This window comes from Ziziphus jujuba, chromosome 1, assembly GCF_031755915.1.
Source record: "Ziziphus jujuba cultivar Dongzao chromosome 1, ASM3175591v1".
Classification (NCBI taxonomy): Eukaryota; Viridiplantae; Streptophyta; class Magnoliopsida; order Rosales; family Rhamnaceae; genus Ziziphus; species Ziziphus jujuba.
Genome location: NC_083379.1, coordinates 1,910,456 through 1,971,403, shown reverse-complemented (window position 1 = coordinate 1,971,403; position 60,948 = coordinate 1,910,456). Strand labels below are relative to the sequence as shown.

The 60,948-nt window shown below is 30.1% G+C and overlaps 4 protein-coding genes across 5 annotated transcripts; 2 read left to right on the top strand and 2 right to left on the bottom strand.

Moving 5' to 3' along the window:
• Window positions 1-677: 677 nt before the first annotated feature.
• Window positions 678-6,014, top strand: LOC107419572 (protein CHLOROPLAST IMPORT APPARATUS 2). Its single transcript, XM_048477796.2, is given in 5 exon segments — window positions 678-2,175; window positions 2,178-2,235; window positions 2,297-2,877; window positions 3,427-3,582; window positions 5,634-6,014. Coding segments are annotated over 5 exon segments (1,188 nt in total). The 5' UTR covers window positions 678-1,830; the 3' UTR covers window positions 5,682-6,014.
• A 4,932-nt stretch (window positions 6,015-10,946) lies between these two features.
• On the top strand, window positions 10,947-23,953 carry LOC107419652 (DNA ligase 4). Of its 2 annotated transcripts, XM_048477775.2 has the most exons (28): window positions 10,947-11,487; window positions 11,642-11,733; window positions 12,751-12,836; window positions 12,932-13,068; window positions 14,092-14,166; window positions 14,424-14,515; window positions 14,811-14,882; window positions 15,257-15,336; window positions 17,014-17,051; window positions 17,143-17,149; window positions 17,463-17,618; window positions 17,700-17,775; window positions 18,160-18,284; window positions 18,369-18,403; window positions 18,492-18,550; window positions 18,969-19,052; window positions 19,453-19,548; window positions 19,644-19,692; window positions 19,805-19,892; window positions 20,095-20,298; window positions 20,709-20,834; window positions 20,951-21,050; window positions 21,181-21,286; window positions 21,395-21,525; window positions 21,626-21,787; window positions 21,964-22,113; window positions 22,654-23,385; window positions 23,804-23,953. In XM_048477775.2, the coding sequence occupies exons 1-28, from the start codon at window positions 11,143-11,145 to the stop codon at window positions 23,835-23,837; spliced, it is 3,537 nt and encodes a 1,178-aa protein (XP_048333732.2). In that variant the 5' UTR covers window positions 10,947-11,142; the 3' UTR covers window positions 23,838-23,953. The 2 variants fall into 2 exon arrangements, with proteins under 2 accessions (XP_048333732.2, XP_048333740.2); XM_048477783.2 differs by lacking the exon at window positions 23,804-23,953 and having other exon boundaries at window positions 10,948-11,487; window positions 22,654-23,784.
• Window positions 23,954-27,629: 3,676 nt separating this feature from the next.
• Window positions 27,630-30,315, bottom strand: LOC107419736 (uncharacterized). The gene is made up of 2 exons (XM_016028566.4): window positions 29,100-30,315; window positions 27,630-27,962 (listed from the first exon to the last, which is right to left on the bottom strand). The coding sequence occupies exons 1-2, from the start codon at window positions 30,231-30,233 to the stop codon at window positions 27,804-27,806; spliced, it is 1,293 nt and encodes a 430-aa protein (XP_015884052.3). The 5' UTR covers window positions 30,234-30,315; the 3' UTR covers window positions 27,630-27,803.
• Window positions 30,316-30,873: 558 nt separating this feature from the next.
• On the bottom strand, window positions 30,874-35,529 carry LOC107421731 (transcription factor bHLH35). Its single transcript, XM_048467488.2, has 5 exons — window positions 35,211-35,529; window positions 34,945-35,107; window positions 34,479-34,712; window positions 34,146-34,316; window positions 30,874-31,246 (listed from the first exon to the last, which is right to left on the bottom strand). The coding sequence occupies exons 1-5, from the start codon at window positions 35,387-35,389 to the stop codon at window positions 31,157-31,159; spliced, it is 837 nt and encodes a 278-aa protein (XP_048323445.2). The 5' UTR covers window positions 35,390-35,529; the 3' UTR covers window positions 30,874-31,156.
• Between the last annotated feature and the right edge of the window lie 25,419 nt (window positions 35,530-60,948).

Here is a 60,948-nt window from a genome sequence, read left to right as displayed (position 1 = left end):
TTTATTGTTACAACAAATCCTAACCTAATAGGAAAACATATTTGATGTTTTAAACCCAGTTAGGCATAAATGCAAGAGGCAATCCATCTGAACTAGCCTAATTTGATTTTTATATGATTTGGATAATTTGGACTTAGAGTTATTTTTTTAGACTTTAATTTTCTACCAAGCTAGCTCTTATTGTCTATTTTACCTTATATTAGAGTTGGACTATTTACTAATATTTTAGTACATGCGATCTTAGGCATCCAATGTAATTGCTAGCAAAATTGACCAAAATTTGACAACCTTTATGACTTTTTAACTTTAGAATAAAATCTCAAGTCAACTGCATTTTATGCATGAAATAAATTGAGTTTATAAATGAACTAGATTGGAAATTGTTGAGTAATTCGAGCCAGCCTAATTAACAACTAAAAAGTAACAAAAAAAATTTTGCAATCAACAAATGCGACATGATGACGTAATGTAGCAAATAAAATAAAAAAAAATTGTATTGTTCAAACAAAAATTGTTAGTAGAGTTATATTAAGAACCAGGGCTATGAATAATAAGCAAACAAAAGAACAAGGCCAATATAGTAAATAAGTATTAAAAATAATTGAACTGGTGAAAAGAGGATAAAAAAGGAGAACATAAGCAAAAAGTGGTCCTACACACACAGGCGCTGAGACTGAAAATTGTCTCTTCCTCTGTTCTCATCTCTGTCACTCAAACAAATACACTTTCTAAATCTCTTATAGTCCCCTCTTTGCGAGAGAGAGAGAGAGAGAGAGAGAGAGAGTATGTTTCTCTGCCCATTTGCCTCTATGTATAGACTCTCCCAACGGTTCTTTTTTCCTTTTATCTGCTCCAACCTCTCGTGAGCTACTCTCTCTGCCCAACACCTTCACCACTTCTGCTCCCACCTCTTCTCTATCTGTGCTTCTCTGTATCTGGTGACTGTTTTTATGCTAAATTTTCACTGAATACTCCGTTTTTTAATTATTCCCTTATTGGGCAACTTTCCTATATTAGGTATTTCTTATTCCTTTTAGCCAAAACCTACTCTCATGATAGTTTGGATATCTCGTATCTGGGTTGTTTATGGGGTTTTGGGATATCTGTTTTTTTGAGGAACAGAACAGAAAATTTGCCTATTTTTATATAATTTTTGTTCTAGTTAGGGTCTTTTGGTTTTGGGAAATTTTTGGTATCTTTCTTTTGAAATTTTGATTCGTCAGCTTGAAAGGGTCTTCGAGATTTTTATATTTTAAGAGGGTTTTGATTGCTCCTCTTATTTATTTATTTCTTTTTAAGTTGCAAACGCTTGGCTTTTTCTCACCCCTTTTTTTCCTTCTTTTCTTAAAAGAACTTTTGTTCATTTTACTTTGAGGGTTTAGGGTTTTGTACCTATTTGTCAGGAGCTTTTTCTTCCTTTCCTTGGTCAGTTCAAAGCAAATAGTGAACTAAGCTACACATCTTTTCTTTTGGAGTTGGGTTTGAGGATTCCCTAAGTACCAAGTTCTATCAAATTCTGAAAAATTCCAGTGTCTTTGAAAATGGGTTTTCATCAAAGCTTGCGAATTTGGTCTCGGTTTCTGTTTCTTCGGATCTAAAAGGTCCCAATTTTCAAACTTGTATCTGTCACAAAGTTGAAAATTCAATCCGAATTCGAGGTTTTAAACCTCAATTTAGTTAGTCAATTCCATGTGTTCATTTCCACCTCTAATATCTGAATCTGAATTCATTCTGAATTCTGGGTTTTAGAGCTTAAATCCCCACCAATCTTTTTCTCTGCTTTCCACCTTGAAATCATCTAGGGGAAAAAAAGAAAAAGAGAAAAAAGAAATGTCTTCGTGTTTAAGTGGTGGCGGAAGAACCTATGCTTTCGACCTCGAAATAGTGAAATCTCCATCCACATCAACCCGAACCTCACACACATCTTCTCCATCTTCGACCATCTCAGAATCGAGCAATTCGGGTCTAACAATCTCAACCCGGAAGCCAAGAACCCCTCGAAAGCGTCCGAACCAAATATACAATGAAGCAGCCGCATTGCTCTCTACGGCTTACCCAAACATCTTCTCCACGAAACACCTCGAGAATCGTCGCAAATTCACCAAGCCCAACGACTCTTTCTCGGACCAATCCGAAGAGTTGCTCTTACCTTTCCGAGTCATCGATGACGATTCGGGTTTCTTGCTTCACCAACCAATCCAACCGGAAAAACCCAATTCCCGAATCGAGCCCAGAGTCACGAATTCATTGGAAAAATCGTTGCTTTGCAACAGCCCAGGTGAAATGGATTCCCTAGCGAATTCCAGCTCTATGGAATTTTGCAACAACGATTACCAAGAAGATTTCGACGCAGAATCGATTCTCGACGAAGAAATCGAAGAGGGTATTGACAGTATCATGGGGAATCTGAATCTGAGTATGAACGCGGAGGCGGTCGATGAGTCGTCCAAAGGTGGTGGTGGACAGACCCAAACCAGTTGTTCTTGGTATGGAAATCCAATGGGTTTGGGATTTGGCGGGAGATTCGATTTGGGTTTGGGACCGAGAAGGGGTGGTGTGAGAGCTTTGAGACAGGTCGAGGAAGCCAATTGGTGGAATTTTCCGACCGTCGATGTCCTCCAAATCTCCCCCAAATTCCATAAAGCTCCGACTCTATGTCCGGCAGCAGAGAAGAAGAAGAAGAAGAAGAAGGTAGAAAAAGCTTCCCCAGAAACCAAGACCGTAATGGAACCACCGAAAGAGAATCCCATCCAAAAACCCAATTCCGGGTTGTTGCTGAAACTCAATTACGACAACGTTTTGGAGGCTTGGTCCGACAAAGGCTCACCGTTTTCCGATGAAGCTCCGGGGTCTGATGCTCCGGGAAATGACGTCTCCGTATGTTTCTCATCTCCTGCCCGGAAATCAAAGTCCAGGAAAACTTAAACTGAAAGGGGAAAAAAAAAAAATTACAAAAAACAAAAACAAAAAACGGCTGTTTGTTTCGAATTTTTGATGGAAAATTTTGAATCGAAACCAAAACTCTCAGTTTCTGTTTGCTTCATTAGTTTCAGTGAAACTGAAAAAACCGAGCTCAAACTCACCCCCCAAAAAAAAAAAAAAAAAAAAAAAAAAGAAAGAGAGCGTGTTTCGACGCCCCCTTCACTTGGGTGCAACAAAGTGGGACCCTTGGCCCACCAATATTTCAGTTTTTTCCCTTATTTTACTCCAATATTTTAAGAGAAAAAGGGGTTTTGATTTGAGAACGCATAGTCCCTTTGCCTCATTGGAAATGCGATAATTCAAATTTTTTTGAGGGCAATATGGTATTTTCACCAATAAAAGTGACCAGAATGTATCCGAAAACGACACATGTTCGTTTTCTAGTGCGTGCAACAATGCAACTCGTAGCACTGAATTTATTTCTCTTTGTAATGGTTTTGGCAGGCCAGGCTGGCGCAGATCGATTTATTTCCGGACGCGGGGGCAGTGAGAGAAGCTAGCGTGCTTCGCTACAAGGAAAAACGACGTACGCGACTCTTCTCGAAGAAGATCAGGTACCAGGTCAGGAAAGTCAATGCTGATCGACGGCCCAGAATGAAGGTATGATGGATGGACCACCCTATTTAACACCATTGGCTGATTGTCTAATGTTGGGGGTTGTTGGGGCCCATCAAATTCGTTTTTTGCGGTAATTATTTTTCCTGATCGTACATGTTTTTTTTATCAAATCTATTGAATGGATTTTTATGAGTTAAAAAGGATCATGTGGTCTGCATGTTTGTAGTAATTATTCAAATTTATATTAAAATAATAATAATAATTGTTCAATGATTATGAGTATGTTTTATATTGCTAATCGTAGTTGAACAACTAAGAAAGAAATGACTAATGAGCAACATAATTTACATTTAAATCCTGTTAATTACAAATCGCAGGATTGTTTTTAATATGTTTGAAAATAAAATTTTAAAATTAGTTTTTAGAAAATCGAATTTCTCACATTGACAACAGATTAGTGATGGTTGAGGTTTTTTTTTTTTTTTTCGTTTGGTCGGTATAGATACTTTTTGGAGTTTGTTTGAATCATTTTTTGATTTTTGTGGCTGAATTTCATTTTTTGAATTTTGAATCATTTTTTAAAACTTGTGGCTGAATGTCACAAGAAAGTGCTTTTGGTATGAAATTTGCATATGAATAATAAATAATCAAACATGAAGTAAAAAATACAATATATTTTATAGTTAAAACATAAGGCAACATGGAGGGGGAAAAATAGAGTTTTAATCTTTATATAGTTAATATAAAAAGAAAAATCTTTTATTGTTTGATTGACTTTTTTTTAATTGGAAAAAAAAAACTCTTTTAATTTAAAGAAAACAAAATCTTTTTTTCTTATCGGTTGAAACAGATCAATAAAAAAAAAAAAGTATAAATTTTGGCTATTTTGTATATCATCTAACTTGGCTTTAGACGTGTGGAATCGTAAAAAATATATTAAGATTAAATGCAAATAAAAAGGAATTAAAACCACACAACTCAAACACAAGTTGAAAGATTCCATAAAAGTAATGCAATAAGATTCCTTGTGCATGGACAACTTTTTATAAAATATATTTTCGATGATTATAATAAGAGTTCACATACTTTGAATCATTTATGTATTTGTTAATTATTTAAACAAATTTAAGGTTATTTTACATATGAATTATGACATATGTTAAATTGGTTTGCTGTTAGATTTTTTTGAGGGAAAAAAATAAAAAATTACACTCACGTATCTTATTTTTCATCAAATACACTAATCTGCTTCTATTTTTATTCTACTTACTCAGCCCTGTCTCAACTTAATAATTGAATTTTCTTTTGTTGGGGGGGGGGGGGGGGGGGGGGGGGGGGGGGGGGGTGTGGGGAAAAAACTTAATGATTAAGTTTCATGTGTGTATTTATATATATATATATATATATATAATTTCCATTATTTTTAGTCAAATTCTATAAAAAAGTTAAATACGAATAATAAACTATCTATATTTTACCCTTTTCTTAATTCCTTAGACTACTAAAATTTTTTCAATCTTTTTTTTTTTATTGGATAATCTTTTTTTTTTTTTTTGGGTGTTTCAGTGATAACTGATTAAATTATAGAATTTTTGTTTCATTAGATTATTGGTCATGAATAAATGTTGATTTAGGTGAATAATAGATGTCAAAATAACGAAAATTCCCCCTTGCAATAAAAATTTAATATGAAATATGTTCCTCCGAACAATAATTTTTTATTTTCAGAAAATTGGAGTATTGTTAATCGAACTATATGTTATTAATTAACAAATGAATTGTCTCCATAATTGGTTGTTGGGTTTAGAATTTGCAAATGATTAGTTATTGGGTCCACATGTTATGTTTCTTCTGCTAAAACTATTTCCACTGTAGTGTTGTTGACTATTCTTTAATTATTTAAGAAAGTTTTGGGTAACTTTTGGAACCACCGACAACTCCAATCCTTTAATTTCTTAACTCTAAATATATTTTCCAAATTCATAACTCAAAGTCAAATTATGCCGTGCTTAGTGGTCCTATCTTTCCGTATCTAATTAATTTATGTTGTTATTACCAAAAAAGATAATGTTAATTTTGTTTCTTTTTCACAGGGAAGATTTGTTAGAAGGCCAAACTCTAGCATGAATGCTCAAAGATGAAGAGGAAAATATATAGCGCCTAAGCTTTATGCCCTTCCCTTCTTTCTTGTTTTTTTTGTCCATTTTGCTTTTCTTTGCCTATTTTTTTCTCTTACACTAAGAAGCTAAAGAGATGGAGACCAGTTTAGAAGAGGAGCGTGGAGAATCCAACAACTTTTAGCCTTAGGTTCTCATGTATTCTCTTTGTTTTCTAGTCTATAAAATATGCTTTTGTTTCTTTCTTTGATCCAAAGTAGGTAAAGAGGATTTTGTTAGCATGCAATTTATAGCACAGAAAGGTACTTGAGGCGTGGTAATTGAAATTAATCAATTCATCAACAGCTTTGCTAATAATTCATGTCTTAGACTACATTTTTGGCTTTGCTTGACATTGATTCGCTTTGAAGCTAGATCGTATCTTTTGTTTTGTAGCATTTTCATTTCTTCCACATATATAAAGTGAAACTCTTAAATAGATAATTTATACTTCTTTTGCATGTCATATACATGACAAGAATTTTCTAGCTCATTTTGTTAGTAACTGGGCCGTTAAAAATGGCATGAGTGGTGTTTTGTCTCTGAACACTCTCCCCAGTTCTTTTCCTTATTTTGTAAGCCAGGAGTGAGGCTAGTAGCCAACTCCCCCTGCAGATTTTTTTCTGTGGCTTTTTTGCTTTATAAAACAGTTTTATTCTAGCCGCCCCCAAACACCCCACCCCACACCCCCCCACAACAAAAAAGAAAAGAAAAAAAAGACAAGCACATTAATATAAATCATAAGTGGCAATTCATTGAGAACATAGCTGGTCGGACATTGATGTTCACATGCATATATATACAAACCAGTGCACAAGTATCTTATTCATTAATAGGTAACTACTTTTTTGAAATTAAAATGGAGTTGTGCAATTGTGACATAAAATTGATTGAAGCAGATTACATTTTTTTATTTTTTTATTTTTATTTTTTTGGTGTGAATGAATGAGGCAGATTACATTAATTTATTTGGAAAATGAAATTGAGCTTTTGAACTTTTCATTTCGCAGCATCAAGATGAATCTTATACTTTTTCTGCATCATTCTTTAAAAAGAGATGCACCTTTCTAAATGAAAGAAAGCTTTTAACCCTTTTTTTCTTTTGAAAAAAAAACAAAAAAGGAAAAAAAGGGGATTTGCTAGTCAAATCTAAGTTAACTTATATTTTATTCAAGTTTACAATTTTAACTTTTTTTCCTTCATTTTCCGTATACACAAAAACAGAAATTTACAAGGAATTTTTTTTTTTTTTTTTTTAACTTTCTAATCCTTTTCACGAAATTTATGTTTAAGAAAATTACAAAATAAAATCATAATTGTTGTTTGAATATAAAAAGTATGTAAATAAAAAATAGGATTATTTGTAACAAATTTTTTTTTTTAATTTTTAAAAAGGGAAAAATAATGCATCTTCCAATGAAGTTGTTTTTAATTCAGGACTAACAATATACAAGCTCCTTCCCATAAAATTTAAGTATGTTGGAGCGCACCACAAAATACAAATATGGCTTATTAGAATTAAACCCATAACTTCGAAACCAGGGATGAGTTTCCTTCCATTTGCTTCATCATGAATGGATTTTGATTGTTAATGTAAGGGTGTTCATAAAGCTGATCAACCTGATCTATCCCAATCCAATAATAAAAGAAACCAATGTTAATTAGGCGGGTTTTGGATTTGTTTGTTTAACTCGATTATATAATTTTTATATAATTTTGATTTTTCCATATATTCTTGTTACTGCAAACAAGACATGCCAAATTAAAAATCCCAAATCTATTTTGCCTTAAAATTGGTTCTCCTTTTTCTTCTCTCCGTTTCAACTCTCTCGCTCCGTTTCATCACCTACCATTCTTCTTAATCTCACTACCGACATCACCATAAGCCATAGGAGATCTCCATAGCACCATGAATCCCTTTCACCAGAAAGTCCAGAGGCAGAACCTGAGTTTGCCTAATTGCTAATCAGTATGCCCCTCATTGGTTGGTACTTAGTATGCTTCTTTTGTTCTTGTTTGAGCACCTAGTCTGGTCTTGCTTGAAGCAATAATCTTGCCATGGAAAATTTTTATTTATTTTTTTCCAAAACACAATTTTTTTTTTCCTAGTATTTTTTAAATTTTTTAGAATTCTTTCAATTTGAGGTTTTACTTGATCATCTAACTTAATCCAACTTAATTCGATTTGACCATCATTGAATCAGTTGGATTAGGAATGTTATGGTTTATCGGGTTGGATTGGATTGCCATGGTATGTTGGGTTGTATTAGATGCAAACCCGATCAATCCCGACAAGATCAGATCCATTATTATTTATCCAAAACATGATCGATCCGGCCCGTGTACACCTCTGATTAAGGGGTTAAAGTAGAAAAAAAAAAAAAATTCGCAGAAGGCTATAGAAATAATTTTCAAAAATGGAGATGGATTTATGTAAAATTTCAAAATTTAGTTTTTTTTTTTTTTTTTTGGCAGCCAAAATTTAGGCATCTATATCTATATCTATATAATATATAAAAGTAAGACAGTGAGAAATTTTCTTTACCACATTTCATCCTTATATCCATTCTGTTTTCCTCCAAGAGTATTATTAAAAAAAATAAAAATAAAATCTAAAATTCAAAAATAAAATTGTTTTAAAAATTCCACAAGTTTAAATTCATTGCCATATATCATCTTTATATTTATTTTATTTCCTTCCAAAGGCATTAAAAAAAAAATTAAAGTCCAAAAATAAAACTGTTTGAAAAATTTCACATTCTTTATAAAAATTAAAATGAATAATTTGATCTTGATTTTAGAAAATTTTTATAATGTGTGAGTATTATTAAAATTTGGCTATAAGTCTTTGCAATAATGTGTATAATAATTTTAGCATAATTTACATAAATGATACCTCCACAAATAATTTATATAAATTATATTTCCATAAATAAAAATTTCACAATTTTCATAGAATTTGGAAGGAAAAGTTTAATCTTAATTTTTAAAAATTTCCATAATATGTGTGCACGAAAGTTAATTTTTGGTGATGGGACGAAACTTGGCAAGGGAATTTCTTTTTTGTCCTTATTTAGTTTCTTTTTGAATTTTTTAAAGATAAGATAAAAAAATGTATATAATAAAATATATTTTTATTATCAAAGATATTTTATACAAAAACTCTATACACTAATACATATTTATATGTGAATATGCAATAAATATAGTTTTATTATAAAATGATAAGATAAATATATGGTAATTAATAATGAGATTGATCTTTTTATCATAAATTTAAAGTGGATAATGCTTTTTTTCAATATTTTTCAAAAAATGATTAAAATGTACTTATATATATGTATATATATGATAAGATTTCAATAATCTTAAGCACTATAAAATCGATTTTATATAAAATGTGGATTTTGTATTTAAAAGTATAATTAAATATTTTTTAGTTTTGGGTTTAGAGTTTAAGATAATATAAATCTTTTTTGGTAACTATACAACGTAATAAAAATTGTATAAGATTAATGATCATAAATTTGATTCATAATTATAATTGTGTTGATTTTTGTGATCTTACTCAATCTCAAATATTGATTGCTATCCTATGTTAATTTATTTTATTTACAAAAATGATAATATTATTAAATAATTATTCTACTATTTAATTATTTTTATAATATTATTATTATATTCTTGAATATAAAAAAAAGGATAAACTTGAACTATAATGATATTCACTAAATTTAAATTTAAATTTAAAAATGGATAATTAATTATTCAATATTAAATTATCTAATATCTAATATTTAACATAAAAGATAATTGAAGATTTTTTGGAAAATATGTCAAGACATAGTTTTTATTAATCATAAATATACATATTTATATAGGATTTGATTAATATTTATAAGGTAAGATATTCTATATATGATACAAATAATTGAAAATAGAAATAATGAGATATAAAATTTAATGAAAATAACAGTTTTATTAAAAATATTTTAAAAAATATATAAAAGGAAATATCACTAAAAGATAATTGAAGATTTTTTGAAAAATATGTCAAGACATCGTTTTTATTAATCATAAATATACTTATTTATATATAATTTGATTAATATTTATGAAATAAGGTATTCTATATATGGTATAAATAATTATAAATAGAAATAATGAGACATAAAACTTAATGAAAATAACTGTTTTATTAAGAACATGTTAAAATATATATAAAAGAAAAGATTTTTAAAATTAAAAGAAATAATATATTAAATAACGGAAGAGATTTTTATGGAAATATAATTATTACATTTAAGTCGAATTCTTTATCTGATCAAATTAAATCTTTTATATGGAAAAATAAAATTTATTTGAAATTTATATTTTAATGGAGAGATAAATATATATTTTAAATTTATATTTCAAAATATAAATCTTAAGAATTAAAATTTAAAAATAAAAAATTGAAATTAAAAAAAAATATTTTAAAATTCAAAATCATGTTTCATCGAAAGCCTCACAACTCTATAACATATAAGAGAAAAAGTGAAGAAAAAAAAAAGGAAGAAAGGAAAAATATAAAAAAAAATATTGACATAGATATATGTGTTATATGGAAAGTCTAATATTATAGATGTTATATATAAAGATTTTTTAATATAAAATTTTATCTTCAAATTATTTATCGATATTTTAGATACAATTGAACACAATAAATATGAATCGTTTGATAAATATAAAATTAATTATACAATGTTTGATAAATATAAAATTAATTATACAATGATTTATATTTTTATAATTGATATAATTGAAGATGTTGTTATTAAAGACAATGTTAAGTGCTAAAAATTTTATAGAAAGGTAAGCAAGTTAATTGATATTGTGCTTAAGAACTAAAAGTTATTTCATCTATAATTATTTTGAATTTTAAATATATATATATTTTTTATTTTTTCAAATAAAACAGACTTAAATATAATTTGTAGGTGAATTTGTATATAAGATTAATAATTATTTAAAAGTAATTATTATATTTATCCTACCAAAAAATTCAAAAATTATATTAACTTATAATTTTTAAAATTTACATATATTCAAATTAAAAATTTTATTTCTAAAATATTATTTATTCAATACTTTAATATTTTATTTGATTATATTAATTAATTAATTTTATTAATAATTATCAAAACAGTTTATTACAATTACACTTTCTATGCATCGTATCGTATGGGCTTGGCACTAGTTTAGAAAAAAATAAAAAAATAAATAAAAATTGGTCAGCGGCATATAAATATTGCTTCGTTCCCTTCCATCGGAAGCTTTCGAATTCGAAGCAAGGGATTTTATTTATTCGACCGTTGTGGGTGGTTTATTTCATTTATAAAAGAAAAAAAAAAAAAAAAAAAAAAAAAAAGAAGAACGAAATTTTGAAACCGACCTACATTGTAATATGGCGGTGGAGGAGGAGGAGGAGACGAAGTTCAGCGTGCTGTGCAGCCTCTTCAACTGGATGTTGAGGAGCAAATCGGCGGCGAAGAAGCGGTCGAAATTCCGGAAATTCCTGGACAACTTCTGCAAACCCTCCGACTACTTCAGCTCGATCCGCCTCATCCTTCCCGGCCTTGACCGCGAGCGAGGTTCGTATGGCCTCAGGGAGTCCGTACTCGCCACCTCTCTTATCGACGCCCTCGGCATGTCTAGGGATTCCGACGATGCTCTCCGCCTCATCAATTGGCGCAAAGGCGGTGCCAAAACCGGTGCTTACGCTGGCAATTTTGCTCTTGTTGCCGCCGAGGTGCGATTCGTTCGTTCTCAATTTCTCGCTGCTGATAACCGAGAAATTTTATCATCATCAATTTTTCTTTTTTTTTTTTTTTTTTTTTTTTTTGAATTTGACGATTTATTTATTATTATTATTATTTTTTTTCTTTTGAATGTTTATGCGCCAGGTGCTTCAGCGTCGACAAGGAATGACTTCTGGTGGACTAACAATTAAGGAGCTTAATGAGTTGCTTGATCGTTTGGCTTCTAGTGAAAATAGGTATATATATATATATATATATACTTCTTCTCTCTCTGTCTTTTACTTTGTTTTGTGAAGTTGGATTGTAGTGAGGAAATGGAAAAATTTTGAGAAGGATGTTAAAATTTTTACCTGTTTGATTGTCAAGAACAATAACAACGGAAAAGTAAAACAGAAAAATACATGGATTTTTAAGAATTTTAAAAAGGGTGAGGAAAACCAAAGTTCTAGGGAAAAAAATATTGGAACTGCACTCCGCCTGACCCCCCACCGTCTCCCTTCTCTTTTCAATTAAAATGAGTAATCGAGATTGCATCTTTGTTTCTCTTTTACTTTTAGTTTATGTTTTCCTCTAAAATTTCTTTCACTGCCAAACATGATTTGATATTTTAAACTTATTTCTCTTTTATCTATTTTTTTATTTTTTTTATTTTTTAAATCTGTTTCTGAATACCAAATATAGCCTAGAGAGATTTTGTTGCAGTTTCCTAATCATTTGAAATACGCTTGGCTGGATTGCAAGATGAGCAATGATTGGCATCATTTTAATATTTTCCTAGAGTAGTAATCAGACACTACTAATAAATATGCAAATATTTCTAAACGTAAAAAAAAATTATTTATGTTCTCTTGAAATTTGTTTCGTTCAATGCAAGTAATTTTAAATTAAATGGGACGTACGGCCCCTTAATTGCTATTATTATTGTTATTCTTTTTGTGATCAATTTCCCATGTATGTTTCTTTTAAAGCAATTTGGGTTGCTTAATATCACCATGAACATTTGTTTGAATCACAATTTTGGTGTTCCTAAATAACTGGATCATAACTTTTTGGTTTTTGTCTTTTTCCATTTATTTTTTTTTTTTTTAAAGTTCATTTTAATGCCTGATTGTTTGGCGCTCAAGTCTAAATGAGCTTTCTTTATATTATTTTTCCTTGATGTAACATTGTATTATGTTTTTAGAGTCATTTGTATATTTACTTTTTATTGGTACAATTATATTTACTTTTTATTGGTACAACTATGGAAACAGGGCAGAAAAGATAACAGTTCTTTCTACTCTAATTAAAAAGACAAATGCTCAGGAAATGAAGTGGATCATTATGATCATTCTTAAAGGTAGTACTGAAATTTTTTTTTTTCTTCTATTTGTTTGAATACTTCTAGGTTATAAATTTAAGTTTTAACCAATCTTGTTTTTAATTCTTATGTAGATTTGAAGTTGGGGATTAGTGAAAAGAGCATTTTTCATGAATTTCATCCAGATGCTGAAGACTTGTTTAATGTCACCTGTGACTTAAAATTGGTCTGTGAAAAATTGAGGAACCGCAGTCAGCGGCACAAACGTCAGGTATGTGAAAAATCCTAAATTCATTTTCTTTTTTCTTTTTGTTTTCTGGACATGACTTGTTTAAAGCCCCACCAAAATCTTCACTCCTGTTCTTGACGCCCATTTAAATCCTAAAACTTATAGTTCTCTGGTATTGATCATGGGTTATGTTCATAGACCCTGAAGTAGCATAGAACAACTTACCCCTTTTAATACTTTTAAGCAACCATTAACCTCGAGAACTAAGCCAATAGGAATTGGACCCATCTATTTATATCAAGTCAATGTAATGACTATTTAAGACTCTCTACATGTGTAGGCTCATCCTGTAATGGAATTGAAAGTGGGTCTTATCATAAGCATAAAACCAGTTATGGGGTCGCCAAACTTTAATTGCAAGGCCAGCCATGTAGCCTAAGCTTTATTGTTATGTTAAATTTTCATCAGTGCTAAAAGCTCAAACTAATAGGAAATGAATCTAACTAAATTTGTCAAGCCAACATAAACAAAAACAGTACAAAGTCTTTTTTTTTTTTAAAAAAAATTTTTTAAGTTCTTTTTTAAACCTTTTGACCAATAAATAGCCTTAGTTATTGCCTGAAACTGAAGCTTCTTTCCTTTTTACCTTGGTTACCCATTCTAACCTTTAGTATCAACAAGCCTTTTGTGCAACTGTCTAGAAAATTTTTATTCTGATGGGAATAATTTTTCATTCATTCGTGAGAATGGTTACATTAATATGGTAGCATCATTGTTCTTACAGTTCTTATTTAGTATTTAGTAGGAAATTGATGGTGCAACTCATACATCAAAAAGTGTCACGTTTCTTGCTTTTTGGAATGATTGTTATATATTAATTTTCTTCTTTAAAACTAAGATATAGATGAGAAGATAATTTATGAGACTGGTTGTTATGAACGTGTTTAAACCAATAAATTATGTCCATGCTGTTTTTCTTTATTTTCTTATATATGCTTAAAACATTTTGTTTCCCAAGAATGACAAGTTATATGCTTCCTTTTCTTTTTTTTTTTTTTTGGGCAGGATATTGAAGTTGGAAAGGCTGTGCGCCCTCAACTAGCTATGAGAGTTGGTGATGCAACTGTTGCATGGAAAAAGGTTTAATTTTAGAAAAAGATTTTTGAATTGACTACTTATTTTTTTATTTGAATGTGCTATTCTTTATCCTTGAGGACCTGATTTTTTTTTTTTTTAAATGAAATATATATTTTATTTTTTTCTTGTATATGATTTTTGTGTATGTTTCTTGCACCAATAATTGCATCTTAATCATATATATATATATATATATATTAGGTATAATATTGCATCTTAATTATTTGCTTTCTTACTTATGTTCTTTATTTTATCTTTAGCTTCATGGGAAGGAAGTGGTTATTGAATGCAAATTTGATGGGGATCGCATTCAAATTCATAAGAATGGAAATGAGATCTGTTACTTTTCAAGGTAGGTTACATCTCTATATATCCTTACCCTACATACTTTTGTTTTCTATCATTACATTAAGGATGCAAAAGATGCTCATGATTTTTGCTTTTAATTTATGGCTGTGGTTGTAGATATTTGTTAGTTAACCCTCCATTCCATGTCCACAATATGATAATGATGCTTTAAGAGTGAGTTAGCATTGTTATTTTTTGTGAGACTGTAAAAGTGTTTTGTTTCCATTAGCATGTCTATTCTGGTAGTATTGATAAACTCCTTTTATGTTCTGTATAAAGATGTTTATGATGTTGTGCAGGAATTTTCTTGAGCACTCTGAATATGGACATGCAATGTCAGACATTATTATACAAAATGTTATGGCTGATAGGTAAATATAAATGCCAAGTTAACACTTCAAAAGTATGCTTGTTTGGACTATTTTACTTGCTTATGTTTGTTCCATAGATCTAGACTCGTTATGACATGTATAATTTGTTGCTTTTCCTCTTTTCCCTCACCTTCTAAGTCCCGAAAGTAGTTTAATATTGGCTTTGGTCTTTAGTTCTTCACCACTACTAATAGAATCCTATAATATGGATATTGCCTCATTTCATTTTCTTTTGCTTACAAGTGGTCAACAAACAAACTTGTAGTAGTAGTCTTTCTCGACCTATTTTTCAGATTGATGTCAGAAATCACAGTGAATTTTCATAGCTCTGAAATATTTTATCAGCTGTTAATTTTTTGTTCTGATGTTATTAGGTGTATACTTGATGGTGAAATGTTGGTTTGGGATACATCTTTGAATCGTTTTGCTGAGTTTGGTTCAAATCAGGAAATAGGTTCTTCCTACTCTTTCAATTGCACTATCTTTTGATTGTTTGGATTGTATTTATGCTGTTAATGTTTTTTAAATAAATATATCTGAAGAAATATTTGGGATTAAATATTGGTATTCTGCAGGTACCAACATAGATTATGAGCTATTATCTGTAGATCTTTTACTAGAGGTAAAAAAGAAACTAAACAACTTAAGCAAGGAAATAACTAAAAAGTTCCTAAACAATTTTGGAATAAAATTGTATACTGCACCATATAATTAAGGTTTGAGAAATTTCCACATTCCCCTTCAAGCTGGTTCAAATATATCAATTACACCAGCTTGATACTAAGATATTCAAAAACTGATTCTTTAGCAAGAACATCAGTATGTTGCTTATTTGTCATAATAAAGGGCATACTTATTAGTTTACCGTCTAATTACTTCATTTTTCTTAATGAAGTGGCAGTTTACTTCAACATGTATAGTTCTATCGTGTTGAACAAGATGATGTGCAATGTTTATCACTGCCGTGTTGTTATGCTAGAGCTTCATAGGAGTCTCCCTATTAGTTTTCAATTGCTCAAAATTTGTTTTAACCACAGAAGTATGCATATTCCTTGTGCTACTGCTCTAAATTCAGCTTCAGTTTTACTTCTAGCCTCTGCAGTTTGCTTCTTACTCCTCCAAGTCATCACTGAATTTCCTCCAAAAAATGTATTGTATCTAGTAGCTAGAGGTAGATCTCCTATCACTTTACTAATCCTGCCCAATCTGGATCTCCAGGCTTTAAAACTGGAAGATGATTATTTCTTTTAAATATAAGTCCTCTTCTTGGGTGTTCTCTTTAAGTACCTCAAGTATCTGTGTACTGCTTCCAACTGTAGATTCGGAATAAAGGCCTTATAAGTGGGAGACGACCAGTGGTATAGGTATGACATGTATTTAGAGATAGGATGGAGAGTACGAGATCTAGTTCATTTCCTTGTGGCAATTGGAACATCAATATCTAGATTATTTCAGAAATAAGAGTAGAAACTAGATTAGGGTCAGAATTACTTGTGGATTCCAGGTTGCTTCTGTTCAGTTCTGACTTTTGGTTGTGAGTCTGTTCCTTTTGGATTTTGCCTTGGGTGTCATGCAGTTCAGCTTGTTGGATTCCATTAGGCACTAAAGTACTAAGTGGAAGCATAGGAGGTGAAGTATTAAGTTAACTGTGCAGAAAGACCATTAAAGACTGCAAAATAGTTGAGGAAAAAATTAGTTGATTCAGGGTTGCAAAGCTTGCATCTGCAAGAAAAACAAGGAAACCAATGGTAGAGACTGCATTAGGGATGTATTCAGTCATGAAGGACTAGGAACAAGACCAGAAAGGATATTCCAGAATCATTGAATTTCGAGAGGAAAAAGTTCAACCTGCAGTAGCAAGAAAATAGGGTTCAGGGACTTTGGGACTGACAGCAGCAAGAAGAACTAGGGTTTAGGGCTGGCAGCAGCAGAGTTAGGCTCTGTACAATAGATTACAAGCCAGTAATTATAGATTTTTACAAGAGGTAAAAAAGAAAACTAAACAACTTAGCAAAGGAAATAACTAGGAACTAAGCTCCTAAGCACTTTTGGAAATAAAATGGAAGTATTAACTTTCCTTTTCTATTCAGTTTCCTGAAATTCCATGATGTTTTTTTTTCTTCCTTTGCAGCCAAGGCAGCAAGAGATGGATTCGATAGTGATCGACAGGTTGTCTTTTCGAATATGTTCCTTATAAAAATTATGATGTTTTAGTTTAAAAAGAATACTTTATTTATGCTTTGTTTTCCTCTTGATGCAGTTGTGCTGTATCCTTTTTGTGATTAACTTTACTCAGATTTAAGGTATTGGTCCATTCAAGGGGTATTGATTTATTGCTTAAATGGTGACAACGCTACCTCCTTATATTTTGCACAATAAATATACAAGTAAATAGTGAAGGACTAAAGTTGGTTTTATTGTTATTAACTCCACTCAGATTTAAGGTATTGGTCCATTCAAGGCGTATTGATTTATTGCTTAAATGGTGACAACACTACCTCATTATATTTTGTATAATAAATGTACAAGTACATAGTTAAGGACTAAAGTTTGTTTTAACCTTGACATTAGTTTGGCTAGATGTTGCATTTGATATTCTTTATGTTGGAGATACTAGTGTTATTCACCAAAGCTTGAAGGAAAGACATGAACTTCTCCAAAGAACTGTGAAGCCTTTGAAGGGGCGTCTGGAGATCTTAGTACCCAATGGTGGTATTAATAATCATCGTAATTCTGGTAAAATTTCCTGTCAAATATAATTTTTTTAGTGTTTCGTAGTACTGCTTTGGTGGTATCTAACCTTTGCATTTCCTATAGGGGAACCTTGTTGGTCACTTATTGCTAATAATGTGGACGATGTTGAAAGGTTTTTTAAAGAAACCATTGAAAACAGGTCAGTGGTTTATGTGATCTGTTCATGGGTTACTGTTCATAGGTTGTGATAGCTTTGGTGCATTGTTAAATTATTCAAAACAAAACAAAGAATTAAAAGGAAAACGGAGAAAAAAATTCTAGATTTCTTGTTGCAATTGCTAATGAATAATACCAAGAGACAAAAGAGAGTTTCTATAGGTATACAAGCAAAGAAGTAAAAATACTAAACTACCTTTATTACATTGTAACTCTAATTCTAATAGTTTAACATTCATATAAAGCTCATCATCTTGTTAATTATATGGGCTTGACTATCTTTTCTTATTTAAGATATACATTGTTTATTATTTATTGCACATTTATTTCTATGCTTGATTTCTTTAAACATTTTAAAACATTTTAGAGATGAAGGAATTGTTTTAAAGGATCTTGGCTCCAAATGGGAACCCAGTGACCGGAGTGGAAAGTGGTTGAAATTGAAGCCTGAATACATACGTGCTGGTTCCGATCTGGATGTTCTTATAATAGGTCTGTAATTTCCTTTCTCCTAAGGTCTATGTCAAAGAGTGCACATGCTTAAATTTGTTTGAACTTCTGCCTACCTGTGATTAGGAGGATATTATGGATCTGGACGACGTGGGGGGGAGGTCAGCTATTCTCTTGTATTAATTTATTTTCCCATATATATGTTTGATTATTTAAAGGTTTTAATGATAAATATACCCATTATTACAGGTAGCTCAATTTTTGGTGGGCCTTGCTGAGCGTCCTGCCCCAAATACATATCCAAGACGGTGAGAATTTTTGAATTTGAGGACAAGTGTCAAGGATGCAACTAGATTTTTGCATACCTAATGATAGAGTTAACTGATGACATGTAAAACCTCAGCATTGAACCAAATATTTATGACCTTTCTGTTGATAATTCTGGCTTAATGTATAAAGCAATAAACCAGCTCTTGCAGTTCCAGCTGCCAATTTGTAATCAACTTGTGAGTCTAAACAGTTGTTACTTGCAGTTTCTAAAATTAATTAATTATCTTTTTCATATATATTCCTAATTTATTTAAAGAATTGGCAAACCATAGGTTGCATTTGTGCTAAGACCTTTTTTTTTTTTGGTTGTGTATTTTGTATAATAGTTCATCTTGAACTATTACAGCTTGAACCCATAATGGAAATGAATGATTCTAATAATGTCCTTCTTGGCAGTTTTATATCTTTTTGCAGAGTTGGAACTGGACTTTCTGATGAGGAACTAGATGCTGTCGTAACAAAGTTAAAGCCTTACTTTAGGTACTATTTTGATTACTTGCTGTGAGCATGTAGAAATAACTCCTCAGTTTCAGGAAATTGTGCTATGATCTAAAGTAGATGGTTGTGGAGGTTCAAATTAATGACCTTTCAGCTTACGAGAACATAAAATTTTTGGTGACTTTGCAGTCTTGGGCTCATCAACTCATTATCACTATATTCTCTTCTTTTTATTTATTTATTTTCTCCAAAAAGGAGAAATGCTGATGTGGCAATAGTTAGAGCCAATATATGGCGGTGAAGTCCAAGGTTAATAACTGGTGGTTGCCTAGATTAGCTCATTTCACATGGCCCAAAAGTATTTCAGATGTCAGAAACAACCATGCATGAAGTTTATGAGCTCCTTTTAGTCATTAAATTTAAACTGTTCTGTGCTTTGCAGAAAATATGACTATCCAAAAAGGGCCCCACCAAGTTTTTATCATGTGACAAATAATTCCAAGGAGAGGCCAGATGTTTGGATTGACAACCCTGAGAAGTTAGAAGAATTTATATTTTTACTTATTAGCTCTAAAAGTTATGCATTATTGACATAATATTCAATTATCTTTCCTTCTTCCTCATCTGTTGCAGATCAATAATACTTTCCATTACTAGTGACATCCGAACTATAAGGTCTGAGGTGTGTCCTTTAGTTAATTAGGATTTGGGATAAGTATATAGCAATTTGGAATGTTGGTCCATTGGCTGTTTTATGACCTGATCAATTCTCTATCAATCTTATGTTCTTGTAGGTTTTTGCTGCACCATACAGCCTTAGATTTCCACGTATTGACCGAGTCAGATATGACAAACCTTGGCATGAATGTCTTGATGTGCAATGTAAGAGGAATGAATGTGTCTCAAATCTCAATACCTCTTTAGCCTTCCATTTTAACTTGTAGGCCTTAGAACTAGTTATTTATATTTTTCAACTTGAATTTCTTCGTTTTCCTTTGGTTTCATTTATAAAAAATGTACTGTAATGCCAGACTTATTAAAAGTTTTATGTACTGCTATAAAAGTTTTTCTTTTCTAATTGCAGCATTTATTGAGCTTGTACATTCAAGCAATGGTACCACACAGAGAGGGACAGATTATGGTGGACTGCAAGATAATAAACTAAAACGCAGGAAATCCTCTACAAAGGATGAAAAAAGGAATCTATTGGCTGTTCCTTCTCATTTTGTTCATACAGATATTTCTGGCATTAAGGAGGACACCTTGATTTTTTCAAATATGATGTTCTGTATCCTGTTACAGTTTTTTCTTATTTATATCATCTTCATATTTCTCTTAAGTGAGAAGAAATTATTTTCCTTTCAAACCGTAATTTGCATCAGATTCCCTGTTTTCATATAGTGTGCTTCTGATTGGGTTTTAGAGTTGGAGCTTGTGGACCATCTTTCCAGTCCTAACCTAATCCCTTTCTTCTCCCGTTCCGCTGTTCATTCCACAAGGAAAAAAGAAAGTATCTCCTTGCACGAAAATTAGAAGCTAAAGTCATTCATATATTTTGAGAAATAGAAAACTGCATTTTAAAAGCATAAAGGTCCAATGTATTTTCACCCAACGTAAGAGTATCAGTATCAGATTTGTTAGCTTACTGATTGCTATTTCCTTTTTTGACATTCTATCAGTTGTCCTTGACTTGTTCAGACTTCATTAATGTTCCTTCGACTCATTCACTTGATACCTTGCATAAAATGGTTGCTGAGAATGGGGGCTCTTTCTCCATGAATTTGAATAACTCTGTCACTCACTGTATTGCAGCTGAAAGCAAGGGTCTGTCTCTGTCACTATCTCTCCCTCTCTCTAACAAATACACACGCGGAAAGATATGCATTTTCACAACTACACGAATTTTAATGGCTGGAATTTAAAAAATAAAAATTTGTCAGGGATCAAATATCAGGCAGCAAAACTCCGTGGTGATGTTATTCATTACTCTTGGGTTTTGGATTGCTGTTCTAAAAGAAGTCTACTGCCTTTGCAGCCAAAGTTAGTCATTTATCTAGTCTATTGTTTATTTCAGAAGACATTAGATATTTATGTTTATTTCTATACTTTTGTGCAATGATTATGTTTTTTTTTTTTTTTTTTTTTACTCCTCTGTCTCTTTCTCTTGAAGGTATTTCCTCTTCTTATCCGACTCTTCTAAGAAAAAGTTACAAGAAGAAATTGACGAATATTCTGACTCATACTACCAGGATCTTGACCTTGCAGACATCAAACAGGTATTGATTTTAGTACACACAATTTCAATAAGTTCTGGTACTTATATAACTACATGAAGGCAGACCTTTGACAAATAAATATAAGCTGTATTATTTCCAATTTTTCAGCTGTTAAGCAATGTGGAGACATCAGAAGATACCAAGGCTGTGGACTGTTACAAGTTAAAATACTGTCCGATGGAAAAGTGGTCTCGCTTCCATGGGTGCTTTATTTACTTTCATGCTTCACTACAGTCTTTGTAAGATCTATTGGCTGTTACATATTTTGTCAAGATAAATTTATTATAAAGAATTTATTTTTTGAACACCTATTAGTGGTTTCCTGATCAACTTTTGCAGGAAACCAGATTGGGAAGTTGTGTTAGGACTTGCACTGAGGAGATTAAAGATTGAAGTTTGCATGGGTGGTGGCAAAGTCAGTGACAGTCTTTCTCATGCAACCCATTTGGTAATCTTGTCAGTTCCAGGATTTAATTTGGATGTTGAAAATGTACTAAGAAGGTAAGATATTGTGATGGTTCTATGCATAATAAAGTCTAGTTGGCATATAGTTAAGATATAGTTACAGTTTACACCATTCTTCACCTTCCTCCACTAAATTTTATTTCAACTTTTACAAAGATCATTGAGATCTCTGCACTGTTCTATTGATTTTCTAAATGCTGCCGCATTTACAGTTTGACCACAATGGAGAAACATCTTCAGAAGAAGCGATTGCATATGGTTGAATCTCAGTGGTTGGAAGACTGCTTGGAAAGGGAAGAAAGGTTGCCAGAAGAAACATATAGCTTGAAGCCTGCAGTGGAAGAGCTGGACATTGGGGAGTGGTGAGTTCATATACATTTTAGGAGGCAGCATATACATCTAGCATTCTGTAAAAATTTTAGACCTGCTATGTTGATGAATTTTATGGTTCAAATAGGATTTTTATCACTGAAATTTGGATATCATCAAACATATTATATGGCTAATTGCTAGCCCTAAATGATGTTTAATAGGGCAACATTTGAGGAAAGGTTTAATGTGGTTTTGTTATTTGTCATCTATAGCCGGCTTCCTCGCATAACTATCTAAGAGTGGTAAATACCATAAGAAAGGATGGTGATGTTCAGAAGGATATGAGAAAATCATAACCAGATGCAAAAATATGACATTTACATTGGAAGTGGTTGAAGTTTAATATCATGTTTTTCTAAATTAATATAGTGGTTAAGTTCGATATTATGTAGGGTTTAAAATCTGTTTATACTATTATAGTTTCGGTGAAACTGTTGATCTCTTCATACAAAGGCATGTCTATCTGCCACTATTTTTCTTGTGTTTCCTAATTAGTGTAATGTATTGTTCATCTGTCCTTGTTTCTCCAGTGACCACGACGTTGATCTGGAAATCCCTTCTGATATGGACTTTGCGGAAAGACAGGAATTGGCTTCTTTCCCTAATAAAGAAGAACAAGAGATAAGAGGCAAAAATGCTCTAAAAACCCATAGAATCTTGGCCTCAGGTGAGCCTGTTTCAAAGAGGAAACGAGGAAGACCTGCTGGCACAAGCACAAAGAAAGGAAAACTTGGGGTCAACCAAGCTCAAAGAAGACGAATACATATTCAAAAGAGGCCTGCTAAAATATCTGGCAATGCATCGGATGAATGTGGTTCTGATGATGATCATACATTTAAAGAAGAGAGCAAAGCAAGGGAGCAAAATTATGGATTGATAGGTAAAGAAAATTTGGAAATCCAAGAAGCCAAAACGGTAGAAGATTCTGAGTCATCACGGAGAGGCAAGGCAACTGAACAAGAAGATGTTAGACATGAAGAGTGGTTTAATAGAGTTCCTGAAATTGACATGTCTGAAAAGTGCGATAATGAGGACAATAAGAAGCCTGAGAAGCTGGAAATGATGACAGATCCAGTTGAAGCCATGTTGTTGGATATGATTCCAAGCCTAGGAACGAAGAAAATCGAAACTGCAAATAAATCCTTTGAAGATGGGAAGCCATCAGCGGATATGAATGCTCCATCAGCGGATTTGAATGTGGAGCCTACGAAGAAAAAGAAAGTTAGCTACAAGGATGTTGCTGGTGAACTGCTCAAAGATTGGTAATATGATTATTTATTTATTATTATTATAATTATTATTTTGTCTTCTGCTGTATATATGTCAGTTGTACATTGTACCCTTCTGTGTTGTCAGTTTCGGATTAGTATATTTAGTTGGATGGTAAATAGCACAATGTCAACTGGAAGTTTCAATCTATGCCTTACTGCTCTGCGTGATGACTGACTCTTTCTCCTATGAAGCTCTCTTTTAGCATGTAAATGGCTCTCCTATAAGTACTTTGTTTTAGCCAATATATTGTATAGTAATGCTAGTATTGCCTACTTAACTAGGAGTTAAAATGCTTGTATATATGTGTATATATACAGTTCCCTTCAAATATGTGTATATTTACAGTTCCCTTCAAATATGGATGTCCAAACGTTATTTAACTTGTGGTATATATGTGTATATATACAGTTCCCTTCAAATATGGATGTCCAAAAGTTATTAACTTGTGGACTCACACGTTAATAAAGTGATCTGAAAAATCCAAGTGATCAACAGTAAAGTGAAATGATATATGGGTTGGTAAGTTAAAGCAACATAATCTATACTTGGATGGATGCATTTGGCTATTTTTCATTTTCTATAGTAGTATAGACTTTATTTGATCACTATGTCTATTTGACCTTTCCATCTCATTTCAAATACCATTGGTTGTTGAGAATTTTATTTTTGAAGATGCTCGGATTTGTGCTTGGATGCTTTATTTGGTAAACAAAGGGCTCTTGTGCCAAGACCTATAAAAGTGCAGGCCCTTGGCCCCAAACGCACGGATTGTTTCAGTTTATTTGGTTTGGGATGTGGAAGTATGTCCCATCAAAAGATCACATATGTAAAAGGTTCCTTAGAGAAAAAGAAAAATTAAAAGAAAAAAAAAAAGTCTTTTATCTTTTATTTATTTATTTAGTACTTTTAAGGTTATGGTTTATGTCAATACACGTCAAAATGGGATCAGCATTAGTTAAAATAGAAACTAAAAGCTTGCAAATAGTTAAGAAAGACAAAAAAATTGTGAGAGACCTAAAAAAGAAGAAATAATAAATCTTAGTTAAAAATAAATAAATAAATAAATAATAAACTCCTCTCTCTGAAATCTCTGTTTATCAGATGGGTACATATGGCTAGCTATAAATCTGTGATGTTGCCTGCTTCTCGACCCCTTTCTTTCTCTCTGCTTGTTTCCGTCTCTCTGAAATCTCTGTTTTCCGGATAGCTAGGCTTCTCTACTTTTTTCTTTCTTGCCCAGCGATAATATGAATTTCAATCCTTTATTTAACTTAATTTATGCTATTTTGTGTTTGCTTTCACAATTTGATGAACTGGGTATGTGCATGTAAAAATTCTCTCTCTTAGATTCTGATTTATACGAACTTCAAGGGGTTCATATAAAGGTTATTCACTTATAGGAGTTGCTGCTAAATCGTTGATTAAAATTGACAAAGTTAGAATAATTTGGTCAAAGGATTACAAATCTTCATGTTGCAGCCTGTGTTACAAATGCTGCACATGTAAAATCAGTTATACAACTTAAAATAACAACAGTAGATAGGTTTCTCATTTACAATTTATATGGCTGAAATTACTTCAAAATTCTTAATAAACTAAAAATTCCAAGGTAGTTATAAAACCTCAAAACATTTTATTATTTCCATGAAACATTTTTTTCACTATACTAATGCAATCATATATAATACATTTCTATTCCATTTACCATCATTATTGCAATCTCTTACCATTGCCATTTCTTCAAAATTTCTTAATTTCTTAATTTTCAAACATAAAAGAATAAAAAAAGTAAGAGCATAACCATGTCTCTATTGGCATGTGGTCTGATGGCAAGCTGGCTAAGACCTTCCCCACTGTTAATGGTCCCTATATGTAGCTCATGGATTGCCACAACCTCTTCCATCTCCAATAGTCCCCCTCCGGGTTCAACAACGGAGCCATGTATACAATGACATCAACCACTCCACAGCCAGCAGTCCACAAAGAAAACAAGGAGGCTTTGGGATAAGGCCGCACCGAATTGTTAAGGCCTAAATTTGGTTTATGGTGCAAACCAACCGTTGGCAACATTTTTAAAAAATTATCATCCATATGATGGATCTGGTTATAATATTTCTATATATATATAAATATAAATTATATATGTTTAAAATAATAAAATTCATTTTAAAATATATAAAAAATACCATACTATTTAAAAACAAAGATAAAAACTATAATTTCTCTTATTATTTACCAAAAAAATTGCTCATTAATTGTGGATTTTATAAAAATTTATAATCTTTCTAACAACTCTTTCAAAAAGAAAAATAAATTTATAATTACTTGAGGAGATGATTCAACTTTTCATCTTTTTCAAAACTTGCGAGCTATATTTATACATGTTCATGTTCCGTAAACAATAATATTACTCAATTTTTTATTAAAAACTTTTAATAAATATTTTATAAAAAATAAACTTTCAATGATATTTTCTTAGTATTTTTGCTAAATAGTGAGAGAGCAACTATTTTCACATCCTCAATAAAAGAGACGCCCTTGATCTCATGAACATGCGTGTAATAGAAGGGACCTCCGAAATGCGGATGTGTTGGGTATGACATTGAGTGACACCCACTTGATAAATTTGTTATTCACACTATAAACTATATTATTTGTTTCTTAATATAAGTTAATAATTATTTTTCTTTTAATATCATAGCATTTTTTTTTTTTTTTCCTTGCCTAAGGTCGCTTTGAATGTTGAATAAGATATAACAACGAAGTATATTTTCAAATTTCCATATATCTTCATTAAACATCGCGCGAACAAATGAAAAATACTTTTGCCACTACTGGCCACATAGAAGTATATTTTCAAATTTCAGAAGCAATGAAATACCAAACTGTCCAATGTGAACAATAATGTCGCAAAAACTTGCCACAACAACAAAGATAAGTTCAAATATTCCATTAGACCAGTCAAAAGTATAGAACTAGTGCTTACAGTTAAAGGCCGTTGGCCCAAGTCTTCTTCATCTTCAATCTCCTCCATACAAATTCTAAACCTAGCCACCACAGAATCAATAACGAGGTGGCCAATGCCCGGAAGCTTCTCATAAGCAGCACCAACCTAGGTCATATCAAAAGTAAAATGTTAATTGTAATATTCAAAATCAATTATGATTCAAATACACCTTTATTCAATTTGTAACCAAGTCTAAAAACCACTTTAAAGCAACCTTTTTTCAATCTATTTTTTTATTCAAATACATTCTCTATAGCAATGCAGTAAAGAAAAATTATTTACCAATAAAAATGCAGTAAAGAAAAATCACTATTCAACTCAAAAACATCTTTGCAGCTCCCCATTAAACCCTTCAGATTAAGGGTGATTGCATACAACCTCACTTTGCATCCTAGAGACCACAATAGAGGAATCAATATTCACCCAACCTCGAGCACTTTTAGATTCCAGTCAATATTGATATTTTATTCTACACACTTTTGTCCATAATAGTACCTAAATGAAACCTCACCATTTCCAATTCTCCAGAAGCAATGCTTCAATAACCACTCATACCCTAAACAATGACCTTTCCAAACTTTAGGGTAAACCACTCATAAATCTCTCTCATTATCCAATATATTTTTCCTGTGAATTTTATTCTTTTTTTTATTCTTTTTTTTTACTATTCAACACTATATATAGATATATTGTATTTGCCCAATGTTTTCTGCTTTTTAATATACAATTAGAGTCATTTTGGGAAAACAATATATAATTAGAGTGGAAACAAATATGTATACTGAATCCACATTTATACTTATTGTTTTCAACTTTTTACGTAATTTTTTATTTATTTATTAATATGTCGATAAAATTAATTTCTTTTCTTCTTTATAGGCAGCATGATCCCGGCAAGGGCTTTATACCTTGAAAGTGGCTTCTTCAAATGTAATAGCTGTCTCAGTTTCAGCACTAGGCAAAACGGTTCTCTTTTTAATTTGTCTACATCAAATTTACAGCTTATTTATTTTATTTTATTTTCTTTTTTGGAACTTATTATGCCCGCTTCATATCTTTCTATTTCATTGGCAAATATTATTGGTTGATAACCAATTTTCTGTTGCCAGTTTCTTTTGAAGATGCTCATATGTGTGCTTGGATGCTTTCTTTGGTGAAAGGCCAGGACCTTTAAAATCCGAGCCTTTGGCTACAATTGTATATTGTTTAACATTGCATAGTCATCAGTGGCAAAATAATCCTTAACCAGCCTCAATTTTTAGCTTGCGGAGAACAGATAAAATCCCAACTGCTACGAAGTTAACAAACAACCCGAAAAATTTTCGCTTTTGACGTCCACTAATTTGAAATACAATTACACAACAACATCACAAAGAACAAAAAAAGTAATGGTATCCCAAGTCACCAACCATACTTTGCTTGCGTTTCAGCTTTTGTGAGGAAGCCTCGTGAGCGACGCTCTGCTAATTCCGTCTCCTTCTGCTTCATGTCAAAGTATAAAGAACCGATCTGATGCTTTCTCTTATGCAGCTTTGAAGGCTTCCCCTTGGTCGAAGCAGGCTAATAAAAGTTACAGCAAATACAAATAATTAATAAAAGTAAGACGTGAAAAATATATAACTCTTAACAAAAGACGTCACATAAGTCATGTTCTTAAGAGAAAGAAACCATGCAGTACAACATATTTCATAATGGAAATAGCACATCAAGTTAACACAAACACACTGATAATTACAATTCATTACTATAATAGCAACTCCATTTAGAAAAATACAGGAGTTATGTTCGCATAAAAATTGATTTTGGGCAATCCAAAAAAGAAAATTATGTAGACAATGATTCCAAACAACAGAATAGCAGGAAAGGTATAGAGAAGCTCAAACTCTAACAAAACCCTCTTGGCCTCTACATCAATGGGTGATTGTCAAGTGCATTAAGATTGAGTTTCCATTTGACATTAACTCGTACATTATAAAATGTAATGGTGAAATAGTATGTAATATTTACTTATTAGCCCAAAAACAACCTAGCATAACAGGAAGGGTCTTTCAGGACATGAAAACGCATCTAAAGAAGACTCAATACCAATAACCATCTACACTAGAGAGAGATCAAAAAAAAGAGAAAAAGAAAAAAGAACATCTAATGGCTGGTTATAAGCCTCAAGCAATACTATAAAAGACTGGCTTTTATCATCAACTATATCTGTCAAAAGCTAATACAACGTAGAAACAAATGCAAAAATTACATGTCGAGTTGAAGGTCACCAATCTTTACACATAAAACAAACTTAGAATTCAAGGCCTAAAACCATCTTACTTCTTAATTATTAAAGCTTAATGTAATAAAAAGTGACTTAATTATGTATATTGAGACAACATATACACACTTTAATCAAGCACCCTAATTGATTTCGTATAACCTCAACCTCAACAAAATCACAATTAAAGTTATTCTCAAACAAACACCTAACCACAAGGCAAACACGGGTATTTTTTATTTTTTATTTATTGTTCTTGTCTTCAGAATAAACGGATTACAAATAAAAGATACATCCTCAACATTATAGACTTGCATATTAAGATGCAAATAGTCAATATGCAAAATCATGTTATCCATTTGGTAATTATATAAAAATAATAATAATAATAAATGGCAAGCAGAAAAAAAATAAAATAACAAGGTAGAGTTGGATACCTGATAAGCAGGACCAAAAGCTATTCCGGTTAACTTGGCCTGGTCTTCCCTGGGACGATTCTTCATCAACTCATCTTGCTTAACCTCAACTATTTCTGTAGGAATCTTATCCCTCCCTCTCTTTCCATTCACTCTAAGCTCACTTTCACACATTATCGATACCTCAGAACCATCAGCCACACTATTTGTGTATTGCCCATAATCAACATAGCTTCCATAACCCTCATAATTTCCATAACCTGAACCATCCGCAACACCAATTTCCGATCCCATTTGACCACTAACACCAACATTCACATTTTGATCAAAATTCGAATGGTAATTCCCATAATCAACGAAGCTCGCATCTTGTACTGCATTTTGATAATCCCCATAACTATCAACCTGTCCATGATTCGCAGGATTATTATAATTTGCAAGACTCCCAGAATTTTGATCGATTTCCCTATCGTTCTCGGCCGCAGAACCACCAGAATTCGAAGCAGAGACTTGGGTTTCGACTACTATCGCTCTCCGTCCCGATCCCGAGGAAGGAAGAACACCCAGCGTAGAGGAATTCTTGGGCGCAGGAATGCTCGATAGAAAAGACGCCACCGACTTCGTTTGTAACGGGTCGGTCTCATTCTTCTTTTCCTTCTCTCGGTCGTCTTCGTCGTCGTCATCATCGAGCTCGCTCGATTTCAAGGTTACAACGGGAGGCTTGAACTGGATGACCCTTTTGGTATTGGGCTCTGAGGTCGAAAGAATCGGAGAGGGCTGCTGCTGTGGAAATTGGGATTTGGGCTGAGGAAGCTTCGAGAACAAAGAAGAAGAAGAAGAAGAGGATTTAGGGGCAGTTTCGCTGGATCTGGAGGAGGGTTTTGAATATGGTTCTTCACCATCCTCATCATCATCAAGAACAGGTTTGGGCTTCGAAGCTAAGGGGTTTGGGAGGCTTTGCTTTGGGAGAGGAAGGGATTGGAAGAGAGAAGAGGATTTGCGTTGTGGGAGAGACGAGAAAAGAGAAGAGGTTGAATGAGCAGTGCTATTTCCAGGGCCCGAATCGGATTCTAAAGCTGTGCGTTTTGCAGGTCGTTGTTGCTCTTCTACTTCTTCGTCGTCCGAAGAGGCATAGTTGGCGAGCAGAGAATCCATTGGGGAAAGAAGTGAAGGAAGCGGAAGGATTTTTTTTTTTTTTTTTGGTTCAGAATTGGTTAGGCATCGTCTCGTTTTGTATTGAACATCGATACGGTGTGTTTTGGGAAATTAATTAATTTGTTTTTTCTCTGGTGAAATCTTGTGAAATTGATTCAATTTTGCGCACACCCTAACTCCTATTACATGTGGGAATTTTTTATTTTTTATTTTTGAGAAAAAAAAAAAAAAGGGGGGGGGGGGGTTGGGGGGGATTTTACCCCTTACTTTCCAGTATTATTTTTTTTTGACTGCCTATTTTACAGTAATTTACTTCCTTCATTAAAAAAAATAAAATAAAAAAAAATCCCCAAAACTGCTATGGTTTTAAATTATTTTTGAGGCCTAAAACTCATTAGGAAACAGTCTAAAACACTCGCATAAATTGCTTTGGATCCTTCAAAGGCATAAGTGACATTTCAGAAGTCATTACCAAACATAGCCTAGGTGTTTGATTGAGTTTCAGTGTTTTGTCCTTGTCTTTTTTAATTTTTTTTCAACTTCAATAAAGAATTTTGTGAAAATAAGTAATACAGTTCACATATTGGAAACATATAACATACAATCAAAGTACAAAAAAGTGATATTTTTTGGACACAGATACACAAGACAACAATATTATTACTTTCAAAAGCCAAGTTCGTTACATACATATATATATAGACTATAGTTATCTAAAAGGGGTTTTAGGCTTGAAACTCTATGCAGATCTTCCCACATACTCAAAATCCAAAGCTCTTCATGAAGGAATATAAAGATTGGAAAGAGATAGATCTTCGCACATACTAAAATTCCAAAGCTCTTCATGAAGGAAAACAAAGATTGGAAAGAAATTTGGATAAAAATATATGAGAAGAAGAAAGCCAATATGTCTCCTGTGAGAATTAGATGCTCATGGGGCTTTGTGGGTCATTGAGAGCTGCAATGGCTGTTTCAATTTTAATCTTCAATTGTTCTTTCTCCTCTTCATCCGCCTGCATCACAATTCAATAATAATTATCCCAAATTTTGAATGATCCCAAAAAAAAAAAAAAAAACTATTCCAAATTTTAAGTTTAGCATTTAAAGATTTCAGCAGGTAGTAACTAACCAAAAGGCCCAATTCATGTAATACGAGAAGCCCAAAGTCTCAAACCTATTTTGGGCCTTGGCGGACTAATGAAGTCTTACTACCACGTTCATATCAGTTTTTGTTTTTTTGTTTTGTTTGTTTGTGTGTTGGTAAAACAACATCCATGGTAGTTGGGGAGTTTGAAACGATTACAAACACTTCGCTAACCGGATAGAATATAATACATATATATACACATATAGATATATATTAGTACTCTATAAAATTATATAAAAAACAAATTAGAAACAACCAAAAATCGGGGTAGAAAGTACAAAATAAAGTTGAAACTCCGAAAATTTTGAGAAAATTCTAAGAGATAATATTATAAATTCATATGAAGTCTTCAATTTAGCATTAAAAAAAAATAAAATTGCCATAGTGATAGTGATTGATTTTATTAATCCAGAAACCTTAGATGAAATCCCGTAAATGGGGCCAAGGAAATGATATGACATCTGCAAATAAATTAAAACCACATGCCAAACTCCTATCCATGATCAATGCTAGCTAGGATGGTCATCACTCATCTAACCAATCACGACAAATCACATAAAATTATGAGAGAGAGAAAGAACCACCAAGGATGCAAAATATCTCGTCAAGATCCCACAAAGATGCTAATATTGTCAGATAAGCCCTTATGTATATATGCTATTGTGCCACTAGAAAAATATGTTAAAAAAGGAATTGAAATTTGGATTAGGGTGGATGTCATATCCACTATACAAAAATAATAAAATATACCATCATGAGGACCACCAAAACCCAATTACGTATATGCAAAATGCAAAACGACATAAACTCCATAAAAGAAAAAACGACCCCACAAAAGTCTGTGACAAAGACAATTCAAAACCATTCAGGATTTTATATGTTTATATGCATATCAATGTGGTAATTCATTTTCTCACATTGCAAATTGAAAGCACGTTTTAAATTTAATTTTTTTTTTCAATTGCACATCTCAATTATTTATCCCACGAGGTTTTCTGTGCATTTTCCAACATCAATTTTGCTCCTTTTTTGGCTCCTTGGATTGAGAATGCATTTTTCAGGAGTTTCATAGGAAAGTCAATTTACCCATATGGGAAATATGAATGTTCTTTTTCTCCACAATCAATCTTCCATGCAAACATATTTTGAATTCATAGGAAGGAATTACGTGGATGGAGAATGACTAAATAGGTCAATTCAAATACGATTAGTTATTTATGCCTAATAAATTTATGGGTTTTCCTTTAATTTGTTTCCATATACGGTGTCCAATAACGAATTTTGAGTCTCATGAACATTTATTTATCTCTAAAATTTTTGTGAGACAACAAGATGCAGACATGCGTAGTTAATTTGCAATCCCAACCTAGCTATGCTACTAATAATCTAAAACAAAAACCTTCCATCGGAAGGAAACAAAAACAAAAAAAGAAAAGCAAAACCTTGTATTATAGTCAATATAACTACTTTAAAACAACTTCGATGAATCACTTTATGAGGTAAAAGCTTTTAATTAATCAAGTAAATTATTGAAAACTATTCTAAAAGCACACAAACATAGACACAAATGGCATCTAAGGAATTTGATTTCTGGCCTATCGTAGAGAGTATAATAATTTTTCTTTTAGTAATGTCCTTGAGAATATCTTATTTAGGTGACGCAAAGATCTTGATTTGATGGTAATGCAAAGATTTGTGAAAGGGGGAATTGGGTGAGAACTAATTAATTAATCAAGAACCAACTTCAAAACTAATTATTATTCAACTTATTTTCATTCATATCTACATAATTCACCAACAATATATAGACATATATATTAATTAATTAATTAAAAAACTTGGTTCTAAAAACAACCAACTAACCTGTAAAGAAAAGGAAATAAAACCAGCCCACGTTTAAAGTTAAAATCTAATGGGGTCCTTTCTTCACTTTTCTTTATCGACCACACTCTGGATTACACCATTCATCATGGCCATAAAATACCAATATCACATAATGGATCATCCACTTTACTAAAGCTGTTTCCAATCCCTGTGGATCCCACACTTCCCATCCCTTCCCTTCGCGGAATCCCAGCTGTGTTCTTAGTTTTTTATTTTATTTTTTAAAAAAAAAGAAAAAAATTATTTAAAATTTTTATTTGGTTTGAAATTTTCACTCAATAAATAAATATATTGATGGCCATATGCATTTATTCCCATGTCTTTACTCTTTAGTCTTTTACCTATATATCTATAATAATGCAATTATTAAGTAGAGCATTATTATATGCTTATGTTGATCTAGACAAATCCATTAAATTAAATAAAGATCTAGAAAAACCCAAAAACGTGTTCACCGATTTAATTAGATTAAAAAAATGAATAACCTCAAAGAAAGTCAGACCCAATTATTGGTGCCTGTAAGCTTTCATGGAGGACAATTAGCAGTTAGGAGGAGCAATATCCTCATCAGATTTATTTATTTATTTTTGTCGTATACCTATACATATATATATTTTTTTTTTCCCCAAACAAAGTGGAATACATTTTTCAATTGAAGTGTGAGTTTCTATGTTGGGAAGTAACAATCACTAGCTCTTTTCTTATTTTGGCGAATATTAATGCTGATTGCTAGCCAGTTGTTAACATAAAGTCTTTAAGGGCGTGGTGCCTCTAGCTAAAGTGTTTCTGCTACCAAAAATGAAAACATATTTTATGTGGTAGAGAGAGAGAGAGACAGAGAGACAGAGAGAAAAAGAGAGTAAAGGAAATTAATAACTGACCTCAACGAAGACTGTTTTCAAAAGCCTTCCAGAGAAAGCAGTAATATTAGCTGTAATGATCTTGAGCTTCAAAGATTCGAACACTTCACAAATTTTTACCATCGTGTCCGTTTTCTTACTGCATGTCAAGCTCACCACCAAAGTCCTATCCCCCATGTACGTCACTCTCAGCTGATCAATACCCATTTCCCAAAATCATTTCTATTTTCCATTATTATTATTATTTTCTTTTTAATAATTGTAATCAGTGATGAGAGAGAGAGAGAGAGAGAGAGAGAGAGAGAGAGGGAGAGACAGGTTAAGAGAAATTAATTAATAAATTAATTAGCTTACGTCAAGGACTTCAATAGGGGAAGTTCTTGATCCCCCAGAATCATAAAACTGCTCTGTTTTCTTCTTCTTTGATCTCAACAGTACAGGTAATTCTTGCTCAAAATCATAACCACCTGGGTTCTTCTTCAATTTCCCTGATTCCAACTCCATAATCTCTGCTTGAATTCTTCTCTCTTGTTCATGAAGCTGCTGGATATAGTCAATTGCGTCTTTGATTATTGAAGCTTTATCCATCTAAGAGAGCCAAAAAAAAAAAAAAAAAAAAAAAAAAAAAAAAAAAAAAAAAACAGAAAAGGAAAATCGTCAAAACAATTATCCAAATCTTAATTTGGAAAAGAACAAAAAAAAAAAGCGTAAAATTTGGAAAGTAAACCAAGTCAAAATACTGCAGACTAATGTTCACATGTATGAAATGGATATGAGAATCAGAGAGGAAGACTGGGTAAAATGGTGGGGTCTATGACACCTTGCTGATGTTGGGGACCACAGCTCTGAGAGCAAACAGCCTTTCATTCAGCTTCTTCCTTCTGTTCCTCTCGGATACTATATTCTTCGACGCCGCCGAAGACGCCGCTCCGTCCGGCGAGCTTGAATCGTAGTAAACAGAGAAAGCCTCGTCTAAGCCCCAACTGCCCCACACATCAATTTTGTTAAAAAAAAAAAAAAAAAAAAAAAAAAAAAAGCAGCTCAATAGATGGAGAAACAGAGAAAGAGAAAAAAGAGAGAGAGTACCTATCAAGCTCTTCAGTCTGGAGAAACATGTTGGTTTCCCAGTAATGTTTGTATTCCTCACCAATGTTATCCATGGAGAGATGAACACTGTTAGTGAGAGAGAGAGAGTTGAGGGGTTGGAGGTTGGAGGCTGGGTAATTTTGATTTGTTTGGAATTGGGAACCAAAAGGGGATGCCATGGAGTGGAAATTTATAGGTGAGATTGGAAGACGAGGAGGGAATACGAGATTCTAATCCACGTGTGGAAAAAAATTTGAGAGAAGTCCCCAAAAAAACAAATTTTATTTTATTTTTAAGTTGCTTCCCAGAAAGATCTACACCGTCCAATTAAAATTAAAATATAGTCTCTTCCCACTCCACTCTGCAAAGGCCGCGTGAACTCGATTTAACCTATTAAAACTTAAAACCAACCCTCTCATCCCCTGTGTCTCTCATCCCTTATTCTCTCTCTTTCTTACTTTCAGCGCGTGTTCTCCACTTTCTTAATAATTCTGTTTCCCCCCCCCCCCCCCCCCCCCCCATTCCTACGGCCCATTGATTGGTGTTTTTGTTTTTAATGGGAATAATGAGATTCACTGAGAAAATGGAAGCCTTCGTACAATGTAATTTTTGAGACATGTAAAAAAAAGTAGGTGTAATTTAAATTCGTCTTTTCAAAAGATGGTATGTACGAAAGTGTGAAAGATATATGCGAAAATGGTAAAAATTTGGTACAATATTGAACATTAATGATAGTTCAAAGGTTTAAAATTATCTTCAAAGAGACAAAAACTTTTTTATACTATTTGGTAAAAAAAAATATATAACATCACAATCTAATAATTTTGCGACTGAAAAAATCGCTTATTTGATAATTAAAAAACCACCAATTATGTGATTATTGAAAATTTATTTGAAGTGATTTATGAAAATCGTTAAAGAATAAACATTGTCTTTATATTTAAAGATATAAAATTTTTGTTTAAATTAAAAATTTTCCTTTCCATACTAATTTTTTTATTTGTCAAACTTATTCTTCAGAATCTGAATTTAGAAAAACCAAATTCGTGGAAACCAATTTGCAAAATAATATTGAATTCTAAATTATAAATAATCAGTTGCATTGCGTCATCACCACAATGAATGTGTGTATACAAGCTGTTGCCCTTCATTCATGGCGTTTCTGTTTTGGTGTTGCCGGTGGGACCTCATGTTTGAGTCAGCGGAAGGGGATATGTCAAGCACGCGCTTTTGGGAAGTGAGTCAAGTGGGAAAGATGGTTTTGGATTAGGGTCTTCGCCGCAAATGCGGGAATTCTGAGCCGTTGGATTTCGTTTTCCCTGGACTGATTTGATTTTTCTTTTTTTGATAAGCTTGTGGACCGATATGCTGATTCTGATGGCTTCTCATATTTCTGTTTTTTTTTTTTTTTTCCTAAAATATTTATTATTATTATTTTTAATATAGAGCAAATTATATTGGGTTGCTGTTTTAGGTTGGAAAAATAATCGGAAGGTTATGATATTTTTTCTCAAATAGATTTAACAACATGATTCAATGTGTCCTATAACATATATATATATATATATATTTGACAGTAAAGTATATAGATCATATATGACAGTTACAAATTGCATATTCTCATGTTACTATAACAATAAACCCTTTTCAACATTCACAAAGAAAAATAACACCCTTTTCAGTTCTTCAAGATGTTATAATTAACAAATTTTCTAGTAAATTATAAAATTTAAGTTATACTATGGCTCATACTAAGGCATGTTTGAAACAACTTTTGCTTTATTCAAATGAAGAAAAATAAAATTAAAAAAATTAAATGGCTCATACTAGGACATGTTTGAAACAACTTTTGCTTTATTCAAATGAAGAAAAATAAAATTAAAAAAATTAAAAATTAGTTTAACATATAAAGCATCAATTAGAAGACGAGATAGGAGGCACAATTAACGTTAAAGATCAGTTTTTTTATTTTATTTTATTTTATTTGATGATGTATAATTTGAACATATAAAGAGCCTGGTATGTGTTAAGAGAATTTTCAAATGGATGATGATGCAGCAAATTTGTTTTGCTTCTTATGCACACATATAATATATACATAAAAGACTATATTATATATCTTGCATATATATATATATATAATACTTTAATATATTTACAACATATAAATGTATATATTATATACATAAATTTATACAAATCTTGTGTAGTTATTTTAATTATTTAGATTAAGAAATTTCGAATATGAGTATTATAAGGTACATTGTATAGCATACAAAAAGTGAGATTTCAATTTTACTTTTTCCTCCCATAGGCAAAAGGTTATCTTTAACTACTGCTTAAAAAATAATACAATTTAATATCTTTTCGTAGCTTTTATATAAAAATTACGAACAAAATAATTGGAACTGTATCCTTATTGAATCATCAAAAAAGTTATTAACTAAATGTATAAATATCATTGCTGATATAAAAAAGTGAAATTTAAAATACATTTTTGTCAATGGCGTTAATAAGTAGGTGGTATTGCATGCACGTGACTAAAAATTCATTGTATCACCATTAATTCTTTGATACCCATCTATACTCATGATTAACTTCGGTATTACTCATTGTTTTTTCTTTAATTTTATTTTTGAGAAAAAAGAGAAATAAAATAACCACGAAGCAAAGGAAACAAATAGCAACGCCAACTTCGAATGCTGTTTGTTTTACTAATTTTTAAATATTATGCAAATCGTTTTGAGATTCTATATAAATTATAATTATAAAGAGTTTCCACAAGTACTCTTCGTAACCGATAATATTAAAGTACCAATAAATTAATATGAGATTAGACAAATTACCAAATCTCAATTAAATTAACCTTACAAAATAAAATAATGTACTTTTACAAACTGGGAATAAATATTATGAAATTATAATATAAAGAACATGGCATGCATAGGAATTTTTTTCATTCAAGTTGAATTAATCATGTCATATTTACTTGTCACTTTTGCTTTAAAAACAATTGAAAGCATTGACTTGTTTTTACTAAGACCGCAGACAAAACTCATAGAGAAAAGTTATTTCATTTCGAAGATTATTTTATCATTTTATTGACGAAAAGTTAATAATAAATGCTTCAGTATTTTTTTGGTGGCAATAAAAAAAAAAAATCAGTATGTAGCATTTTATTATATTATTTATGTAGTTATTGAAAATTATTTGTATGTAATTAGTAATAGTTGAAAGTGATTTTATATGTTTCATTTTCAATAAAAATTTAGCGGACTGTTTGGCCATGGTAGGCTAAAAATTTTTTTTTCCCAAACATATATATATATATATATATATTTTTCATACACTACTTTTGCTTGTGATCTTTGAATATAATTTTCAAAAATAAAAATGAAAAAAAAATATCAAATTTAGTGAACAATTAAATTTTGTTTATGAAAAACTTAACTTTTTATTTTTAATTATTTTATGAACAAATTTTTTAAAAATTGAAATCAGTTAATCCGGCCAAACGAGCCTTAAATATTAAATATATCCTATTATATTTGGAGTAGGTTTTATCTCCTTCTCCACTCTAAGAGATACTTTTTCCCATTTGTTGTAATGCCTTAGTTTGAAAGGGTGATTCTCAATCCCTTTCCACCTTACAATATATATAAAAACTTGTTTTTATTTAAATCTAAAATTTTAGAGACCAATTAATTAATATTACTGACTTAATGTTTGTGGATCCCATTAATTTTTTAACCATTAACGTTCATATAAGTTGGTATCAAAATTCTAGCTTTTTTTTTTTTTTTTTCAACCTAGGGTGAAAGATTCTAACTCATAATAATAATTATATGAATAAATAATAACTTTGAAATTACAATATTACAATACCAGTTTGAAAGACTATCCTAACAGAAATAATCATGAGCTTTTGAAATTAAAACATTATTCATCTACTTTACTAGGGACATAACAATCTTGTAGGATCTAATTTGTATAGGATTCCATCTCACAGATTATATCTTTTTTCCACCTTTTTACATTGATGTAAATGATAAGAATATTTAAATATTTAAACAGGATTTAGAATGTAACGTGTTACATTCCTTTTGTTAATTTGGAGCAGTTCAATAACAAATTTACTATATATATATATATATATGTATATATATTTTGTTTTTTGACACAGTTTTAAAGTTAGAATCCTTGCATCTTTAATACAAAATATATATATATATATATAAATACTAATTTATTTTTGGTGGGGTTGTTTGTCTGAGACGAATCCTATAAAATCTAGGTTGCCAAGAAACCGCTGGGGTCAGATATCTTTATTTTTTAGCCATTAAAAAATAGAAAAGAAAAGATAAAAAGGGAAAGCATAACAGAAGCACTTGATGCCGTTTTGATTATTTTTTGTTACAAATATTTCTGCATTACCAATATATTGTGAGTGACGTCATCAAACGCATGAATTGTAACGTCATCTGAGAGGGCGACGGCCGAAGGATATAAAATCAAGCCGTTGATCAAATTGATTATTTCGATAAGATACGGTTTTAGTCTTTCGTGATGTACGTGTTGGTCCTTTTGCTCAATGCCGCGGCGACTTTTGGTTTGACCCCTACACTCTCCAGATGACTGCCACGCGGAAAATGATCGTAGACTTTTGTTTTGTTTTTGTTTTTTTTTTTGTTTTTTCTGTTTTTTCTTCGGTGGCTAAAATGAACTTGGTGCATTAATTGTCGTCACCGGTTACCTTGTAAATTTGCTTTCATTCTATTGGAGTAATTAGTTATCCAAATTCTTAATTACAAACCTAAATCTTGCCATTAACTTCCTACTTATAATATTGTATCCGTTCATAGGCCTTGATCAGATGGTAAATTCATTGGAACTATATTTGCAGACCCAAGTACTATTATTTTGTAAGCAAATATACTTTTCTTTTTATTGCTTCTTAGAATAACATATGAAATTTTTTCTTTTCTTTTTTTAATTAAATTATAATGAACAGTATTGGCTTTTGTAAAATTAATTAATTATGAAAAATGAGTATGAAGACTTTTCTTTTCTTTTATTTAAACCTAATGCAATTAAGAAAACAAATTTTCCACTTAGTGGAATCAATTTGAAAATCATACTGGAAAATGATGGAAAAAATTAATTTATATTTGAAAGTGAATTATGAAGAACGAAAAACGAGAAAAACTTTGGTGGAATTTCGTAGTGGCTTCCAAAATTTAAATTCTTTGAAGATGAAATAGAAGTGCCATATAATGGTGGACGTGTGTGTGAAATCCTCGACTTTTCAACGAATAAAGTGGCTAAGAAAATTATTAATTAATTCTTAGACTTGGAATACATATAGTTCGAAAAAAGCATCATGACAGTATATGTAAGAAAAAGACACAGAATCTGACAAATTTATGTATATATATGGAATTCTAAATCTAACATGAATGAATAACAACTATATTCCATAAAAGCAATGTGGCAGTATATGTGAGAAAAAGCATAGAAACGACACCATATTTATGTATGAAGGTAGGAATTCAACGAAGCCTAAAGAACAACAACAATAATGCAAGGTACAGCCTCTGTAAAAGCACTGTGGCAGTATATGTGAGAAAGAGCATAGAAAAGACACCATATTTATGTATATGGAATTCTAAATCCAACATGAATGAATAACAACTATATAGAATAAAGAAGCTAGAAAATCAACGGAGCCTAAAGAACAACAATAATGCAAGGTACAGCCTCTATCCAACTAACTTTACCATTTTTTGAATTTTTTGTTCTTTTTTGTGATTTAAATTCAATCAATATTAAAAAAAAAAATTACAGTCAAAATAAAAAGACTAATATTGGAATCCTTATCTAAATTCACAACACAATAATAAGGCAAATTAAATATATCTTTAAGTCATATATATATCTAGTTAATATCGAATATCATATATATATGTCTTTCCTCGGAAACCAGTTTATTGAGAATTTGTTTATTAAGAATTTGTTTTCAACTTATAATGTTTGATTAGTAATAGAAATATATCCATGGATTTTCAAAATAATATATTTATATGTTGCAATAATTTTCTTACATTGTTTTTTTTATTTTTTTTTTAATTTGAAAATCTGATTCTTTAAATCCATACGTTCCCATCTCAAAATGAATATCCAAACATAAAAAAGAAAAAAGAAAAAAAAAGAGGATTTCTACTTAATTTTACTATTTACCAAATAGGATTGAGAGACTAGCATGGAGTTGGAAATCTTCATGAAATTTCTTGGTTAATTTTAGAAAACAACAACTTCAATTCTTACTTATTTTATCCATCAATCCGACACATTTTCAAAATTAAATGCGTTTCAAGTGCCTTGCCTTGCATGCCACTTCGTAATTTTTTACTCCAAATATCTATGCATGTATGTTTTCTTATTTCTTTTTGTTTCCATTTAAAAAAAAAAAAAAGGAAGAGAAAAAATTGATTTGGCAACTTTCATTCCCTTTCAAGTTTTAACATTTTCGAGTACCAACAAAAAATATAATATCTTTTTGTATGTACAAATTAAACAATACTACAAGTATCAAAATATTCATCAAATTCATTTATTAAATTATATGTGTAAAAATATTATTAGTTGATATATTCTTACAATTTAAATATAAAAAAATAAATTATTAAATTAATAAACAAATTAAAAAAATAAATCAATTACATATTACTACATCATCTGCCACATGATTTGGTAAATAAATTTAATGAACATTTGAGTAACTCTAACATTATTAATGTACATATATATACAAAAAATGTTTTTATGAAAACTATTTCCTATTTATCCTATAAGATATGATGATATAAATACTAAAAATGGAACCCATATGATCCTATAAAAATTTAAATACTTAGCTTTAAAGGTTCAATTTCTCATGATTTGTTTTTAGTATTAAAAAGTAAATTTTTTTTTTTTTTAAAGATTAACATATAAAAACCAAATGAAGTAGCCAATACGGATCCTGTTTTTGTTATTCACATCATTATGTTTTTCAGGATAAACTAAAAAGAGTTTTCAATAGATTAATTGTGATATATATACAAAAATGTTATTGTGAAAGAAGGTCACCTAACATTTGGTGGGCTATAGCAATTAATAGCCATCCGATTTATGTGATTGCATGCTAGTTCCTCAATAGCAGACTTATATATATATATATATATATATATATGTTGAAATGGAGTTAAAGTATTAGTTTAATTTTTATGGGAAGGACAAAAAAGTTGATGAATCAAAAGTAAACTTTTCTAATAGAAAATTAAATTAACTCTCATGATTTTGAGGCATAATGAATTGAATTACATTTTATCATCTATATTTTATTGCTTTTTTTTTTAATATAAAAAAGGTTAATTTTTTTTTTTTTATGAAAAAGATAAATAAATAAAGTTCAACCCCTCAGGTCAAGAAACTGAGCTGGAGACGTCAATTAATGATGAAACAAGGAAACAACAACGTAAAATCTGTCTGTTTTCCAACATAATCATAAAACTACAAACAACTTCAGTGAATGATACAATTTTCAACAAATAAGACTATATAAATAAATATCATTGTCGAAAATAAGGTATAAATTTTCTTTCCATTACTTGGTCTCCAATATGGAAAAGTAATTATACAACAAAGCCGAAATGAATTTTAAGTAAACGACTTCAACTAAAATCCAATTATTTAATTGAGGAATTATATAACCAAGATGTGAAAGAATCTCAATGCGGGCGCTCATTATTAAATACAAAGGTACAATTTCAAATTGGTCCCAAAAGTATCACGTGTGGTTATGTGTTTTATGGTTATTTGACTTAATTGACATGGGGCCCCATCTTAGCCCCCATTTCTACAGTCTCGCCAATTAGCTTTTTTATAAAGATATTTGATATGGAAATTTACTATTTATTCTCCATAATAATTTATACAAATTTAATGAATATTGATAGGTAGTATTTAATATTTTTTTAATTTTGAATTTTTAAAAATTAAAATATTAATTTAGTAATATGAACTTTGATGCAGTTTATTAAATTGTTCTATAACCACATAAGATCTACTGATAATGCATATAATGCATAGCGAATTGCTACAAATAACATTTTTCTTTTATTTTCTTTTTTTTTATTTTTTTTATGATACATCCCCACCTGTACTGACATATGACCTCATTATCGGTTCCACACTTCCAAGTCTTCAACATAACGCGGTTTTAGTAATATAACTTGGCCCAGTTGAATTGACTCTCCGATCATCGGCTGCTCTCAATATTACTTCATATTATTTATTAAATTATATCATTTTCAAGCCCCACAATCTCAAAGTGCGGAACTCAAATTTTTCTTCTTTCTTCCCCCTTGAAGAAGTCACTCAGAAACATCATTAATCTAAACACTACTACCGTCATTTTCTTCATTTTGTTTCTTTTTCGCATGTTTTCTCCATTTGCGAGATTAGATTAACTAGTTTCGAGACAATATATAATTATTCTCTTTCTTCATCTTTTCTTTATATATGTACAGCTCCCATTTGAGGTTGATCAAAATATTGATAGTCCCATATTAGTCAATAGTCTATGGTTGTTAAAAATGGACTCGTAAATTGATGAACCACTAAAATATCATACAGATTTCATGGGCTAGGTGTATGTGAGTTATAACAATACATATAGATGATGATTTTCTCTCTCTCTCTCTCTCTCTCTCTCTCTCTCTCTCTCTTCTTTTTATTTTATTTTATTTTTTTAATTTTCCTTGAAAATATACAAGCTGATGAGGTTCAACGGTAGTGTCACAGGAAGTCAATGAGTTCAAAATTTTTCTTCAGTCATAATTAGAGAGACGATTTATAAAAATTTAATACGTACGTGAGACATGAGGGAGAGATGACCTTTGAGCTGATTATAGCATGTATCTAGTACTTGACCACTGAAAAACCATTAATTTTTTTTTCGTCCCTTTCAAACATGCGACGCTTTCTTTTTCGTATTATATTCTGTTTGACTCTTTTGCACAGCATGTTTTACTAATCAAATATTGTTAATAAATTATTCCAAGTGGTACAATACGTAGTTTAGAGCCACTTGATCAGCTGTATATCATAATTTCCTGTTTGATTACCCACTATGTTTCATACTAGAAAACATGGACAAAAATGTGTATCTACAATATTGACAATCATAATTTCAAAAGGAATACTCATTGCTTGACAATCATAATTTCAAAAGGAATACTCATTGCTTGTCGTATGTACATGTGAAAAACGTATTATTTATATGATTTGTTTATAGCGATGCTTGGAATAATGTTTTTATTAATTAGTAAAATAATTTTGAGGGCAGAAAATTGAAGTACCTTAATGAGTGGATGACTTCACGACCACATTCCCTTCAATCACTCTCCAAATGGTCACAAGTACGGATGGGCAAAAATCGAACTAGACCGATCACACAGATATATTTGGTTTGGTTTGGATTGGTTTTAATTCATTAATCGATTTGGTTCGGTTAAATATATAAAAAAAATCGAAACAGTCGATTTGGATTTGGATGAAATTTTACCCAACCCAATCCAAATCAAACCGATCATCAATTAAATTAACATTTATTTTATTTTTATTTATATATAATTATAAAATAAAATTATTAAAAGTTATTTTTATTAACATTTTATAAGGCCAAAAGTTAGTAGTTGTAGATTTGTATTGTAGTTGTATGATTTTATGTTGTATTATTTAATATGTTTGATGCTTAATAGTTAACTTATTTGGTATTTTTGTTTAGGTAGATGTATGTTAAAATTATTTAATTTAGAAAATAATTTGAAAAAGATACCTAATTCAAAATATAGATGGATGATTAAAAAGGTATAAAATTTTTTTTTATACAATTTGGGTCCAAAAAGATACATGATTCGAAATATATGTACAATTTGGGCTGAGGCCCAACACGAGATCCAAACCGACCTAAACCACGAACCCAACCCAAACCGACCAAGGATAGTCAATTTGGTAGGTTTTCAGGTTGAACATGCAATTCGATTCGGTTTGATTTGTATCTAATCCAAACTGAATTGATCAGTTCGGTTTAAAAAAAATCCATAAAACCGAACCAACCGCACCAAATCCACCTCTAGTCACAAGAGCTATAGCTGAGGCCAGCATTTGTAAGTGCAATTAAGCTGGCTTTTATCATCACAATACCTAAATGTACACAACACGTTCAACAAAAAGAGACCTAATTACAACATAGAAGACAATAATAACAATCATATAGAAAAAGACAAACATGAGTGGAGAATATATATATATATATATATATATATATAGGAGAAATTAGACATAGACTATAGAAAGTCTACAATAGGGTATAATTGAAATTTTCTTAAAATGAAGGGTCAATTGCACTTTTGATATTATGAATTTGTAAAGTTTTACAATTTAAATTCTTAATTTTCAAATCTAAGCAATTTAACCTCTTAAATTTTAATTTGTTATAATTTGGTCTAATCTTTTGTTTTGATCAACAAAATTGGTAATTGTCTTGCTTTTTTTTTTTTTTAATTTTTATTGATGGACAACTAAATTTTTTTCCTCACAAACTCTGTTCCAAGTTTCTGATAGAATTGTTACCAATTTATTTGATCAAATTAAAATAAAAATTAAATCAATATATAATAAATTTTAAAATTAAAATTTTAAATTACAAAAATATTAAAATACAATTAATTTTTAAATAAAAAATTTTGATAATTCAATCAATAAATTATAATTATTTTTCTTTATGGTTTCGATGGAGATTTTAACAAATTTTTAAAAAATCATCCAACTCCCCGAAATTTGTTGGAATCATAACTGACATCTAGATTGGGAAAATAATTACGTACTTCGCAGCCACCAGGAAGTAGGATGATTAGACAATAGACATACGGAAGCCATAAAAAGTAAGGTAGTTTTTTTTTTTTTTTTTTTTTTTTTTTTTGGTTAATGAGTTCGATAGTATCAGAACTAGTAAGTTGACTTATAAAAAGTCTATTTTGCCCCCAAATATGAAAATAAATATTTAAGTATTATATATTTTTTATATAAAAATATATTAATTAAAAAGAAGCCCCTTATTAATTCGGCTTTGTATGTAAACATTGTATGACATAATACAATGTCTAGTAAGGTAGGTTATATACTTTTTATACGCAAAGGTTATATTACGAAAATGATAAAATATAAATTTATTATTTTTTATATAAGGGTAAAATAGACTTTTTGCAAGGTAAATTAGTCAACAAATTTTTTGTTTTTTTTTTTTTTTTTTCCTATGGTTAATTACATTGGTGCTGAGTTATGATTTTCAAATGTAAGCCTCTATATGGATTTCGTATCAAACTTTGCAGAGATATATAGATGAAAATTTTCTTAATCCCACGTTTGGTTCGTGTCAAACTCAGTCAAAATATGAGATTGCTTGAAAAAGTAGAGTTTCTGGTGTTTGAATAATTTTTCAAAGAAAGAAAATATTGGCCATGAGAAATCGGTTTTCCAATATTAGAATAAACTTTTATAGAAAGTGGTTCCCTAGAACAAGGTGTCGATCTTTAGATTCGGAAACTAGTTTTCCATTTTCATTACTCATCAAACATTAGAACTGAAAATTATTTTTTTGAAAACTGAACGAACTTTACAATAAACCCAACAAGAACTTAAAAAATAATTAAAGAAATATTACACAAAGACAAAAAAAACTAAAAACCAATGCAATTTTAAATTTTATTTTATTTTCTACAAATGTTTTTTTTTTGGTCCTTATATTTATAATTAATAGAATTGTTTAACTACCAACTAACATTAACAAAATATTAAACTAAACAAATTCCATACAATTTAGAAGGAGAAAATAAAAAAGACAAAAAGCTTGTTAAACGGGGATTTTTGTTTGGAAGAGATTCGATTGGTGATTATAGTGTCCCTACAAGTAGTACAGCATTAAATTGTTGTATTATCGCTTTTTTATTTTTCTTCTTTTTGCTTCCAATTATTATATATCACTAGACAAATATGAAAACGTTTGTTTCCAATTGTTATATTATCACTAGACAAATATGAAAACGTTTGCTTCCAATTGTTATATTATCACTGGACAAATATGAATACGGCCAGATTCATTTACAAAAAAAATAAAAAAGAAAAAAGAAAAAAGAAAAAAGAAAAAACAAAAAAGAAAAAAAAAGGGGCCCAGACCCAGCAGACTTTGTATGTTTGAATTTTCGGTGAAACGGGGGCCTATAAGATGATACTTTCGTATTCATCTTTGCAAATAGATCGATGCCAAGCGTCCGTTGGAAGACAATTTATATTGCCAAATTTGTAAAGCAGTGGGGGGTTGTTATCAGAGATAATCATAAAGAAATGATGGCAAAAAAATGGCATTTTTAGTGGTTACTTGTGCTTGTTCAACAGCGAATATACAAGTTTTTTTAGCACAAGTTATTTTATATAAATAGCCTCTTGGAATTTGGATTTTTCCAAATCCATCTTTTCAGAAGAGTTTTAGCTAAAAAACCAAGCAATAATAATTCTGGATTCGATCCCTAAGCCTCAGATGATAATAATAATAATAATAAAGCAATGTCTGGTCATATAATCTCCGGCCTAATGAAAAAAAGTGATACCTTTTTTCTTTTTTTATTTTTTTTGGGTAATAAAGTGATGTCCTATTTAATAGTCTTTATGACATCAAATGGGCTATTCAGTTACAGATCCTCAAAAGCCAAATAATAGAGTTTGGTAAATAAATTGGTTTCTTAAGCATCCAGAAATTCTACCTAACGAAAGTTTTACCTAACAAAATTGCACATGTTTTAATGATGCCTTTTAGAGAAAGGTAAAAATGACCCCCCAAAAAAAAAAAAAAACTATTATGTATTAATTAATTTTAGGATCCAACAATATCTGATCCACATTTTTAGTTTTCTTTTTTTAATTAATTCATAGAAATAGTAAAATACACAATGGATGAAAAGAAGGGTCTTATAAACTCTTATAGACTTTTTTGTGTGCTGACTATATTTTTCGTTTGATATATATAGTCTTGTTTTTTCAATGAACAAAGTCTATTATATTTTAAATATTTCAATGTCCTACAATATAGTGCAGAATGCTCTATGTTTTTTAAAATATTGCATGTTTCACAACATATGATGAGACATTGAAATGTTCAGGACACTCTCAGATCTTAGTTTCATTTCAAAAAAATAATATAAAATAAAATAAAATTGGAATATGTATTATGAGATATGCTTCTATGTCAGCTTATTTAAAATAAGATTTACATATAGTGAAAATTTCTCTATAATTGAAGGATTAATTAATAAGAGAAGCTCAAAGAATATGAAATTCAATAAACAAAAATAATATGAGAGAAGAAATAGATTTATTTTGTTACAGTTTTAGTTTATACTGTCTTTGTTTCTTTAACAACTATATATATATAAAATAAAAACAAGATGAAGATAGAGAAGAGAAAGAAGAGGTCAAGAGTGGAGAGAGCGATAGGTCATAGTGAGGAGAGGCAGATGGGAGAGAACGATTAGAGACAAGGGAGGACAAAGTACCGAATAAGTCATTGGAATTATTAGCTCTTTTAGTTCTTATACTATCCTTTATTGCATTTTGATCTTTAGCCTTTTTTTTTTTTTTTTTTCACTTCGGTTGTTAAATATCATTTTTTAATACATTTTGGTTTTTAAATTATTTTTTAGTTTAATTTTTGAAAATGGTCAAATGTGCAATATATTTAATGTAACAAGGAAACAACGAAGTTAAAATAGCCGACTTCATAAAACTCACATTAAGTACATTGTACATCTCAAAACAGCTAAAAGGTAGACAAAAAATAATTCTAAGGGTCAAAGTGCACATAAAATTAAACTTAAAGAGCAAAGTGCTAAAAAAAAAAAATTTCATGGACTAACAGAGCTAATAATCCAAAATAATTCTTCAACATGGAAAATAAAATTAAAAGTTAAATGGCACCACTTGAAATGGTTTTTGAAACAATTTTTTTATTTGTTTATAATTTTAGAAAAATTTAATTACTAAAAAGTCATATAGATGATATTTATAAGTATAGAAAATAATGGATGTCCTAAAAATAATCATGCATAGAAATTTATTATAGAATTTGAGATCTTTATAGCTAGTTATTTTATTGTTTTTATAAAGATTTCATTTGAAAAATATCAAAATTTTGGAGAAAACTGATTTCCATAATTTAGTTTTTTTTTAAATAATTTTTTAATAATTAGTTAATAATAGAATGCTAAGGCTTAAAAGTAATTAATTTAAATTTTATATTTTTAATCTTATAAGTAGTTTATTAAAATTATTAAAATGTTACCATTGTAGATAAAAATAACTTTTCTACATACTTTCTATAAATTTGAAAATTTAATTATTTGAGCTTATAGTTTCACATTTTCAAACAACTATATAAATATAGAAAATTTATCACTCTTTTTTTTTTAAAAAAAAATTTAAATATCCATTAACTTTATTATTTATTTAAAAAACCAAGTATATATGAATTATATCTTTTCCGAGACATTTTAGTAGGAAAACAATTATATACTAACAATTATTTGCTAATAATTATGAATTCCAATTATACATATATAAAAAAGCTATAGTGCAGTTCGTCCGTATGTCGATCCATACAAAAATCAAAATTTTTAAAAACTAGCGTTGATTTTACTGTATACATATACACAATAAATCTGGTATTTTTTTAAAAAATATCAACTTTAATATAGATCTGCATGCAGATAGACTACATTGTAATCCCTCATATATATATATATATATATATATATATATGAATATTACAATATCATTTATAAAAATTTTAAAAAATAAAAATGTTTAAATGAGCCTATTTAATTTAAAGCGGCTTTTGAGATAATTTAAATGTTGTGGGTTGTTGCTGTTTGTTTTGTTTTTGCTTTTTTTATTTTTGTTTTTAAGCACGTAAATGAACTCAATTACAACGACCTATATATTAATTATTAGAAATTTAGTGCACACTGTACGATAGGATAGTTTAAACATTGTCCGTTGTGGCCAGACGTTCATAGCCACTTGTTTGAGATTATTTGTAGCCACTTGTTGGAGAATTGGTAAATATGAATATATAATTTTGCTAAAAGATTTGCCGTACAATAATGTACGTACCACCAGTTTTTAAGCCATAATAGATAAAATATTTTAGTCTACTGTGGCCAAGAGATTGGTGTACCACCAGTTTTTAAGCTATAATAGACCCTAGTATTTGAAGAGGTCGATGCACCACACATTATGGTAAGGGTTTGCTGTATATCCCAGCACAGCTGTACTATAATTTAAATGAGTTTGATAATGTACAATGAACCCTATTCGGATTTATTTAAATTTTAAAAGGAATTGTACATCTCAATTTTTAAAATAATTTAAAAAATAAAAAAATAAAATTTTAATGAAAAAATCATTAAGACGTGTTGATAGAAGAATTTTTCCATATATTATTCTCTTATCGGCCATCTAGACAAAAATTAGTGAGGAGCTTAATTAACATGGGAGGTAACAAGAGCAGGAGCAAGGTGTTTGCTTCAATGCATTTGTATCATAAAATCAAGAGTGCCTTTATTTATTTATTATTTAAACTTTGAAATATTTTTTGTGTGCCTCCTCTTGGAGGTGACCCCGAATGTCAGATTTAAAACAATGGCTAATATCAAGAATCGATTAAAAGACTAAACAATTTAAGCACTCAGGTTCAAGTATCAAATTTTTAACCCATATACTCTCTAAATTAAATCATGCTTATTACCATTTTTTTTTTTTAAAAAAATTTTCTTTCATCGGGCTTAACGGAACCTATCCACCATATATACTAGCTAGTTACTTCACTCAAACAAAAAACGAAGAGGAAAAAAATGGTCCTCACAAATCAAAATCTGACTCAAAAATAGTAAGCAAAACTTTAGTTGAAATGTGACACCTAATGGAGGCCAATTGGTTAATTATTAATTGAAATTACCAACTTCTGTGGCAATTAGCCATGAAGCGTAACAGATAATGTTTCTATATATAAGGCTACAAAGACAAGTGACTTTGAGGAACTTACTGAGAGATTTAGTGCTGAGAAATCATCAGCAAGTTATTATACATGTAAAGCGTAATGGGGATACTCGACTCTTATCTTTTAAATATATATATATATATATATACACATTTCAAGCTAAAAGTACCCTTTTAAGTGAAAGGACGTGAGGGTCACAGATAGCTAAGTAATTGGATAATAAAGCGACCAACTTAACTCGAAGCCAAATCCAAAGACAAAATCATGTGTGGTAAAGCTATCTGTAGGGATCTTTAAATTTTGGGAAAGGGAAAATTTTATGGCTATGCTTTTTATGGCTATGCCTTTAATACATATTATATATTTGGACGACATATATATATATATATATATATATATCGTAATCATGGCTATCTTAACATGATTTTTTATAATTATATATGTATGGTCAACTTTCATGGAGTGTATTTATAAGTTGTGGCCTTTATTAATAGAATTAAAAATAATTCACATGGAAAAGTACCATAAATGCATATATTTATGACACAGTTCAAAAGAAAAAAAAAATGTTGTAATTTTCCAGTTTGTTTGTATACGTGGCTAGGTTAAAATTATTAAGTTTTTATTTATATACGAAGAAGCTATTGTTTTCGTTGTTTCAGTGCAAAAAGGTTATGGGTGAGATAAATTATTCACTGCATATTCAGTACACATTACACAATGTGTACTGATATGGTATTTAAGCTGGTATCCATAGCCAATTATATAATAATATGTATATCATTAATCACATATCATACTGAAGTATTTAAATCGGCAAACTATATATCAATAATGTAGAGCCCGGCTGCCACTGTTAGGATGGAACAATATATGCTTTAAGAGGTTGGCTAGGTTAGGGGTGGCAATTTGTGTTTTGTGGATTGTGTTCAGGTTAATTTGTTTATTAATCTTATAGAAATTTCTCTTTTTGAACACGTCGTTATATTAATGCTTAGGGTTTAGAATATATCTTAGGTGACTACATCCCACAATATGTAAAATCAAAATGAGGCTATATATATAGAGGCTTATCAAAAAGTATGAACCATGAGTATTAATACATATAAATTATCAAAAATCAGAAGTCACAAAATTAGAATTTATATCCTTCAAGAAATTAAATCCTAAAGAAGTAACCTTGCTAACTGTGAACAGCAATAATTAGAGGTGTATTATAATGTTATATGTACTAAAATATTAATCAAATTTATTTATCAAATAATATATGTAAAGATAAATAGATATGTGAATATAAATAAATTAATTAATTAAATATTATTCGATTATCCGATATATTATTTAGTAAATAAATTTTGGTACATATTTTGATTTCTTTAACATTATTAAACAAATAATCTACTAAAATTGAATATTATTATTAATGCTTGCTTCTTCTTTTTTGGGTTAGGGGAAACTTAGCTTTCATTTATAAAATGAATTGTACTTATATTCGTTAGGAGAAAATTCAGATTCATGCATGAAGTATGCTAATTGTATACTAATTAGACTTGGGGCCGACGGGATGAGTTTTAAACCTTGCACCTACCAGAATTGACCTTGCCGGCCGTTTAGTTTGTACACGTTATAATAAAGGCTAGCCATAAGTTAAATTGATCAGATTTTACCAAAATAAGAGAAGAGTTAAATTACCAATTTTCTCAAAATCATTAATATTTTCTTCCACATGTAGAGGAAGTCTTCTTTGACTTATTTTGGATTCTTATATATGTATTTTTGTTTTTGTTATTTTCTTTTTATTTTTCAAGCTAGAGTTGTTGAGTTTTAAAGTTAGATTTTTTTTTTTTCTGATTCTAACACAAATTAAATTACCACTTCTTATAAAAAATTAAATTATTGGGAAGTGGATTATCATATTATTTATATTTTTCTCTGACAAGAAGCCACATTCTAAGTAAATGGTTCAAGTATGTATTTTGCTTCCTACTTGAATAATCTCCTGGCTTCCTACTTGAATAATCTCCTGATGAGATCCAAAAAATAAATAAATAAATAACCACACAAACTATTTTTAGTGGTTTATTTAATGAAAATTCATATGATAATTATAAACATAGAATTATGAGAAAATTGATAGCGATTGGGCTTAAAAATTTTTCCCTCTCCAAATTATGAAAAAAATTTTGACCAAAAAAAAAGAAAAACAATTCTTGAAAAAACTATATATTATTTAATGAAAAGGATGCTATTGTCCCTGTCCCATGGCAAGGATAAACACTTGTGCCTAATATTGGCCCATTAATCATATAATAAATTATTAGATTGATTTGATGTAAATCTAGTTATATATACATAAACTAGTCGGTTGACTGGATATAAATCTAATTATATATACTTATTGTATTTAATAATACTATAGGCACAAAGATGTCCAATTCTATTTATCAAGTAATACAATTAATATCGTAATATTATATTATGGACTTGTATTAAGTTCAATTTAACACCAACAAACTCGGCAAGGGAAATGAACTACACTAGCTAATTGATTATTTTCTGTTTTGAAAGGTCTCAATTTCATTATACTTTAAACCAATTATATGATAAATAAATGTAAAATCATTTGTATTTTCTATATTTATTTTAAAAAAATTTCCCTTGACTAAACAAAACATTTTCTCGTTATATGTCAATACTTATCCTTCTTTCTTCCCAAACCAAGTCCGACTTCTTGTGTAGGCCGTCGAACTTTGGGCCTTACCGAATGTAACCCATGAGTCGTGACATGGACCGCTGCCAAATTTTTTATTTATATGTCAGGTTAATTCATTGATAGAAAGATTTTATCTATTTTTTTAAATAAAAAATATTTATCTAATTTCATTATATGTTTGAAGCAAAAAATTTCCGCTTTCCATAATGAACAAATATTTTTTGGTTTTCGATTCATATGGATAAATGAACACCAAAAAAAATAAAATAAAAAAGAGACCAAATACATGCATTTTTTTTTTTAAAATAAAAAATTACATATATGATTGGGTAACTAAATGGGCCAGGTTTTAGGTTTAGGATACTAAGGTCCATTCCTGGGGCCCAATTTCATAGGGACCTCCGAAAATATAGTAGTATAATAAATATTATATATTGTTTTATATTTTTGGCATTTTTTATTTAATAAATAGTATGAAAAATATATATATATATATATATATATATATATATTTTTGAAAATATATCAACCGTGAATTTCTTTGAATCCTATAATAACTGCACTTTATTATTTTTGTATATAATTATCTTTTCCTGGTGGAAAAGAGCATTAATCAACTATTAAATTCCACATTACCATAAAAAAAATTCAATTTATTTTCTATACGTGAATTAAGTCTTTAATAGTTAAAAGAAAAAGTTTAAATCCTGTTTATTCATGAGTTTTCTCATCTTCTTATCTTTATCTTTTCATTCACTCAACTTTTATATTTAACTTGTTTAATTTTGCTCATACACTGCATGTAATCTATGAATATTTTTTATTCAAATGGCACATAGAAGAAGGTAATTAAATTAATATTATTAGTTATTAGTTAGTACTTTTAATTTTTATTTTTTTGCGCATATTACTTATTAGTCATTATCTATGTAATGAATTTATATTGTATATTCTCATGTATATATATATATATTGTGTTCCACGAATTCATGTTTGTAGTCATCAATTTTCTAATTCTACTACCATTCATCATATAAAATAAGCTACCTATGTGATCTAATGTGCATTCTTCAACTTTTATTTAAAAAAAAAAAAATGATATTAGAACTCATGCTTGTTTAATTCATTATCAGTCAAAAAGAAAAATTTATTATCAAAACATATCTCGAAAAGCAACACACACACACACACACACACACACACACACACACACACACACACACACACACACACACACATATATATATATATATATATATAATTTTTTCCTAGGCCTTTATAGTGGTTGAGACTGCCCTGTAACTAAAAACAAAATTAGATCCTTTATTTTACATTTTTTGTATATATATATATATATATATGTTATTTTTGGAAATTACAAATTTTCTTTGACATTTTAATGTCGTCCCTAACAACAAAGCGATACCTAACACCATTGTGAATGACGAATTTCAGCAAATTTAAAATAAAGATAAATTTGACAAATTTATTGAAAGAATAATTTGTTTTAATACAATTACTCAAAAAAAAAAATTGTTTTAATGCAACTTTGTTTAAATCATATGAATTAAACTTTTCATAACCTCCTATATATAGTTGTAAGTTGATATACGTCTTTCTACTTTACAAAAAATTACAGATATTCAATATCAAATATCATTTGCGTTGACCAAAAAATAAAATTTCATTGTTTGCAAAAACAGAATTTTTAAAATAAATATATACTCGAAAAACTTGTAATATAGAAGGAATGCTAATTTATGTAATATTGATAATTGAACCTTTTACATCATACCTGACTTGCACTCATGAGAAACTTTGAATTAGCTTTGGATCACACATTTTGTATCATGGCATTGCATGAATGAAACAGAGTCCAATGTAGCCAAGAAATGATTGCCGACATATATATATGTATATATATACATATAGAAAGGCCTAACCCATTTTTAATTCCACACAAGAAATAGAATATAATAAAATGCCGGCAATTCATCCTTGGCTTCATTCTGCTCTTTTTCTTTTCGTGCAATGCAAAGAAACTCTTTGGCTTATTTCTTTTACAATCTTTGTCTTGGTCCATTAGGATGTGCATAGTTGATGTGTATATATAGGAAAATATGGTAGGCAGTGAAATTAGAAAGAAAGCGGGGGACGTATTGAAAAAAGAAAAAAAGAAAAAGAACAACTTTGCTATCAGACCCATAACTTCCACAGAGACATGAGGATGTGTTTGCCATGCCATAAAAGCTACGAGACGTACCGAAAAGTAAAGTTTCATTTATCATTTCCCATCCAAATTGTTATCCCTATCTATATCTCTGGTCAGCGCACTTTGTGCATCCAAATCCAAGATTTGGAATATTGGACTTGCTTTGATTGTTATTGCAAGAATATCGAATCTTGTACACTAAAGAGAGTTGGACAATGGGGGATGTTTATAATCGATAATTTCTGGAATGCTTCACGTGATGGATTCTCAAATTAATTATTTAAAATGTTTTTAGTTTAGTTTTTTTATTTTTTGATCTCGAAGGTGGAGATTAGAGGGATTTAAATGAAGAAACAGTAGATTTTTCCAATTGATTGTTTCCAAAGGAATAATTCTACAGAATTTCTATTTAGAGGAAAAATTATGATAACTTTAGCTATGTTTTATTATTTTTGGGGTTAAATATCTATTTTTGTTTATAACTTAAACTTTTTTTTTCTTTTGGCCTACAAATGTCTTGCAATTAAAGATCATTTAGTTGGAGTCTAATGAATATGAAAGAAAATGAGTTTCGTGTTAAATTGTCCAATAATTCTCTGTCACTTTTTCATATAGAAACAAAAAAAATTCTATGTCCAATAATTCCCTTTCGCTTTTTCATATAAAAACAAAAAAAATTCTGCGTCACTCTCTATCTATCACTTCCTACTTTTCATATTTTTATGCATATTTCCAACATCAATTAGACAACATACACTAATTAGTAGTAACATGTATATAATTAAATGTACAATTATTAGTGTTTTCTTAGGCAGTAAGCCAAGGTTAAATCTTCCATTTCTAATTGAAAAAAAAAAAAAAAACACGTAACCTGATGTATTTTTTTCTTTTATTCAATTTTTTTTGTTATTTTCTTCCTATTAGTGCACTTCTCTCTGTTTGTTTTGGTTGTATTTACCATTTTTTTTTCAGTCCTCTTAATTTTATTAAATATATAAACTGAGTTTTCGATTGTACGTAGAATTTCATACAGGATCACCATCAAAATTGAACAAATGTACAGTTTTATATGTTAAACGTAGGATTAATGCATTCCCAACTTTATTCATAAGTCCTTAATTTGCCAATTATACATTTACATTCTACTAATGAAATTATTGACCTTTAGATATACTTTCTCTGTAAATGCTTAGTTTAAATATTCCTAAAAAGAAGCATAAAAAGCAACATAGTGGGTAGTGTAATAAGTCATTATCATATATAATAAATAAATTGTAAGAAATAGTTGCACCAAAGATTGGTGATGCAACACTGTTAACATGTTAAGGGTACAAACAAGAAGAGCATAAAATAAATATATAATTTGACTACCAACCACAATCGGTCATAATTCATGCCTCGCATTTGCAATCGATCAAGATGATGGATGTTTCTTTTTTATTATTATTATTATAAAAATTTATTTTTTTCCACTGTGGTATTTCAATTTCATAACTAATTAATTGTAGATATGAATGATTTATCAACTAATTTATATCATTTAACATAATTATCAATGATGTTACCGTTTGTTGCAATGAATTTTATATAACAAATTCGAATGTACTGGAATAAAGGACATATCATAATTATCATTTCTCTCTCTCTCTAAATTAAAAGATCAATCATATATGTCTTTCAGCAACGTATATGAATTGGTCCCATATATGTCTTGGATAACATTATCTCCTACGTGGGAATCAATATTATCATGAAGCTAGTTGTGCTGATACCTCTACAGGTGGCGTGATCACGTTATGTATCTATCGGGTCGGTGACTCTATATTTAGCATCCATTTGACATTTGTGAGCGACCAAAAGAAGAAAAAAGAAAGAAAATTAGCATCTATTTGTAAAGTTGATTTTGACTTATCTGGAGAAAAAGATGAAGCTGAGAAATGAAATCTCCCAGTGGTCAACTCCCTAGGCCTATATATAGATGTTTACAGTTGGTGAGTTGTTAGATATATGCACTCTGGGTCATGGTGGTTAAGAACATATTGAACGTCTGGCATGAAGAGATAGGGAGTGAACATGAGTCAAGAATGACTTGCCGGCCGGTGCATATCTTTTATGTATAACAAATCTCCGACAAGTTATTCTTGGCTCCGTTTGGCTCTGTATGCTCTCATGCCGGACTGTCGTCTGTGTGTTTTAAGCAAGTGTTGGTATGTCTCCATCTACATTTCAATAAATATCATATATGATCAGGTTTGATATGATGAAAAATTAAAATAAACAGCTATCCATAGCTAATGGTTGTAAATATTATGTTTTGCAATTTCTTTTTCAAATCGCTTACTATATCAAAACTATATATATATATATATAAATCTGATAAGTGCCATTATTCCATCATAAATATGAGTAACCAGCTTTTGTATATGCTAGTATATTAGAATATAATAAATTGTAATTAATATCTCTTTATTATTATTATTATTATTGGAAATTGCAATTAATATATGAGTGTAATTAATTGATTTTTTTTAATCTAAAATCTCTTGAAACACCCTATCCAAGATGGCAACGAAGAAATTGAGAAGACATAGGTGTATAGAAAGAATCGCTTCCGGTACAGTACTCTAAGTAGCAAACAGCCCCCTCCTTCCCCGCTCTTAGTTGGTTCGCCGGTTATGAGATGCTGGAAATTCGAGCAAGATTTAATTAGACTATCAACTGGAACGCCAGATCTGCCAACCAACGGTTTAGCTGATTTATTTGCCAAGAAAACCTGTTCTGGCTCTGCATTTTTTATTTAAATATTTGTAATCTAGATGACCTGCCCAGTGATATTTTGAACATGTATGCTCTAGGTAGTCTGGGCATAGGTTCTAGTTTGTGGTCCTCCTGGAGATTTTTTTGTGCTTTATACAAGGTACTATTCTTCAAAAAAAAAAGAAAAAAAAAAAAAGAAAAAAACTTTTTCTTTGAAGTACTCTGACTCCCAAATAATAATAATAATAATAATAATGATAACTTATTTTCATATGATAATTCTAACAAACTGCATGCATTTAGCAACTCTACTGAAAAAAAAAAAGAAAAAAAAAAGAAAAAGGCTATGCTATTGCTATACATATATGTACCCACTTCCTAATTGAAGATAGGGAAATTTTTATTCTCCACAAGTACCAGTACCAATATATTAATTCGATATATATATATATATATATATGTATATATTGATAAGTTAGAAAAGGGGACTTCTAGGAGTTATTATAATTAGTCGCTGTTCCAATACGACAAATTAATCCCATAAAACAGATAGGGATTTTATTCTAATCGATGGAGAGAAATGTCAAAAGTTAATTAACCTTTTTTTTTTTTTGTGAATAAAAGTTAATTAACCTTACAGCATCATGGGTTTCTACATATTCATTGAACAAGTAATTCTTTAATTAATAAACATATATATTTCTTTATAATAGTAAAGAATAATATTCTAAATGGCAGAATTAACCGCTACTTTCTTGACAAAGCTCCAAAACTTTGAATTCCCATCCCAATATTTCAAAAAATTTCCTATGGATCTGTTACATCACATAAAATCCAAACTTTACATTTTGGTTGACAATTTTAGGTGAGATATTTGTGAGTCGTTAATAATCTTGACGCTAATAATACGATGTATCTAACATGCGTGACCTCCATGTTCATGGTATAAATTGCACTAATTAACAAAAGAAAAAGAATTCACTAAAATTAGTTATGGATTTTTATAAAATTTTACTATAACAAATTGGCACGCCACACACCTTTTGTATCAAAAGTGTGATCGATCAATTATATTTAATCCATTAGATATCAAAAGTGTACTCGATAGGATACATGTAATTGGATAATATCTAATTACATGTAATTAGATTACATTATAACCATTGAGTTACATATAATTGATTGAATAATACCTTTGATACCAAAGTTGTCTGCATTTTAAAATAAAATTGTAGATTTATATATATATGGTTTTATTATAGTAAGACCACGTTATTTTCATAAAATGAAAATCTAATATTAAATATCATTTTGAGAGGGTTAGGTTTGTATTAGAACGGACAAGTCCATTTTATAAATATGTCTTGTGAAAGAATGTCGGCTCTAGTAAAACTGACCATTCCAAAATAATATTTAATGTTAGATTCTCATATTATAAAAAAGAATATAATCTTTTTTATAGTAAAACTATATAAAGATATATATATATATATATATATATATAAAACTGACCATTCCAAAATGATATTTAATGTTAGATTCTCATATTATAAAAAGAATATAATCTTTTTTATAGTAAAACTATATAAAGATATATATATATATATATATATGCGGAAATTCTATGGTGAGGACGGTTCGCATGAGGACCGCAGTATTAGTGACGGTTTTTCATAGTATTAACGATGATTTCTTAGAAAATCGTCATCAATACTATAAAAAACTGTCACCAATACTGTGGTCCGTATGAAGACCGTCCGCACCATAGACGGACTGTATATATATATATATATAAAACCCAGTACAATGGCAGACATAAAAATTTACCATATTTTATAGGGCATAACAAATTTCCCTTGAAATATTGCAAGTGATGGTGTTGCCCATCTTATTCTAGGCTATA

Coding starts and splice junctions, on each gene's coding strand:
- LOC107419652 (XM_048477775.2), top strand. CDS start 11,143: ATGGCGGTGGAGGAGGAGGAGGAGACGAAGTTCAGCGTGCTGTGCAGC. Junction 17,619..17,699: donor TAATAATCATCGTAATTCTG/GTAAAATTTCCT, acceptor CATTTCCTATAG/GGGAACCTTGTTGGTCACTT. Junction 20,299..20,708: donor TTTTTCAAATATGATGTTCT/GTATCCTGTTAC, acceptor TGACTTGTTCAG/ACTTCATTAATGTTCCTTCG.
- LOC107419736 (XM_016028566.4), bottom strand. CDS start 30,233: ATGGATTCTCTGCTCGCCAACTATGCCTCTTCGGACGACGAAGAAGTA. Junction 27,963..29,099: donor CTTTTGGTCCTGCTTATCAG/GTATCCAACTCT, acceptor AACTTTTATTAG/CCTGCTTCGACCAAGGGGAA.
- LOC107421731 (XM_048467488.2), bottom strand. CDS start 35,389: ATGGCATCCCCTTTTGGTTCCCAATTCCAAACAAATCAAAATTACCCA. Junction 35,108..35,210: donor CAGACTGAAGAGCTTGATAG/GTACTCTCTCTC, acceptor TGTGTGGGGCAG/TTGGGGCTTAGACGAGGCTT. Junction 31,247..34,145: donor TGAAAACAGTCTTCGTTGAG/GTCAGTTATTAA, acceptor ATTGTGATGCAG/GCGGATGAAGAGGAGAAAGA.